Source organism: Phaethon aethereus (genome assembly GCF_964289735.1).
Source record: "Phaethon aethereus genome assembly, chromosome: 1".
Lineage (NCBI taxonomy): Eukaryota > Metazoa > Chordata > Aves > Phaethontiformes > Phaethontidae > Phaethon > Phaethon aethereus.
The window spans coordinates 80,503,143-80,575,231 of record NC_138575.1 but is presented as its reverse complement, the minus strand read 5'-3'; the positions used below and the strand labels follow the sequence as shown (position 1 = coordinate 80,575,231).

At 43.4% G+C, this 72,089-nt stretch overlaps 1 protein-coding gene across 1 annotated transcript; it reads left to right on the top strand.

The window, feature by feature from the left end:
* Positions 1-37,070: 37,070 nt before the first annotated feature.
* LOC309408878 (protein mono-ADP-ribosyltransferase PARP12-like) lies at positions 37,071-65,393 on the top strand (the record flags this gene model as incomplete). Its single annotated transcript, XM_082004861.1, has 14 exons — positions 37,071-38,156; positions 40,978-41,110; positions 46,590-46,839; positions 46,948-47,088; positions 47,451-47,519; positions 49,296-49,397; positions 52,173-52,296; positions 54,088-54,253; positions 56,664-56,784; positions 57,286-57,382; positions 57,829-57,907; positions 62,410-62,540; positions 64,357-64,508; positions 65,113-65,393. Exons 1-14 carry the CDS (start codon positions 37,318-37,320, stop codon positions 65,391-65,393), a joined length of 2,685 nt encoding a protein of 894 aa, XP_081860987.1. The 5' UTR covers positions 37,071-37,317.
* Between the last annotated feature and the right edge of the window lie 6,696 nt (positions 65,394-72,089).

Below are 72,089 nucleotides of genomic sequence, written 5' to 3'. Positions count from 1 at the left end.
AGGTGGATGTGATATACTGGAGACAACACTAGGCTCATTTTTTACAAATTTGGATCACTCCACAAGGAGCACAGTGACTCTCACCACCTGTGGCATATGTAGACATAAATTATTTATTTCTTTAAAAATCTGTTTCTCTTTCCTCCTTTTCTAGAGGAAGGCCCTTGTATAGATGTGTAAATTCTGTATGCTGGGCTGACATTAAAAAAATGCTGGACACAAATGTATACAAATGAATCTATATATCTGAATGCTAAAGAGCTCATAAATTTTTTCCCCTTTGAAAAAAACCAGAAAAGTCCAGTAACATCTCTAACACTTCTCAAAAATAAACTATCCCTTCTTTTCCTCTCATCTACCCTCCTGTCCATAACCAAGTGCTCATTTATTTAAAGAACAAAAACAAACAGAAAAAAACATATCTACTATGCCCACCATTTTGCTATGGAAATGTGCTTCACAAAATTAAAACCAAACAACTTTCAAAGCAGCAGCTCTTGACACATCAGAACTTGTCTTTCCCTTTTTCACATCCACCCAAGAGAGATCCTGGCTACCTGCCCAGATGAAGAGGGAGCCATGGCAAACTGAGGCATCTTGCATCATGCTTTTCGATGGCCAAAACTGGCATGTCATCAGCTGTGAAAAGGGATGAATTTCAAAGTTGAAGGAAATTTCTATGGAGACTGTACTTTACCTTTGGTTCTTCTCTGGGGACCAACAGCAAATGGCAAACGTGTGTCTTCAAGCAATGATATTTGTGGCAAAATAAATCTGTTGACTCTCTATGCCATGGTTTGACCTTGGGGGCACTGCTGCTTAAGCCATTTTCTAACGTTGATCTCATGAGGCCTTAAACAATAAAACCAAAAAAAAATCCACAACTTCCTTATCCAGTAAAGAAGATTAAGTTCATCAGTAAAAGATTTCCCATGCTGCAGCTTATTTTCTCAGATGATGCATGGTCCTTTGGGAGACAGATATTCTACTTCATTTCTTATATTTGATGGAAATTACAACATCTATTTGTAACCAAGGTAAGGAGCTGGATTCTCTTGCTTTATGACTCTAAATCTCTCACTAGCTGAGTGGGTAAAAACATGTGTAAGGCTGAATGACACATCCTTGTGCTTCACAGGTAGATACGTCTTCCATCAAAACCTGCCCAGACAGCAGAGGTGAAGAGGGCATGTCCTAGATGTCCCTCCTTGATACACCTTCCCACAGATGAATCTCCCAAGGTATTTTTCTCAAGCTTCCTTACAAGCCAGAAAACTTTAGAAAATCTTTGCAACAGAAATAACATGGTGGTTTGGGTTTTTTCCCCAGCAGCTTGTGTAGTTTCTACAATACCTTTATCTCCAAAGATCCCAAATCAACAGGCTGGCTCCTATATTGCTTATTGAGCCCCAAATCTTTCTAGCTGCTCACCAGCCAGCAAGTCTGACCAACACAGCATAGAAGAAAGGATGGGGAAAAATCAGTAGGTCTTACAGTTTAAAGATAACAAATCTGTAATGAGCAAAGTGAGGAAAATCACAAGTCCAGGCTTCCTTCCTGAAAACACTTGCCACCAGCTGGCTCTATTTCAAATGCCTTGTTTGATGCCAAGTGCCACATTATTATACAAAAAAGAAGCTGATTGAAAGGTTGCTTCCTAGTTTGTGTGAGATCGAACTAAAATAATCTAAAACTCTAGAGGTCAGTGCCATGAGCGCTTGATGAGTGACTGTCGTGGTTTAGCCTCAGCCGGTGACTAAGCCCCACGCAGCCGCTCGCTCACTCCCCCACAGTGGGACAGGGGAGAGAATCGGAAGAGTAAAAGTGAGGAAACTCATGGTTTGAGATAAAGACAGTTTAATAAGTAAAGCAAAAGCCGCTCACACAAGCAAAGCAAAACAAGGAATCCATTCACCACTCCCCATGGGCAGGCAGGTGTTCAGCCATCTCCAGGGAAGCAGGGCTCCATCACGTGTAACGGTTTCTTGGGAAGACAGATGCCATAACCCCAAACGTCCCCTCCAACCTCCCCGTCTTCTTCGTCCCAGCTTTATATACTGAGCATGTCGTTGTATGGTATGGGATATATCTTTGGCCAGCCTGGGTCAGCTGTCCTGGCCGTGTCCCCTCCCAGCTTCCTGTGCACTCTCACGCCTTCTCACTGGCCGGCCAGCACGAGAAGCTGGACTGTCCTTGACTGCTTATCAACAACTCAAAACACCAGCACACTATCAACATTTTCTCATCCCAAATCCAAAACATAGCCTCACCCTAGCTGCTGTGGAGAAAATTAACTCTGCCCTGGCTGAAACCAGGACAGTGACAAGACTTTCTGCAGTTTGCTTAAGAAAATTTATTTTTATGGATATGTGCGTGTGCTCAAGTGAGAAAAAAAAGGTTTCACTCCAAATGAAAATAAAAATCAGAAGGTGACTTTTATGAGATTTTTCATCTCTTTTCCCAATCAAAAAAGATGAAAGGAAAAAAGTGGGTGGGAAAAGTCCAAACTTAAAAATATTTATTGATTTAACTAAAAACATCAAGTGATCTAAATCAGTTGTGAAAAATTTGCTGATATTTTAAAAAAAGTAAGACTATCAGAATAAAATTTAGCTGCTCTTTTGTGAAATAACACTTCAACTTCTTCCAGAGTCTAAATGGCTGGCACTAACACCTCAAGCTGTTTGTAAAAAAGTAAGTTACATGGATCTGTGAAGACTCTCTTAAGGTGTACAAGAGGTGATTTCTCTGTGTGCTATTATGTATTAAATTGTTCTTTGGGAGCCAGAGATAGCTTATGAGGGAAAATGCTGTAATCTTATGACATTTTCTAGAGAAGTAAAATTGAAACAGCTGATCTTGTCAAGGTATTTTAATCCATTTTGCATACAAGTGCATCTAATTCAATGGACCTGCTTTAATAAATTTAGTATTATTTTTCAGTCATTTAAATCATGGTCTCCTTGCCGCCTCTCCCTCCTCCCTCCCCTATGGATGTGATATTAGCTTTCCTAAGGCAAAGGCATGGGGACAAATGGGAATATATGTGCAGGCAAGAGCCACAGGCTTAATGGCCCCAGAGGTGATGTCCTTCAGTAACTGTATCTTCTCATCTCTTGAGCCTATAGTCACCGAAGTCATGTTCCTGGCCACATGACAGGAGAGGAGCTGAGCCCCTCCACAGTGGGTCACTTTGGACCTGGGGGAGGTTACCCATCACCCTGACCCCCATGTGAGTCTGCGACTGCCCTGCACAGCTTCAGAGCCCACAGGCCACGGGTGGTGGATCAGCAGGTCCATGGTCACCAGCACACCGTTACCGCTGGGCAAAAAGCAGGGAAGCAGCAGCGAAGGCTGCAAGAGGGGCTGATAAAACAGGGGCATGAATTTCACGCTCACCTTGCGAGACTTGGCAGCGCTCTGCCCTTGAACGAAGCCAGAGCCTTGAATTAATGGCTATTGCTATCCCAGCGCTAACTTTGGTATTTGCCGAAGCCCTAACCGGATTGCAACATGACGGATGTACACATACCCTGATTCTATAGATAAGGTAATTAGGAGATAGATCAGGCATGTGCACATTTCATGTTCCACCAGTGTTTATGCTGAAACATGCCTATCTGTGGGAGGACAGATTTTGGTCTCTTTGCATGAGGTGGAAAGCACAAATCTTTGGTCTGAGCTCCAGGAGCTGAAGCAGTTTGGGATGGCTGTGCAGAGCGTGTGCTGATGCGGCCTGATGAGGATAGACAGATCCACATGTTTGACAAGTCTATAAAAATATCATTATTTTTATCATAAAAATATCATATTAGCTGGATGCAGTGAGCCACAGTGGGTGAAGTGCCCAGCCGGGCAATTGTCCTCCAAATGGCGATGGATGGCTGATAAAAAAAGATGGGACAGCTCCTTGGTGCCCTCAAATAGGCACATGATTTTAAATCAAATCTGCCACTTTGGCCACTGCTGATCACAAATTTGTCCAATGTGCCTGGAGGCATTGGTAAACCCCAGAGAGAGAGCCAGACCGTACAGCTGTCACGGTGTCATCAGTGGCGTGATACCACAGTGCCATCCATACCTCCAGGGTCCCAGGGAACACAGAAGCTTGGGGTTTAATACCTTGCTGAGGGAATTCGCGCGTGTGAGTTCATCCCTCTGTTACAACTTTCTAACACAACACAGAATAGTGGTAAAGCAGCTGGGCACGTACGAGGGAAAAAGGCAGCACGGGAGCTAGATATTATCATTGCGTAGGAGAAAAGGTTTATTTTGTCACTTAATTTACCACCCTCAGAGACACAAATTCAGAACGCACATAAGCTATAATACAACCAGGTCACATGATTTGAAAGGTGAATGTGTTTATATGGATCTGACAGGTGCTAATGATGGCTCTCAATTGAAAAAGGAATCGTGGAAGATAAATTGCTCGTTAAACAAGTCTAACAGCATTAATATTTTCCAACAGCATTAATATTTTCCAACAGCATTACTTTCTGGAGCCAGGTGTTGCAAAACATAAAATATTTTGCTACCTTTATTTAGAAGAAGATCCTTATGAATGAGATAATCTTTTAAGGTCCAATTTTATCATATGATGTGCTTCAACCCATGTTTCCTATGTATGGTTCATAATTAGATTAGTGGAGTATAAATCTTCATGCAATTTAAATAGATAGTCTCTCGAGTGTCTGCCATTAGAAATATATTGTTCTGTACTTCCCTACGGGCACTCATGTTGCATCCCATAATTGTAAAGTATTTATCTGTGTCATATTACAAGGCATTTGATTTAATTTTAAATGGGAGAGTTTAATCTTTTCTTTGTTTTGACCATTATATAATTTGGTTAATTACAATTTGTTGGATATTTTTTTCCAATTGCTACAAAAAGGCCAAAGTGTTTTGTTTAGTATTTCAAAAGTAGCCCATATGGAGTGGCCCTTGGCACAGTTCATGGAGCAGCCACTGACCCAGTACAGAGACCACTGTTGTAATGTCAAATTTAACACATTAATCTTGTCTTTACAGATTTCAATTTATATAATTTCCCATTCACACAATCTGAATGGTTAATTCCCACGTTAATATTCTTACCTGTTTGTTCTGATATTTGGATATTTCCTAAGGTTCATAACTTTATTGACTCGTTCAGTACTGGTTAGTTCTTAATATGGCCAAGCAGAATTCAAAGTAGAAAACAACACCACCAAATTCAGATGTCCTTTCTTTCCTCAAATGGGGTTTAATTCTGCTCTTACCTTTACTGATGGACACGAAGAAAAAAAGATTCATTGCAGTCAATAGAGCTGGGGATCCAAATCAGTTGTTCCCCATCACTTTCACAGAATCACAGAATCATTAAGGTTGGAAAAGACCTTTAAGATCATCAAGTCCAATCATCAACCCAACACCACCATGCCCACTAAACCATGTCCCGAAGTGCCACGTCCACACATTTTTTGAACATTTCCAGTGATGGTGACTCCACCACCTCCCTGGGCAGCCTGTGCCAATGCTTGACCACTCTTTCAGTAAAGAAATTTTTCCTAATATCCAATCTAAACCTCCCCTGGTGCAACTCGAGGACATTTCCTCTCGTCCTGTTGCTAGTTACTTGGGAGAAAAGACCAACACCCACCTCACCACAATCCCCTTTCAGGTATTTATAGAGAGCAATAAGGTCTCCCCTCAGCCTCCTCTTCTCCAGACTGAACAACCCCAGATCCCTCAGCCGCTCCTAGTAAGACTTGTTCTCCTTCAGACCACTCACCATCTTCATTGCCCTTCTCTGGACACGCTCCAGCAACTCAATGTCCTTCTTGTAGTGAGTGGCCCAAAACTGAACGCAGCATTTGAGGTGCGGCCTCACCAGGGCCGAGTACAGGAGCACAATCACTTCCCTACTCCTGCTGGCCACACTATTTCTGATACAGGCCAGGATGCTGTTGACCTTCTTGACCACCTGGGCACACTGCTGGCTCATGTTCAGCCGGCTGTCAACCAGCAACCCCATGTCCTCTTCTGCCAGGCAGCTCTCCAGCCACTCCTCCCCAAGCCTGTAGTGTTGCATGGGGTTGTTGTGACCCAAGTGCAGGACCCGGCACTTGGCCTTGTTAAACCTCATACAACTGACCTCTGCCCATCGATCCAGCCTGTCCAGATCCCTCTGCAGAGCCCTCCTACCCTCCAGCAGATCAACACTCCCACCCAGCTTGATGTCATCTGCAAACTTACTGAGGGAGCACTCGATCCCCTCATCCAGACCATCGATAAAAATACTAAACAGGACTGGCCCCAAAACTGAGCCCTGGGGAACACTGCTATGCTATGATGACTGATTGAGAACAAGAATGTGGTAATTGTTTGCAAACCAGTCCTGGAAACTTCTTGACTCTTCTGAGATGCAGAAACTCGATCTGAGGATGATGCAGCAGTAACCAGCATTTGACTTGAAAAATATTACCAATGCTTGCTTCTTTGGAGGCTGAAATAATAAGAAATATGGCAAATGAATGTAGGAACATATGTTAGAACGGACAAAAAGCTGAAAGAGGAGAGGGGCACATAAGCTGATGGCAGCATTTACTCTGGATTAAAAGGCAATGCTGTTTTTTAGGCATGTAGGAAATCACAAAACCAGTGTAGTCTAGGACAGATGAAGGCCTTATTAAACCCCATACAGTTGATCTTGGCTGATCGATCCAGCACTTTTTAGCATTGAGAGGGAAAGGTCTTGCTTTAGTGACTTGAAGTTGATCTTCTCCCACCACAGGTGTCTGAAACGGGTCAGAGGAACAGGTGGAATATCTCTTTGTCTCTGTTGACTACAGCAGGGGTTTAGGCAATCAGCAGTTGTCATGAAAACCTACATTACGGGCTGTCCCATATGTGCTTGCAGTGTATTCGCCTTTGCTTCATATTACTATGGCAGGTCCATCACATCTCCAAGGCTAAAAACACATCCAGCAGAGGAAATGGTGCTGTCTGGCTCCCTCTGAGGTGCAAACAGTTACAGGATTGTGGCATCTATTCTAATAAGGTCACTGGCTTAGCATAGGAGGATTTATATCGGCATAAAACTGGAGTAAACTCCAATAACTTCATCAATCCCTACCTTGGTTGTGATAGTCTTGTCCACCCCAATGCATTTCATGGGATCTATAGATTTCCCTTGATAACTCCTGCACCAAGCTCCAACAGTTTGAGGCTCAATAAGACCAACTTCTTCAGAAAATTAATATCCCTGCTTGGTTCAAAGCCTCCCCAGTGTGAGTTAACGCTTCCACATCCTAGGTAAGAGTCTCCTATAGCTTGTTGCCCTACTACTAGACACCGCAATAGTATCGTCTTGATTCCCTTCTTGGCCACCTGGGCACACTGCTGGCTCATGTTCAGCTGGTGTCAACCAGCACCCCCAGCTGGGGTAGCTCTCCAGCCACTCCTCCCCAAGCCCAATAGTATCGTCGTGATTCCCAGTTAATATTCTGCTGGTGAAAGAAACAGGTGTCAATTTTTTTCTACAATTCATTGTTAATATTGAAATTACTACAAGTAAACATGAACTGCAGAGACATTTTCTCACATTACAGAATGTATTTTTCGCCAAGGCACCGCCACAATGGCTTTAACAGCGTTAACAGTCCCTGTGATTATCAATCATGATAATGGTTGATCAATGATGAAGAGTTTGCTCCCTATGTAGACACTTACTTAAAACCGGCAAGCTCTAAAACATCACCAGCAAAATTTACTTCGTGATGTTGCTTTGCCAAATGAGGGATCTGTGATTAACCTGCCCTTCCCTGCCTCCTGCTGCTTGCCTTAAGTGCTCATAACTCTCTGGTTCAAAGCCCAACATGACAGCCTGCCTCTGCCTGCACTGCAGCCAGATGAGGTGATGCAGCCAGGGGTGAGGAGGAGGAAGAGACCTTCCTCTTTGCGTAACTGGGTGGCCTGGTCTTTGGTGTGTATCCTGGCAGAGAGGATGGTGTTTCCCTTCCTTGTCATATGACTGGGTCTGTCATGGTCCCTTGTCTCATGAATTGACACTGAAGTCGTTCCTCATCAGATGATCTGGTGTGGGCATGTGCCATCCAGGATGTGGCCCAGTCAGCCATCATCCTCCCCGCCTTCACATGCATGCATCTGCTCCCACTGTGGTTTGTTTGGCTGGGTTTGGGGTTTTTTTTAACTTTCTTGGTTTGCTTATTAGAATGCCTTTATCCACAGCTGTTGTTATAATTTCTTTTAAAGCAAGAACCAACTTTCTCAGGTAATTACTGTGCTGTATGACCTGAGGCTTTAAGAAAAATAAATAACCAAGGCAACTGATTGACAACAGACCCATGGCTTCTTTTACCACCATTAAAGAAATATAACTAAAGCCTTGGAGGTTGTTTTTTGGTTTCTGACTCCTCATCTAAACCAATTGCAAATTCTCCACAGCAACTCCACAAAGGCACTGACCTCTTGAGGCACAGCAAGTTCATTTCCCCTGTGAGAGGAAAGGTACACACACTCAGGAGGACCAGCTGGGGCTGGCACAAGTGGCAAAGGAGAGGGACAGTTTGAGTGGTGAACTTACAGGGATCTGTGCCCAAATAAGATCAGATAGCTCAGGCTGAGGAGCTTGTCTGCATGTGATTCCTCCTCAGCTGGAAAAGGCAGATGCTAAGGAGACTTTGCTAATTTCCCCTGCCTGGAAACCTGTAATGAGCTGAGAGCAGAATAGCAAAAGGGCACATCTGTTAGTTTCTCCTAAGCTAGAAAGGGCTGAAAGCCAAGACAGATGTCTAGGGGCTAATTTGCTGGACTGTCTACAGCATAGGAGCAAGTCTGAGCCCTGGAGAAAGCCTAGTGTGCTCTGTCTGAGAGCAGAGAAAGCTGGCAAGTGTCACTTAGGAGCTTAAGGGTGATACAGCTTATGGGACAGGAGAAAGGTTTGTTTCCTTCATTCATGAAAATGTTCACAAAGAACTCCAGTCAATCATACCATACACATTCAGCGCTGCAAAAGCCTATGTTTGTCCATGGATGGGGTGCTAAAATAAAAATGCTACCTTGGCACGTGTCACCAGCCATGAGGGAACCTGCTGGATGCAAAGCCTCCCTGCCCACTGGCAGGCAGAAACAATCTGCGTCTGGACAGTGCCTGTCATGATGGGACATCTAGAGACGCTGGGGGCACTGCAGGTAATGGAAGGGCTGCAACCTTCTTAGTCTAGTGATTTAACTGGGATAACATCTTCCCCTTCCCAGCAAGGCTAATTAGCCAGCGCATCCAGGCTGTATATGGTACTCTCAGGTAAAGCGTATGCTAGTAAACACGGTGTACCCGAGACAGTTCTTTGGCCCTGCTGCCAACTAGCATGGGACAGCCAACAACCTCACTGTTGAGCTCACCCCTCCAAATCAGCCTGAATTGCACCCAAAACCTCCTTTGAGGAATGGTCCCTGGCCCACATTAACTCCTGAACCCTGCCCAGGCTTTGCTCAGGAGCATGCTGGTTGGTACAAACTAAAAGGTGCCACCAAGGACCGCTGTAATGACTGAACGGGGTGGGGGGAGACTGTGTTCCCATAGCTGGGGGTGTTCCCTGACACTGTTTAAATTGCTGGTATAGGCGCAGTCACGGTGGCTGGTCATTGTAGTGCTAATGGGCGCCGACTTAACCGCTGGGCCTCTGATCCTGAACGGCCCTGCTGCTTGGGCGCTGCACGCAAGAAACGAGCAAGGACACCTTTCCTCACATCTGCGGGCAAGTGCTATGTAAGATTTGCAAAAAATCCAAAAGCTCTTGAAAACAACTCTAAGCATGTCTTTAGATATTTAGGTATATAAATATATGCAAAAACCTGTCCAAGTGATGACAAAATCTAAAAAAAAATTGCAGGAAAACTGAAAACTTCAAATGCTGATTCCAATTTTTTGCCACACCCTTCATCTGTCCTAGACTACACTGGTTTTGTGATTTCCTACATGCCTAAAAAACATCATTGCCTTTTAATCCAGAGTAAATGCTGCCATCAGCTTATGTGCCCCTCTCCTCTTTCAGCTTTTTGTCCGTTCTAACATATGTTCCTACATTCATTTGCCATATTTCTTATTATTTCAGCCTCCAAAGAAGCAAGCATTGGTAATATTTTTCAGGTCAAATGCTGGTTACTGCTGCATCATCCTCATTTCGAGTTTCTGCATCTCAGAAGAGTCAAGAGGTTTCCAGGACTGGTTTGCAAACAATTACCACATTCTTGTTCTCAATCAGTCACCACAGCATAGTAAAACGTGTGGGCCACCATTTATTTGATATGATACGTGCTTGGGACCAAAGCTTCCAGTTTTGCCTTTGTTGGCCGAGCCCAGAGAGTTTTGGTGAACGGAGTTAAATCCAGTTGGTGGCCGGTCACAAGCCCCCAGGGCTCAGTTTTGGGGCCAGTCTTGTTTAATATTTTTATTGATGATCTGGATGAGGGGATCGAGTGCTCCCTCAGTAAGTTTGCAGATGACATCAAGCTGGGTGGGAGTGTTGATCTGCTGGAGGGTAGGAGGGCTCTGCAGAGGGATCTGGACAGGCTGGATCGATGGGCAGAGGTCAATTGTATGAGGTTTAACAAGGCCAAGTGCAGGGTCCTGCACTTGGTTCACAACAACCCCATGCAACGCTACAGGCTTGGGGAGGAGTGGCTGGAGAGCTGCCTGGCAGAAAAGGACCTGGGGGTGCTGGTTGACAGCCGGCTGAACATGAGCCAGCAGTGTGCCCAGGTGGCCAAGAAGGCCAACAGCGTCCTGGCCTGTATCAGAAATAGTGTGGCCAGCAGGAGTAGGGAAGTGATTGTGCCCCTGTACTCGGCCCTGGTGAGGCCGCACCTCAAATGCTGCGTTCAGTTTTGGGCCCCTCACTACAAGAAGGACATTGAGTTGCTGGAGCGTGTCCAGAGAAGGGCAACAAAGCTGGTGAGGGTCTGGAGCACAAGTCTTACGAGGAGCGGCTGAAGGAACTGGGGTTTAGCCTGGAGAACAGGAGGCTGAGGGGAGACCTTATTGTTTTCTACAACTACCTGAAAGGAGGTTGTTTTGAGGTGAGTGTTGATCTCTTCTCCCAGGTAACTAGCAATAGAACAAGAAGAAATGGCCTCAAATTGTGCCAGGGATTGGATATTAGGAAATTATTAATATTAGGATATTATTTAGATTGGATATTAGGAAAAATGTCTGCACTGAGTGAGTGGTCAAGCATTGGCACAGGCTGCCCAGGGAGGTGGTAGAGTCACCATCACTGGAAGTGTTAAAAAGAAAAAAAAAATGTTGATGTGGCACTTCAGGACATAGTTTAGTGGGCATGGTCATGTTGGGTTGACAGTTGGGCTTGAGAATCTTAAAGGTCTTTTCCAACCTTGAGGATTTTATGTTAGTCAACCATACTTTCTATTTTATGAGAGAAAGATTTGAGGCTCTAAGTGTTTTTTAGCCTTGAGTCAGTGATCTAAGGTAGTTCTTTCCATTCGTCTTTCTGTTCATTCAACCTTTAGGGAAGTACAGAGCTCCTCTATGATATTATCACCCTGTGGCCTTACTGTACAACGACTGTGTAAGGGTTTTGACTTGAATCTTCACTGCTCTACATATAAAGGTTGGACTTTCAAGGTGTTGTTGGGATTATAACATTAATGCAGAAGGTGGAGATTTGCCTCCAGATAAAGACACCCACTTCTACATGTCTGTCAGTCTGTATGTGTGACCTAACTAGTCTGGGTTAACAGGGTATTGATACTGGTGGATATGGGACATGGTCTATGGGAGAGTCAGTGACCTTCTGTAGCATTGGCTAGAAAACTGGCAGATATGTCATGACATCTCAGATGGCTCTAGGTGCCTGGGATTGAGAAACTGAATTGCACTCCTAGTCAATACAGTCAATGCAGCCTAAAGAACAGTTCATCTTGCTCTAAAGAAGTCACTTCATGGCTGATAAGATGAGTCACACCTCTGGGATCCTTCGGTTGTATCATCTGGAACTACATTGACTATGGAGACCAGAGGAGTGCAGGCATCATGCACACCTCCTTGAACTCAGTCCCACTTACAGAGCCTTGTCACTGGTCCTACTCTAGTCAGGTGGAGCTGCACAATGAGTAAAATACCTGTGTCAACTAGTGTTGTGAATTCTGCCTTATAATCACAACAGATTAAATAGAAAAAAGCTTGGCAAAATTCACACCATTTATTTTTTTGTTGAAATCACCAAAACTAACTCATCTCACTCGCTTTTCTGTTTCTGAACCCAGCACTCACCATCTTTGCACTTCGTCTCTGCAGGCATTCAGAGATGGAACTGAAAGCATCCTGGAGCTGGTAAGATCACACCATAGTAGTATGTAACACCCACACAATTTCCAATTTCTTCCCAAGCGTGAGAGTACAGTCCACTTGGAGAAACACAAGGTCCTATATTGAATTTTTAAACTTGTTGTTTGTTAAACTACTATTTGAAAAAGCAAAATCAGTTAGCTGCCCTTTCCTGGAGGCAGAACTATTCCAGAATAGATGGAACAGGATTAAACTAAATGTAAAGCCTTAATCATTTGTGAACATTGCACATCAGTAACAGGCTCTCCTAATACAGACTTGTGCCTTCCAATAAACAGATGCCTGCATATCACAGAAGATAATCAAGCCCAAAGTCTAGGAAAACTGTCTCCAGCCAAGACCACAGAGTTTTTATAATTAAGCACAAGTCGTGAATGCGTGTCAGTAGTCTCGATCTGGAAGACAATATTTCTGTGTGGTCAGTGTAAAACACAATTTTATGAAAGTGAAGGAAGAGCTGAATGGGCATTTATTGTTTACTCTTAGGAGGATCAGCAATGAGTCATTAAAACTGAGTTACTGTTTTAAAGTTTCGCCACGTTATGTCAGATTAATAAAAATTATCATTAGAAGCACAGTCTCTTATATGATGACACTGCTTACAACAACCCTGCTACTCCCTTTTCATGAGTCATTTGCTTTCTTCATTTCAATTCTGTCCTTACTTTCAAGAATACTGCAAAAGTCTGAGGCAAACTACTTTTTGCCAAGAGCTGGAAGATGAAGTTCTTCAGTTCTTAGCATTTGTGAAACAGAAGAGTAGCACTGACCAAAGCCAGGAAATTCAGAATTGATGTGCAGAGCAAGCCTTCAATAAAAAAAAACAACAAAAAAAACCTGTTTGTTCAACCTATTCTCAGTCCAAGAACCTCATTTGACTGACCTTTCTCTAGTTGCTGGCATTGCAAGGCTGAAGTTTTGCATCTTGCTTTAATAACACTGCACAGACAGGAAGAAATGCCAGAAGTGGGAAATGCAATGTCCTTGTCATGGTTTAGCCTCAGCCAGCAACTAGGCACCACACAGCCGCTTGCTCACCTCCTCTCCCCAGGTGGGACGGGGGAGAGAATCTAGAAAAAACCCACCTCACTGGTGAGATAAGAACAGTTTAATAGGACAGTAAAGAAAGAGGAAATAATAATTAATAATAATACTGATAAAGGAACATAAAAAAAACAAGTGATGCACAATGCAACGATTGCTCACCTCCCAGCGATCGATCGCCTGTCCCTGAGCAGCGATTCCCACCCCCCTGGCCGACTCCAGTGTTATATACCGAGCATGACATTATATGGTTGGGAATAACCTTTTGGCCACTCTGGGCCAGCTGTCCTGGCTGTGCCCCCCAGCTGCTTGTGCACCTCCCCACTGGCAGAGCATGGGAAGCTGAAAAGCCCTTGACTTAGTACAAGCACTACAACTACTGAGCAACAACTGAAAACATCAGCGTGTTATCAACATCATTCTCATACTAAACCCAAAACGCAGCACTATACCAGCTATTAGGAAGAAATCTAACTCCATCCCAGCCGAAACTAGGACAGTCCTTAGCTCGGTCTGTGAAGCAGGAGGACTGGCTTGCCGTTTGTACAGTGCTCATCCTCTGTCTTTTTCTACACCTTTTTTGTGTGACTGGTACTAACTCTGCTCAGTAATGTCTTATCTGGAGTTTTACTCTCCTAGTTGAACCCCTCCAGAGGAAACTTCACTGTCTTCAAATTAGGTTCTGTAAACTGTTCCTGTTAAATCCACTAGCTGAATTTGGAAGTCTAAAAGACTAAACACTCTACACTTTAAGTTACAGTTTTGGACTGCTCCACTATCAATTCATGTATTTCATATAAGCTATCAACTAATCAACAAATTAAGTTAGGAACTAACTTCCCTACTGCTTTCCCTGCATGCTTTTGGCAGTCAGCAATACATACTTGTAGGAGGTTTGGCTTTTCTTTCTCTGAAGGACAATATACCAGAGGGACCCTTAGTCTCCTACTAACGGAGCAGGTTTTCCTGCTCCATTTTCAATATTCTGGTGACTTTCACTGGTTTCTTGGTGTGCCTTTTGTTTATACATACAAATTGATTAAAATGTTTCCTTTTTTTGATCTTCAGATGGGTACCTTATGATCATGTCTCGGAATAGTTAACAGTTATTCTTGGTTTGTTGTGGTTGTTTTTTATTTTATTTGAAAGGTAAAGTAACGGTTGAGCAACATTTTGGAGCCATCTGCCTTGAGAAATCAAATGTCTCCGTATTGCACTGTGCTGCATGGATGCTATTAATACAGGCACAATATCGCCCCAATGCGTGTAAGAAAAAATAATCTCTTACGATTTTCACAGGCCGCTAATTCATCTAGAGCAATATATTCAATTAATACACAACTCAGTTATCTGATAAAAGGTTAGGCATCAATATATCACACTGTACTCAGTGAAAAATGGCAACATTTAATGATCAAGCATCGCTTCGAATACACATTTTTATGATTTGCTTAGTAATAGCGAGAATTCTGCTTTCCTTCCACCTGACACTCCTTTAAAACCATGAATTACAATTTTTCAGTCTCCTCTTTTTCAGATCTGAACTAGTCTTTTTCCACGTTACTGTATGCCCATCTAAAATCCCAGCTAGGCTCCTACAAGCTGTGTGCAACGACATTTCAGCTGAGTCCTTGAGGACCCCAATCTGAGACAAGCAAGCCACTCTTCCAGGAGCTGGCCGGTGGGAAAGCAAGCACATGAAAAGGCAAGCCTTGTGATTAGGGTTCTGAAGATCTGGTTCAACTCCAGGCTAGGCTTTGAATATGACATTAAGACAGACACTTCACCTACCTCAGGCATATCCTCAGCTGGTATAAATTGCTGTAAACTCACAGCATCAGTGGTGGTACGTCAGCTTTACACCAGCTGCTGAGCTACTCTTTTCCCTCTGAATTCCCTTACATAAAGCGATGGCTTGTTTGCATTTACTCGGGCAATGCTTGCTTTCTTTGTCCCCAGGTACATTTTTTTTTCTATGAAGTGCGTAACCAGCTTAAGGGAAGGAATTCCTCTTACTGTGTGTTTGTACAAGACAGAGTACAACAGAGACCTGATCTCCCCCCAGCCTCTAGGCTTTGTAATACTGGTTATTCTTTAATAATAATTAAACATTCTAAGCTTTTCAGAAATGAGTGGTAATTCTCTTTTTGTTCATTTTATTTAGTGGGCTGTAAGAAAATAAGTCTGGAATCTCCTCTTCCTGTTGCCCAGAAACCTGGGGGACAGCAGGGTTCAGGATTTGTAGTAGAGCAGCAGTTTCTAGACAACCACATTTTTGTCTGCCACTGTGTATTGGCATGATGTACCCCACCTAAAAGTATTAAACCACTTCAAGAATAATGTATTGGACACTCAGCACACCTTAACGCAGATAGTTTCAAAACTCACTTCACTGATAGTGGAAGCAAGCTGTGGTCAAGTTAAATGACTTACCCAAAAAAATCAGGTGCTGGTGGTCTGTCTAATGGGGGATGTCTTCCAACGCTCTTCATCAAGTCATCAGAGGTTTTTGTGCCATGCAGTAGGAACATTTCCATGGTTTGAACATAAAACATTGTGTCCCTGCTCACTGGAGTGAACGAATTACCCACATTTTGGGAGCTCTCACTGCATTTCCATACAAGCCTTGTGCTACTGAGCACAGGTGTTGACACTTAGCTACCAGAAGCACAGCCTCACCTAAAATGGGGATTAACTCCTAATTCACTGATGAGTGAATTAATGCAAAGTGTTTGGGTTCCATCTAGTGGTTACAAACTCACCAACAGATGTGTCCCTCAAACCGGCTGCTTTTATTATACGCCTCTCTCCCAGGACCCAGGAGTATCAGGACAGCTGTGACATAACACATTTTTTACTATGTCTTCACCACATATTTGGTCTCTGACTTAATTTCTGACCAATCTTTGACACTCGTAGGTCTTTTGTCTACCAGCCATTGCTTTAGCTTTGTTCCTGCTCCTGGGAATCACGGGCCCCGAACCATCACATGAGAAGAAAAGCTCCAGCCCGGTAGCACAGCTGTGGTACAGCTGGAAAAGGAGGTTAGGAAGACCCAAACGACAAATTCTTGTGCTTTGCACTGACAGCATGAGATCTGGTGGGTCTGATATTAAGCAGAGAACAATCCAGCCTCCAGATTGCCCTGTTGTTCCTGATGGTTTTTTCGTCATTCAATTTCCATCCTTTATGACTGGAAATTTTGTGGATTTTTTTTTAACAATCTAAACATTTGTTTTGGGTTGGAGCTTAGCTTCATTTTCATTAGCTTAATTTTTCCTTCTCTTTAAATTCTTATAATTTTCCTCTACTATTAGCTTACTCCACAGGCTCTAAATCACAGTAATCTTTCATCTAGCCCAAAGAGCTGCAAGCAATTCCTGCAGATTTTCAGCATCCCACTGTCTCACAGCGCAGGGGATTACTGAAGAGAGACTGAGGAGCTCAAGAGACTTGCCATCCTGCCTTCACTGTACTAGTAACACTTGTGAATTCAGGTTTATGCTAACAACTGGCAAATATTAAGTAATGTTTGTAAAGACTACTAATAGAGTGAACAAGTGACTGGGATAAAATGACTGTAGCAGAGCATGCCGGGCACTGTAACAAGCACCTTTGGCTGATGGCTGGAAGGTTTTGGCCTGTGCAGAACTAGAGCACTAGGAGGAAATTGTAATCTTGGACAATGCAATCAAAAGGGACCTGGCTAATCAGAATAGTGGAATACAAAGGACAGTCTGTCTGTCCTACAGAAGTTAAAAGATAGATAGATAGAAAGAGCAGGAGACAAGGTCAGCCAGTCTTGAACAAGGACTTTTTCAAGAAAGCAAGAGAACCTCAAGCCCAGAAAAAGGGCTTGTACAGAAAAGATCTGTAACAAGGCAGATGATAGAAAGCTACAAGGAGGCCTGAGCCACGCAGCACAGCAGGGCCCAGACGTGGATGTGGTGCTGGAGGGGGCAATAGGTAGTGCTGGAAGGATTAGCCCCTGTGACAAAATGCAGAACATGCTAGACCAGATGGGGCTGATGAGAGCGACACATCCTTTCCACACTGTTCTGCTCTCCAGTGTTCATATGACTGCAGCATCACAGTCCTTAATAGATTATCAGAGGTTTCAAACCTAACTCTTTAATGGAGGGTGGAAGCTGTTATCATTCCTCCACCCCTCCTTACAGAATTACAGAATAATTGAGGTTGGAGGGGACTTCCTGAGATCTGTTCCTCCAGCCTCCTATTCACAGCAGAGCCATCTTCAAGGTTAGATGGATTTTGCTCAGCATCTTGCCTAGTCAAGCTTTGAGTAACTCCAAGGATGGAGATTCAAGAGCCTCTCTGGGCACCTGTCCTAGTGTTTGACCACCCTCACTGGTTTCTCCTCATCTCTCATTGGAATATCTCTTGTTCATGTCTGTTGCTTCTTGTCCTTTCCCTGTGCATCTTGAGAGTCTAAATCCTTCTTCTGTGTAACCATTTCCCTCCATGCTTTTCATAGTGGAATACACAATAAAGTCTCACCTTTGCCTTCTCTGCTCCAGACTGGACAGACAGAGTTTTCAGCCTTTCCTCATGTCACATACTAGAGCCACAACCAGCTTGATGGTCTCCCATTACTCTTGTGCCAGTATGTCATTATTCTTCTTGTACTGGGGAGCCCAAACCCAGGCACAGAACACCAAACTTGGTCTCACATGTGCCAAGCAGAGGGGAAGGATCACTTCCCTGAGCTTGCTGGCTACACTTTTACTAACACAGCTCATGATGCTGTTGGGCTTCTTTGCCTCAAGGTCACATTGCTGGCTCATGTTGGTTCATGAGGTTGTCCATGAGGACCCCCAGGTTCTTTCCTGCAGATCATCTTCTTAGACAGTCAGCCCCAGCCTGTATGGTTGCATGGGGTTACTCCCTTCAGGTGCAGGACTTTGCATTTGCTCTTGTTGAACTTCATGAGGTTCCTGCCAGTCCATTTTTCCAGCCTGTCAAGATCCCTCTGAGTGGCAGGCGTACTTCTCAGTGTAGCAACTGCTCCTCCCAGGTTCACACAATCTGTAAGCCTGATAGGGGTGTGCTCATCATTTAACAAGATGTTAAATGAATTTCCAGAAGGGTTTGCTCCATAATCTTCCAGGAACTGCATCTTGAACTGAGGTTATTTCCACATGCAGGGACTTTCAGCATTGCTTCATTTAAAGGTTTGCATTATTAAGTTTTCCCTAGTACCTCTTTGCTCAGAAGGGTTGAGAAGAATGCGATCCAGAGCTGAAAATTTTCCCCCTCTTTTCCTACTACCACCAACAATGAGAATGCCACTTGTATTGGAAAAATTGCTTTTTGATTTAATTCTAGCACAGTCTTGGCTGACATAAGCTTACCTGGAGGATTTGCAGCTCTAACTATGACAGCAAGACCTTTTTGGGGGTGCTTATGGCCCAACCTTGGCAAATGACCTGAAGAAGCTCGCCTGTTAGAACAAAAATATGAGTGCACACAGGGAGTGTAAGGATCAAATATAAAAATTATCTGGAAGGCAGGTGCCCAAAACTGAACATGTTAGAGAGGAATGAGATCATCACCCAGATCAAAGAGTAACTGGGGAATTTCAAGGCGGTTTTTGAAACAAAGAAGCAGCATGCAAAGAAGTATAAGAGAAGCATGAAAATTTGTAAAAAGAGAGGAGAGACCTTGGATTGGAAACAGCAGCAGCTAAAACCTGGTTTGGCTCTGCCAGAAGTCGCTCTGCCAGCATCCCAACTCCTGCTCAGGCCAGGCAATCTGCTTAGTCCACAACGTAAGTGCTAGCAGGGGAACCCATACCTCCAGCAGGAAGAGCGGCGTTGGTTGTCCTGTGAGAGGAGAGGTTTGTGCATATACCTGTGTGACTCATGTGTGTGTGCGTGTGCATGTGTGTGCAGTTAGAATTTCTTGAAATTAGTGATAGAAGGATTTTAGAAATGTGTAGGTAGTTACTAAAGTTCCATAAGTGCCTACTATTGTGGTTTATCTGCTGTATCACCAGTATTGATCCTGAATGTATAGATCACTGATTGCCAGTTAAATATGTGCTTCAATTAATTTATAAACCACTTTGATCCTGATTTTTATTTAAGTTATTTGAACTGAGCACTTCTGCCCTGAGACAACCCTCACAACAAGGACTAGCCCAGATGCATTGACCTTCTAACAATTATCTCCACCTTCTCTGATAGAAGATGTCCTGTGCGGCCATGCATGTTAGTATGCGGTTAGTAAATGTGGTGATGTACGTTGCTGCTGGTCCTCCGCGGCTCTATCTTTGGCTGGAAGAGGGAAGTGAAAATCCCAAAACAGTAACACTAGAATCTAAATACAGTGAAACAGTGCTGGCAGAGGTGGGGGAGATGATGAGGGAACTTCATCCAACGGCTCATTTCAGGGGGATACTAATCAAAACATTTTATCTGCCTAACTTCACAAAAGCAGGGTCTGTGAAGTCAGCTCAGTCAGCTCCACCAGACTCCTTCTGTAGTTCCCTGAGCATTCAGCTGAAGCACAGTCTAAGAAAGATGCTTTACCTTAGGTGGTGTGAGTATCTCCTTAAATGTCTGCTTGTTTGAACTACTGATGGTTAATAGCTCTGCCCATAACTGGCTCACCTATAACAAGGATTGGAATAGCATACAGCTGACAAGAAGAAAAGGGCTTAAGTTTATAAGCTGTGGCATTGTCTGTCATTCACCGTCAAACCTAGTGCACAGTGCATCAACTGAAACGGTAGAAAGTCCAGTGCCTGTGTAATTAATATATTCCCTGGACATCATGAGTTCCTCCAAAAAAACTTCTTCAGTACAAGTACTTCTCATAGTGGGCAGCAATAGAGAAAAGAGAAGTTTTCATCATCAGTGAATTCAGACTTTATAAATGGCAATAAACAGGAAAAAAAAAACCCAAACCAACAACTTTCAGAACTAGGAAAACTTGTAGAGAACCACTAGTCTGGAGACAACTGGACAGATGAATGAAAAGACTGGTTGGTATGCAATGCACAAAGTAACGGTCTCTAAAGACAGCTTTTAAAATTCTCTTCCACCGTGAAGCCAACAAAAACAGTGACTGGAAACAGTTCAAAAGCAAGCCAGAGATTTCTGAACAGACTTCCCCATGAATTGTAGGCTTAAATTTGCAGTTTTGTTGACAAAGCAGAGTTTTAGCTACAGTGACTCTAGATTCTGCAAAGGTTGTAGGAATAGTCCCCATGGTAAATGAGTAGGATTTCATAACTAACTCTGAGTAAGGGTAATCCCCCACCAACTAGGGAAAGGCTGGAATGATTTAGTGTTAGACTTGGCTGGTCTGCAAAAGAAGCTTCTAATCTGGAACTTCTTGCTAGTACAACGGGAGGGTGGCTGAAAACTATCTCAAAATTGGTTTTGGTGGTTGCTGACTTTGCTAACCTTTAAAAAAAAGTATGCTTTGCATGACAGTATGCTTATTTTTGTGGAGAGTTGAGATTGTTGAAGAGAAGTCCTCTCTTCTATTAAAAAACAAGTACTGAAACCCAAAAACCAGGTATGACTGCCATAGCACCTGATCAGCCTGGTACTTTGGGGCCATATGGTTAAATTTTCCTCTTTTGGAGGATTTTTCATCGGGATTTTGTTTTGTGTGCAGTACAACTTCCTTTCTTTTCTTCCTGGGGCTGCACTAAATAGCCATGGTGGACGTGATGGCTCCTAGCTCTAGAAGCCTAGTACAGTTACAGTGACAGGGCTCTGTCAGGCATAGGAGATGTCCCAAAGCATAGAAGAGAGGGAGCAGGAGGCTTTTTCAGGAAAAAAGGGGAGTGGACTTGATGGAAGCACCCAAATCCAAATCCAGCCTGGGAGCTGTCAGCAGGATAGATTTGGTCTTCACAATGGAAGAATCTCCCTGAATGGCTCAATGGTGATGCACCAGTCCTAACATGGTGGTTTATTTTCATTGCTGACTGTTGGGATCAACCCATAAAAGCTGCAGTGACTAAGAATACCACTCCCCGTGTTGTTCTGAGGCATCAGCATTGGCCAAATGTGTCCTGTTCTTGCTCCCACAAACCATCACACTACAACACACACTAGAAGGGTGGCCGTTGGGTTGCTTCGGGCTTGAAGCTTGGTCATGTCACTGACTACAGAAGGAAGGTGGATCTGGGCTTTCTGGAAAGCTATTCAAGAAAATCCAGGCAACGTTAAGCAAGGTCTCCAGGCAAATATAAGCCATGAACACTGCCAAAAGAATGAAAGTAGCTTTGGAGTAAGAAACAAGTGGTAGCAAAAGAGATTCTCACGTCATGGACTAGTGTGAGGCCACGCTATACAAATATACATCAATAGGGAGGCACCATTGCTTCGCCTGATTGTTCATAATTTTCCTTCTCTTCCAAATGAGGAAGAGCACAAACCAACCCCTCACGGCAATAGCACAGACTCCTGGCACAGAACTGCTATGGATTAAGTTACTAGCCACAGCACTCTGATGTCATGCCCTTTCTAGGCGTTTAGTGGGTCACAGGAAAGAGTTTAGCTGGCAGAGTCCAAGGCCAGCTCCTTCACCGACCAGAGCTGTTGTGAAGAAAGCTGGGAGTGAGGGCCTGTCCCTCCTTTCCCTTGGGAACTGATTTTAAGCTGAGGCTTTACTGCTGGCCCCTGCCTGCATTACAGAGGCAGTAGCTACGTCCATGCTCAGTCTTGGACGTTCGCCAGTCTGGCCCTGACCTGGACTCAGAAGCTCTGCTTCCTGGCTTGTCCTTGGACCTTACCCTGTCACTTGCCCTGAGCTGTGTCTGACCTTGACTGCTGTCTCCAGCCCTGATCCCAACTTGGACTTGCCAACCTGCATCTGGGCTCCCTGTCAGCTGGCTCACCTCACTACCACTCCGCGCTGCCGGCTCCCCTTCCCACGGCTCCCTGATGGCTGCAAGGCAGTGCAGCAGTTGGAGAGTGAGAGAAGCCGTAGCCACACGAGTAGCCATCACTGCACACCACTTGCCAGCGGCCAGGCACAAGCACGGCTGCAATGCAGCTGCAGCCCATCACAGGTTGGGGTGAGGGACAAGACTCTCGGCTTAAACACAGCTCCTAAGAGAAGTGGGGGCAGCCCGCACAGAAACGCCTGCCAGCTCATCTCAGAGAGCTCTGTTCAAGGCCAGGCAGCTGCTTATCAGTGTTGGCCAAGAGTCCCGGTGGCCGGGCTTCCAGGGGCTCGGGGGGTGAACGCCGCCAGAGCCCTGATGGTTACTTTTATCCCTGCAGTAATGGCTGCAGGAAGAGTACTGGGTAAGGGAGGGCATCTAGTCTAGGGAACACATTAAGATACTCTTGCTTATGCCACTTACTAATGGCTACGCAAACAGAAACCAGTTTTGTCTGAGAGAGGTTGAGCTGAAGGATCTGCAAAAGTCAATGGTTGAAAAGCTACTGTTGTGAAGTTGTACAGTTGGGTGCTGAACCGAAAGTAAAGTAAGCATATAATGATTTAAGGTAAGAAAGGTTATATGGTCCCTATTAATGGAGCAACAAGAGCAATCAAGCTTGTAGAATTTTTACAATAGGTTCTGGAGATGGTTTAAAATCAAATGTTCTTCAAAGCCAATAGGGTGTGTTCCAAGATATCTAAAAGTTTGGTCTTTGACAACACCATGCTTCTAGTGATATAATAACTGAAGTGCAATGCACCTGTGTTACTGTATTCCCACAGAAAAAAGTTCACAAGTCTATTGTGAAGGAACTAGCCACTGGATTTGGCTTACAAATGCACATGCACAAAACACGCTTAAAGGGAGAATCTCCTTTCCTCAGGAGAAAGCTCCAACGTACATCTTATGTCTTACATTTGCCAAGTCTGACAGAGGGGTTAGAAGATCTGCTAAGGGTTTGGTTTTTCATGAAAGCTTTCATGATGATTAGAAACTGTGTTAAACTTATGTCTTATTATTTTATTCTTCAAGTATAAATACAATGGTCCTTACGAAAATTAATATTATGTGTGTGGATATTAGTTACTCACACAACTAACTAGCCTTTCTTTATCTTCATCTTGCAACATACAAGTCTCACCTTTTGTTGTGCTGAGACTATTAACTTTCACCAAAGGCCATCCTTTCACCCAGGTTCATCTTTTCCCTGTGCACCCTGGAGAAAACTCTGGCTCTGTATCCTGCCATCGGGTAGTTGCAAAGAGCAATAAGGTCTTCCCTTTGCCTTCTCTTCTCCAGTCTGGACAGATCCAGCTCTCTCAGCCTCTTCCCGTACACCATGTGCCAGAGCCTCAGCCAGTTTGGTGATCTCATATTACTGTTGTGCCAGGACACTGATGGGCTTCTTTGCCACAAGAGCACATTGTTAGCTCATGGTCAACTGGTTGTCCACCAGGACCCCCAGGTCTTTTTCTGCAGAGCCTCTTCCTAGACAGTCAGCCACAGCCTGAATTGTTGCATGGGGTTATTCCATTCCTGGAGCAGGACTTTGCATTTGCTTTTGTTGAACTTCAGGAGGTTCCTCTCAGCCCGCTTGTCCAGCTTGTCTAGATCCCTCTGAATAGCAGCCATGCCCTTCAGCATACTGACAACTACTTCCATTTTGGTGCCATCTGCACTCTTGCTGAGAGTGCATTCTATCCTATCATCAAGGTCTTTAATGAAGACTTTAAACACTACAGTCCCAGCACTGATCCCTGTCAACGTCCAATTCTCTCTGATCAGGTTCTTTGAGATATTCCATGTGAGGAGGGTGTAATGTTTAACCTCAATTTTACTTATCTGAAGACAGTTTATGTTACACTGGAATTGTGATTTAGCAGGGAGATACAAAATGTACTGAAAACACAATACAAATGTGAGTTACACTTAGAAAAATACAGAAATTGCAATACACAGTTCAATCACAATACCAATGTGCTTCCCATTACCGGTCTTTATAATATGTTCACCATCATGACAGTCTGCGTACCCAGTCCCAAGGAAGGAATACTGTTGTGAATGAGTTTTTTAGGCCACTTTAAGAATCACCACTGGAGATATTAGAAAAATAAGTTACTTTAAGATGAATTTGTAAAATATTTCCCTACAGGGAATCCCCTGCTTTTGACAGTGGGATCGAGTGCACCCTCGCAAGTTTGCAGATGACACCAAGCTGAGTGGCGTGGTTGCCATGCCTGAGGGACGGGATGCCAAAAGTATCAACTAGGCCAAGCCCAGGGTCCTGCACTTTGGTTGGGGCAACCCCTGGTATCAATACAGTCTGGGGGATGAAGGGATTGAGACCAGCCCTGCTGAGAAGGACCTGGGGGTACGGGTGGATGAAAAGCTGGACATGAGCCAGCAGTGTGCACTCACAGCCCAGAAGGCCAACCGTATCCCAGGCTGCATCCAAAGCAGCGTGGCCAGCAGGTCGAGGGAGGGGATTCTGCCCCTCTACTCGGCTCTGGTGAGACCCCACTTGGAGTCCTGTGTCCAGCTCTGGAGCCGTCAGCACAGGAAAGACATGGACCTCTTGGAGCAGGTCCAGAGGAGGCCACAAAAATGGTCAGAGGGATGGAGTTGGGGTTGTTCAGCCTGGAGAAGAGAAGGCTGCAGGGAGACCTTATTGCAGCCTTCCAGTACTTAAAGGGGGCTTATAAGAAAGATGGGGACCAACTTTTTAAAGTCTGGTTTTAAACTGAAAGAGGGCAGATTTTGACTGGATAGAAGGAAGAAATTTTTCATGATGGGAGTGGTGAAACACTGGCACAGGTTGCCCAGAGAGGTGGTAAATGCCCCATCTCTGGAAACATTCCAGGTCAGGTTGGACGGGGCTCTGAGCAACCTGATCTAGTTCATGATGTCCCTGCTCATTGCAGAGGCGTTGGACTAGATGGCCTTTAAAGGTCCCTTCCAACCCAAACTAGTCTATGATTCTATGATTCTATGACTTGCTCATAATGCCAATAAAGTTGATTTTAGTGGGTGTTCTAATTTGTTTAGGTCATCGGTAGCAGTAGTTAATTTGTTAATTAGGACTTCATCATCTATGCTATTCAATACCCCCAGTCCTGTTGCTAAGATACCAGTCACATCTCTCCTTGGTCATTTTGGAGAGGTGAGGGTTTGTCCATGCAACCATGCCAACCATCCTGTATAAAATGTATTCAGGAGTAGTGAGCAGGTAGGTTTATTTGCAGAGATATCAGTTCCACCCGTTTGAGAGACCATGAAAGGTTGAATAACACTTGCTGTTGACCTATGTTTTTAACTGTGTAGGGACCAGTGTTATAAATGTGAGGAGACAATTTGATAGGAGGCTGAGTTGGTGAATATGATTGTTCGATATCAACCTTGAATTGAAGACCTAGGTTGGAACAAGAGTTGGGGTCTGTCCAAAGGCACATTACAAGTGCTGAATGTGGTATAGTAAAAGTATACCAGCATTTGTGTTTGAAAGGACAGTCATATCTGTGTTGTTTTGCTCGACATAGTTTACGATAATGTGCCAAGTTGCCATGCACTTAGTGTGGTTTTTGATTCAGCATCCTATTGAAATGGTGTCTCCTTTGGTTGCCTTTAAAGATGGAATTTGTTGATTTTCATTTTCATCTTTAATGAACCATTCTTGTTTACGGAAGGTGACACTGTTGTGTAGTACTACTGTTGATAAATTTAGATTAGGTGTAGGTATGTCAAAAAGTATGTATGCATCAGTCCATGGCCACACCATCATACATGAATTCCACATTTTGCATTCCATAATCATGAAATCACGCAATAGTCCTACATCATGATTACCCCAGAGGCAGGGTGTGAGAACAGGTTGTGTAAAAGTGAAACTGCCTCCTGTAAAAGAAAGAAAACATTTCGGAGTGGAAGGCCAAACAGGTTACCCCTTTTATGACACAGGATAAATCCATAAAAGTGGGTACAGTGGATGAGCAATGATAGAAAATACAGGTACATGTTTTCTCCAATATCCTAAAGTACCCATAAGCTGTTGTAATTCTTTTCGAGATTGGGTTATCTGCAATTGTTCTATTCTATTTAAGATGTCCAGTGGAATTGCCACACTACCTTGAATCCATCAAGTACCTAAAAATTTTACTTCTCTGGCATTTGGTCCCTGGCATTTTTCAGGTGGGACTTCAACTTCTGCTTGGTGTAGTGCTTGCCACACTGCTGTTGCTGCTTCCCCCACCATTGCAGGGGAGGTCCCTCCGATTAGAATAGCATCTATATATTGGCACAGTTTCACATCTTGACAGAGTGAGACTGTCTTTAAAAGTTCAGCAAGTGCAGCATGAACAATCGCAGGTGAATGTTTATATCCCTGTGGGAGTCTGTTAAAGGTGTATCGTACACTTTCCCTAGTAAAAGCAAATTTCTCTTTATCTTTTTCTTGTACAGGGACCATAAAGAACATGTCTTTTATATCTAGTGCTGCTATCCATGGGTGTGCAGCTGCTTGAAGTGAGGCTGTTAGAGTTGCAATATTAGGTACTGCAGCTGTTAGTGGGGTTGTGTTAGTATTTAAGTGCCGGTAATCAATAGTTAATTGCCATCTCCCATCCAGTTTTCTGACTGGCCAAACAGGTGAATTATATGGGGAGTGGGTTCTGGAGATGATTTGTCATTTTTCCAAATCTACTATTACCTCAGAAATTCCATTTGGTGCTGCAGCAGAAATTGGATACTGCAGGACATTAGTAATTTTTGAATTGGGGAGCGGAGGGACTGCGCAGAGTACTCGCACTGTAGCCTCCTGATTTTTATCAGGTTTAGGGTCGATTTTTGAACCGAAGGACCACACACTGCCATCCGGCAGGCACCAGGTTTGGCCATTCAAAACATCGAAACTCAAAATATTTTCATTGTGATCTTTAACCGCAAAGCGAGCAGGCGACATATGCTTCTTGCCCGGGAGCCATAAATTAAGCTTGGTGGTTTGGCAAACAGCACTTGCTCCATTTACTCCAGTGATTTTAACTCTTTGCCATCCAGGTTGTATACCTAGTTTAATTTCATTTTGTTTTGCAATGAGTTAAGGCTTGAGTACAGCAGGGGCTCCCTTAATTAATGGCTTTAGCATTTCATGATCCACTGTTGCTGATATAGGAACGTTGTGAGGGCCGCGTTCATGCATAGCCTGGATACAGAGAGCTTTTGTAATAGCTGTGGAGAGGTCATTTAAAGATTTAATGGGTATAATAGAGGCTCTCCTCTCTCTAATATATCTATTCCACCAGCCCAGTACTGCACTCTACTTGTTATCAAGTAGGGAACATTTTGGGGGTTTGGGGCCAGAATTTAAAAAGACACCAGGACCCCAGAATCCATTGGCTTCATCACCATTTAGTAAGATTCTATCTCCCTCAGTTAGACATACTCACCATAAATACTCAGTTTCAGTTTCGCTTAGCTTACAGCCATAGCATTCTTGTAAATTAGCCATCTGAGTTGGGTCAAATGGGGTCATTTTTCGGGTATGATCTCCTGCTCCACCCTGAGGTCCAGTGGTTTCTTCTGTTTTTATAATGGGTCTGACTTCACTGCTAGGGGGATTTGAAGGAGATAAAGAATCATTTTTTTCTGGTTTGCTATCATCAGAGTCAACCCATATGTTCCCATGCCACTCTTTAGGAGATACAATTGATTTCCTAATGTGCACAATGTCAGGGGGACAGGTAGCCCGCATAAGCATCATTTCACCTTTTCTTCCAACTTTTGTTTTTTCTGCTTTTGTAACAGTTTCTGCAGCTGCTCAGTTTTCGAATATGGTATTAATTCAGCCACTTTTCTGCCTTCTATTTCTTCTTTTAGGTCCTGCCCCCTTTTATTGTTATTCTTCCTATCCTGACAAGCAGCTTCTAGGCAGGTGCCTAACATTTTGCAAATAGTTCATTTTCCTTTTTTGTCCTTTATATGGTGCCTTTAGCTGTTTTTCCATGGCTTCCCAATCATGCCAATTATCACAACGCCATTCTTCTGAGAATTTGGGACTCGGACTTATTCCATGTTTTTGTAAGTAAAGTAATCAGTGATACTACTTGCCATCCTGCCAACAACGCCAATTTGTCACGAATGTGTGGTTTGGGCCACCTGAAGAATCACTGCCAGAGATATTAGAAGAAGAAATTACTTTAATATGAATTTGCAAAAAGCACAAGAACAGAATTCGATGGCAAAGTTCACTCTATCACTTACTCAACATGGAAAAAGCATACAAAGGGAAATCAAATTAGAATTGGTATAGAATGATTTACACATGGATCAGGGGAAATGATTTACACAGGGTCAGGGTTGGTGTGATTTATATAGGGATTGGGGAAAGAAGACCCTCCCATTGAGTCACAATGTTCAGAGTTGACCTGTCGAGTCACGATGTTCACAGCGGACCCCCTTGCTTTTTAAACTTCTCAGAGAGGAGTCTAGATGAGGCTGAATCCACTCTTAGTCCCAGACTTAGTCAATGGTTTATATCTAAAAGGCAAATTTCATACACGCACACACAGATACAGAGATATATAAAGGTATACCTGTTAAAAATTCCCCTTGAGTTCAGTGAAATACTCATGTCAAGTGCCTTTGCATTTCTCAATGTGCGAGGGTTGAGCCTCAAGGAGTGGGGGTTTCAGCCCAGGTCCCCTCATCTGTCTTCAACAATGGTCCTCCAAACTTTGCAAACTTGAGGGTTCATGAGCTCTAAGAGGCGTCCCACTCAGAGGGAGATGCTGGTCGCAGCCCGCTGTGGTCCAGGAGAGCTCAAAGGGCTTCACTTAGGACCGCTGTTTACAGGGTTGCAAGACGATTGACTTTAGGCACCAGTAAATTTCCATCCTGGTCACAATTATTTGCAGGTAATTACTGGAATCCCCGAAATTCCAGTGATGATGGAACTGATCCACCTGAGTTACAATTAGATAAAATATGTTCCAGGGCTATCAGGGGATCATTAGTTACTCCCCCAATGTAATTCCTGGAATGGTCAGTACCATTCCTGACCTTAGCTACACAAGTGTGCTTGGTACAGTCAAGGGGCTCTTAACCACCAAACTCATTGCAACAAGGCCAAGGCTTGAAGGCTTGATGAGAGTTCCTAAGGTTGTAGAGTGGTCCAGGAGCAAAAGCAGTGGGGGAAATGCACCACCACAAATACGTGGGTTGAAGCCAGCTCAAGGTCATTTCTCTATTTGAAATCCTTTAGTAACTTATTTAGTTTTTATACTCTATGTTGGGCTGAGCCCATATTCACTCCCCCCATGCTGGTCTGGCTAACTTGGGGAGACACTTGCGCTCTTTTAAGGAACTCAGAAAGAAGCATTTACACCACCAGCTGATCCATTCAACTGACATAGCCAGTTATCTAAAACAAAAGCCATCCTCTGGTCCCCTTTGTGTTGAGACAAAGTCAGCTTCTTTGTAACAGCTATTGTCAGTCATACCCTGTGTTACTCTCTGAGCTTCATGGGCACATTGCCCTTGGCCATCTCCACTGAGCCTTCTTCCATTGTAGGGTTTACTGGTCAGTCACAGTCCCCAGGGGGCCCCACCAATACGCTGTCTGTCAGCTGGACTTTGCACCACTGATCACACCTCTGACATCAGTAGGCCAGCCAAGTTTCCACCCATTTTATCATCCACTTATCCAGACCATATGTGTTTGTATGGAAACTATGGGAGACTGTGTCAAAGGCTTTGCTAAAGCCAAGGTATACAACATCCATTGGTTTTCTCTTGTCCACAGGGTCAGTAACCTTGTCAGAGAAAGCAAAGAAGTTGGTCAGCATGCTTTGCCATTGGTAAATCTATGCTGACTGCTCTCAGTCACCTTCTTGCCTTTCTTGGACGTGGAAATGGCTTCTGTGAGGATTTGCTGTACAACCTTCCCAGGGACTAAGGTGAGGCTGATTGAGCTGGACCATCCTCCTTGCTACCTTCTTGCAGATGGGTGTGGTATTTGCCTTTGTCTAGTGATCAGGAATCTCCCCCAACTGCCATGACTTTTTGAAGCGGCCAGAGAGTAGCCTTGCAATGATGTTGGGCTGCTCCTTCAGCACCCTAGGACCCATCCACTCCATTCCATGGAGTCCTGTATGTCCAAGTGGGTTAACTGATCCCTAACTTCATCTTCCTCTGCTGTGGGTACTGCTTCATGATCATGGACTCTGATAAGAGGCGCAGGGACCTGGGATACCTGAGAACAGACTCTACCAGTGCAAACTGAGGCAAGATCTTCTGACTCCTCTTGTTTGTTCCCCATGCTGTGTGCACTTGTGTTCAGGCATTAGAGCTGAGCCCCAAACTGTGCTGCTTCTACAGCAGAAGTGTGAGAGCCTCCCCTGTCATGCTGTCCCCAAACGCACTCACTCTGGCCCTTGTGCCCACACTTCTCTTCAGGTTGCAGTAACATTGAGGTCTAGTTGCTGCCATACACCGAAGCTTCTGAAGAAGACAGAAAATGCCACAAAACAGAATACATTTAGCTAGCCAAGCAGCAGAAAAGCAATAAATTTCTCTGACATCTCTGCAGGCAACTACATGAAGCTCACAAATGACACATTTATTTGTAGAGAGTTAAGTGTTTACATTTATTTATTCATAGCCTTATTGATATATAATTGCAGGAAAACCAGCAATTGCCTACAAAGTCATAACTACCTTTACCATTTTAAGCATATTTGGAAGAGAGCTTCCATGTCAGCTATGATGAGCAGGATTAGGATTTGTCTTCCATTTTCTTTCCAGATACTGTCCTACATTACTTCCTAATCTATCTCTCTAGCTATTGGTCCCTTTGCCATGGTTAAGGGAAGACAGCTGGGGAGCTAACAGAACAGAGGGGGAAGGAGGGTTTGGGCTTCAGGAAAGACCTGAGGAGCAGCTGAGGGAACTGGGATTGTTTAGTCTGGAGAAGAGAAGGCTGAGGGGAGACCTTACTGCTCTCTACGACTACCTGAAAGGAGGTTGTAGTGAAGCGGGTGTTGGTCTCTTCTCCCAAGTAACTAATGATAGAACGAGAAGAAATGGCCTCAAGTTGTGCCAGGGGAGGTTTAGATTGGATATTAGGAAAAATTTCTTTACTGAGAGGGTGGTCAAACATTGGAACAGGCTGCCCAGGGAGGTGGTACCATGTGGTACCAACACATCACTTGGAAGTGTTCAAAAAACATGTAGATGTGGCATTTTGGGACACGGTTTAGTGGGCATGGTGGTGTTGGGTTGATGGTTGGACTTGATGATCATAAAGGTCTTTTCCAACCTTAATGATTCTATCATTCTATGACCATTTTGCTAATGAAGAAAATGAAGAGCAGAGACTTGCTATAGGAGTCCATACTCCGTGGAGTTAAACTGGACAGGATTGTCTGTCCCAGGACAGTCACGGGACCTGTGTCCTGGGAACGCTGGTCTTCATTGGTAATATAGGGCATTTCTGCTGTTTCTTCTGGTGCTTTCACATACACATATTTTCATTCATGCTGCACTCATATCAATCTGTGTATTTCTGTTTAAAATTCCATCACTGGTACAGCTTTTACACACAATCATAGCCAGCCTTATGCACAGAGTTTATTTTCCTCTGTAGAGAAGTATCTTCTCAGAAGAAAAAAATCTGCTAGGAATACATTCATGTTATGAGGTAAAACATCAGACTGCCATTCTGGTTTTAAAGGAAAGTCATTTCACCAGCACAGATTTAAAACCCACAGAAACAAAAGCCTCTACAATAAGCTCTGGAAGCTAAAACCAGTGAAATTGTTTCTGGTAGAGGAAAACATCTCATGCCAGAGGCAATAGCCTGAGAGGCGAGGTTGCTGCAGCTCCCTGTCGCCAGGTCCAGCTAGTAGCAAGACTGAAAATATATTCCCAGCAGGCACACGCCCATAGGGGACATGCATACACCACATGCACACACACCACACAAATCACAGACACTCAGAGCGCTCATTTGAGCACAGACAGCACCATCAGCCTCACCCTGTTCCCCTCTCCGGCTGAGAAGGACGGACGTCCAGTAGTGAGAATATATATATATATATGTACAAGGTGGATCCCTCCAGCAACTGGACTCAGACACTCAGTCTGCCCCTGGATCCCAGTCTCCCCAGTTGCTGGCACCTGGACATACAAGCCCACAAGGTGTAGCCCTACTCCAGTTGCCAATACAGACCATCACACACACACACAGCTGGCCAGGACCTTCAAGGTCCCATAGCCGACCCCTTTGTGCTCTCGTCCCTAGAGACAAACAGGTCCCCTCATATCCAGAGCTGGTCCCTAGAGATCCACTCGCCTCCAGCTCCCAGGCCACTTCACCTGCGCACCAGCTGGTCCATCATACACTCACTTACACATCCGCACTCACTCCAGTTGCTGGCTACCCCTTTATTTTCCCACCCTTGTTCCTCCCCTAAACATCTTGTAATAATCTCATAATCTCTTGTGTGATCTCAGACTGCTTTTCCCCTGCATCTCAACCCTTTTCCATCCTGCTCCTTTTCCTTCCCCCTTGGACAGGTGCCTGAGAGGGCTGTCCCTGCCCAGCCAGCCCCTCACCCCGACCCACTCCAGCAAGGGACCTGCACAGGGTCACAGTTACGATTTACAGTGAAGCCAGTGTCAGCCCAGCCCAGTCCCCGTGCTGGGGACAAACCCGGTCTGAACTGATTGCAGTTCTCGGGTGTGCATGGGGCAGGCACGTCAGATGAGAAGACAGCTCCCACCTCCCACCAGATGAGCTTTTATGACATAACCAAACAGTTTCCACGGAACAAAAAACTCAAAATGCTTTTTAAATCCTCAGGCAAATGTATATGCAGCCGTAAGCTGATCAGGCAGACAGTACATAACTGGGGAGGGTTGTGTGAGAAATGGGGGAGGGACAAGAAAGCAAAGGTCCCAGCATATTCTGCAAAATGCTATTTGAAACAGTGTGGGGAAACCAGAACAAGAATAATAGTTGGTTGCATGGGAGAGAATAACTCTAAGGTGAGCCACAGCTGAGACCTGAAAAAGGGGTCTCAAGAAGTAGAATGGGGCTGACAATAAGAGAAACTGAACTAGTCATGTGCTGGAAAAGAAGGGAAGTCGGTTTGGCAGCGTCATTCCCAGGGCGTTTCTACGTACTTTAGCCATCCCCAGAGGGCCAGAACTGCCGATGTAGTCAGAGCTACCAGGCAAGCCAGGCTGCGCAGGCTATTTAGAGCAAGAATAGCCTCTTCTTCACACACAGCAGAGCGGTTCTGCAGGATTGAGTGTTCACACTGCAGATACATCAAGCAAGGCAAAATTTTGTTCAAAATCCAGCTGCCTCCAGTTAAGCTGCAGAAGTTGTGTTTCGGTATGCACTCATTTTGCTCAGTTCTCCCAATTTTATTCACATTCATTCAATTTATTCAACTTCATTCACCCTGTCAAACCCTGCACTCACAAGCACCAAGGTGCGTGCACCCAACAGGCCTGGCCAGGACCCATGCTGTGTGCAGAGCAAGGGAAGATGGGCACCAACTACCACACCCTTATGGCATCTCTTGAATTATTTTTCACTGGCAGTGGCAAACTGCCTCAGACGGGTCTTTTATGCCCAAGAGGGTATGAAAGCTCGTGGGACCCAGCAGTTACTGTGGTGGCATCCTTGCACTTCACAATCTGACTACATCTGCCTCCGCACACTTAAGGCAACTTGCTTGCCTATTTTCTGTGTTTCTTCATTTTGATTTTCCAAGGCTATGGTCTGCTTCCAGCTGGACCAACAGGAAAAGAAATGGCATTTGTCATGTGTTGTATCTTCCTGCCATGTCCAGCTGTCAGACTGTAGGGCCTTTTGCAGGCAAGTTGTCTATGCTACATTCAGAGCACAGGTCTCCCTGGCTTGAGAGAAACAACGTATTTCTCAATTTTACTGCCTTAACCTGTGCCTTTGGTTATCAGAATGGGCTGTTCTTTCAATCTTTGTTCTGCTGTTTCTTCTGGTACTTACACACACCCATTTCCTTTCATATTTCACTCATACCAATCAATATTTCAGTTTCAAGTCTCTGAAAACTGATTCAGCTTACTAAGGAGTCAGGTGAATACCAAAGCTACAGCAAACAAGGATATATTACAGCTGGAAGCAGTGGACAGCAGAAAGAAAAATGTGCAGGGATTGCACTTTTCGCAGTGCCAAGATGTTACATCAACGCAGACACTTTTTCAGTGGTTTCTAGCTTTAAGCAAATGGCTTGGAATCACTCACTGCCCTGTGAAAAGAATACCGATTTGGGACTCCTCAATACAGTGATCCCTTCTGCCTCACCAGGTTGTGTTGTTTCACACAAAAAGGTTCTGTTTGAAGTTGGTAAGGAAGTTGAGTATTTGGGGCATTTTTATTTGCAAAACATTATACCAACAAAGAGAATAAATCCAGTAACGTTTCTTTGTTTGCTTACACTCGGGACTGATCCAAAACCCTTCTGTGGAGTAATTGCTGAGGGGTACTTTGGAAATTTACCCTCTAAGAACAGCCTTGAAACCAGGTGGAACATAGCACTCATGTACAACGGGTCTGTGCCATGGAGACTCCCTGAACAGCCTTGGATGTTGGCAACATCAGGGGCGCCTGGTGTGCTGACTCTGGGAGAGATTGCATGGAGGGTGGAGCGGAGTGGAGACCTCGCGGCCACGCTCTGTGAACAGGGGAGTTTAGGGATGCACAGCATGTACATTGATAAGCTGCGCTTACAATGTCCTGGGCCAAAGACCTGTCAACTTTGATGAAGTGCTGTACTTAGAGTGAACTTTGCTAATTATAATATCATTATAATACTAAAACGCACACCCCTCTCAAAAGCTACCACCCCCCCAAGGTGCGACCCCTCCTCAATGAGTGTGCGCACTGAATTTTTCCTAGTCTGTACCTTTAAACGCGAAGCGAGAGAATTCTGCACCAATCCTGATAAAGGTATGTATGACTAGAGTCACTCAAGCTCCACCTGCGAAGTAAAACACTATAAAATAATGTTTTAAGAGCTGGATGTTAGGGAAGGTACCATCATCATGTACCACTCTAACTTCTGGGATCAGTCGACGGGCTGAGCCTCTCTTCCCCCCCATCGGGACGCCGTTGGGTAAGATTCGAACCCTTGGTCATACCAAGTGCCTTCCCGGGAAACTTAGAAATCTCTATATAGAGTCACTTTACATCTTTTAACGCGTTTATAGCCAAGTAGTGTCCCTCGTAGTTTTAGCATTTGCACGTGCTTTATAGGTAGTGAATTTATCACCGGCAATCCAAAGAACCTGTATATCTGTTGCTTCAATAAATCGCACTATTGATTGACTCAGCCGTGTGTTCAATAAATCGCACTATTGATTGACTCAGCCGTGTGTGGTCCCTGAACGCGACCGTACCTCTGAGTGCGGCCGTGTGAGTTCAGGAGGTGTCCGGCTGAGCAGGTAGTGTGATGTTAGTAGTGCATCCGGACCCGTGATAGTCCAACAAAGGTGTTGGGCGCGACCGGACTACTAACGCTGACTTTGGGCATCACTCAGAACCTAAGCTCAGCCGCCCCCAGTCCCTCTGATATCTGAGGATCGACTGGAAAGCAAGGGGGTTTAGTTTCTGCCAAATTGCTCTGCCTTTTAACGCAACACCTTCTCAAGTGTATTTAAGTGTAGAATAGAACACACTTGCCAAGATTGTATTTGCAGCTTCTTTCTGCTTGCAGTACTTCACTTTCCTGCTCAGTGCTGTTAACACTGTGCTAACAAAGTATCTAGTAGAGCTTCCCTGCCCACATAGTTCAGATTTCTGAGTGGATTAATGCACAAATGCATATTTTCACTGGAAATGGATGAAAAACTGAAGACAAATAAAAATAAGCAAATGACTGAAAGGTTTGCCTGATTCATTATTATTATCTACTTTTGGAGTTGGCAATAACATTGCTGACGCGCTGTGTGAATTTTTTTCTACCTTATCAGTCAGTCTTGAAACTTGAGTATGGATCTGAGTTTTATCATCCTCGACAACCTGCTGACAACCTGAGAATGCGCACATGCATGCCTAGAACATAAACCAGCCCAGAACTATCAATTTACCTTTTTAAAGCTAGAACTCCTCCTTCTACCTCTCCTTTTCTATTGATTTCTTGAAATTAGTTCATTTGTTCAAGTATAATAGCAAGAAGGCAAATATGGGAAAATCTGCCCAATGAAAAGATCTTGGTATCTCCCCTTCAAGAAAGAAAGCAAGCGAAACAACAGACTGTATCATCTTGGTCCCATTACTCAAGGTGATTCTCTTTCTATGACCTGAACAGCTATCGCTTGTACTGCAACGGTGTAGTTTCATGTGCTTTTCAGATTAGGCAGTAGCACCAGGAAACACAGCCTGGCATTCGCTTTGCTTTCGAGGTTAACTTCCTGGTCCAGAGGGAGCAGGTGATACTTCTCTGTTTCTTAAGCTCGCACTGCTGAACAGTTTGAATACATGAACTCATCTCCAACGGATTTAATGCTCAGCCCTCTCCCCCTCTTTCCGACTCAGTGTTCGCCGTGCTTCTCCCCAGTCCCGCAGACCCTCCCAAGCCCTGCTGAAGCAGGAACCAGTCGCTTCACACCGCCTGCCAGGACACCTGCTGCTGCAGCCAGCCTGGATCCACAGCTGACTGCCAGTCTGGAAGAAAGAAAAGTAATGTCATTGCTACATAAACACTAGAATTATTTGGGTATGCTAAGTTTTTCTCTTACGTTATAGGAGCTTAATGCTCCGTATAGAGCTTAATGCTCTGTACTACATTTGTGCTAGTGTTATGCGTAGGTAGAGAGAGCAGAAGTCAGAAGGGAGGCGAGGGAATCCTTCAGTGGACGCAGGTGTTCTGTGCTGCACACACGCTCTGAGAAGGACTAGCTGGGATCCATACTTGATACATAGGGACAGATGGCAATACTACATACAGAATTTCATCCAGGCGGCAGCTCATCACCAAATCCAAACATCAGAAACAGCAAAGAATCCGGTAAAAAGAAAAAGAAAAAGAAAAAGAAAAAGAAAAAGAAAAAGAAAAAGAAAAAGAAAAAGAAAAAGAAAAAGAAAAAGAAAAAGAAAAAGAAAAAGAAAAAGAAAAAGAAAAAGAAAAAGAAAAAGAAAAAGAAAAAGAAAAAGAAAAAGAAAAAGAAAAAGAAAAAGAAAAAGAAAAAGAAAAAAACCCCGCGGCCCTTTCAACTACTGCTTCTCTCACGAGTGCTCTCCCCGGTGGTTTTCGGCCGAGGAAGCTTCCAGGCTCCCCTTGCGGGGCTGGGCGCCGGCTTCCCGCCTCGCCCCTTAGTGCTGCCTCAGCCGCGGGCCCCGCCCGCCGCCGAGCCCGCCCGCCGCCGAGCCCGCCCGCCGCCTTCGGTTTCGATTCCTCCCCAGCGCGGCCGGGCGGTGGCCGCCGAGTCCCGCCCCGCTGCCAGTCTTTCCCCTGCGGAGGCGAAGCGGGGAACGATGAGCGACCCGGCGGTGTGCTGCTTCCTCACCAAGACCCTGTGCGCCCAGGGCGGGCGGCTGGGGCTGCCGGAGCTCCAGCAGCACATCGGTCTCTCGGCGCAGCAGCTGGAGGACACGCTGTCAGCGGCCGGTCCCCAGCGGTTCCTGGTGCTGCGGGACGGCGGCGACGGCGCCGCCGAGGTCCTGGCTGTGTCGGCCGTGCGGCTCTGCGTCCGCAAGGAGTGCCGGGGCTGCGAGCGGCTGCACCTCTGCAAGCTCCACCTCATGGGCAAGTGCAACCTGGGGCCCAGGTGAGCAGCGCCGGGGGGCGCGGGCAGCCGTTGGCGCCGGCCGCCCTCGCGGAGGGACCGGGGGGCGCCCCCCCCTCCCCTCACACCCCTCCCGAACCCCGGCGGCTTCTCCCTGGAAACGGCCGCCGTCGGGAGCGGCCCGGGGGGGGCTGCCTGCGGCCGCTCCCGTCCCTCGGCCGCGGCTGCCGGCCCGCTCTGCCGGCGGTGCGGCCGCTGCCCCGGCCCCTTCAGCCCCGGCCCCTTCAGCCCCGGCTCCCTACAGGGGGAGAGGCCCTGTCTGCCACCGGGTACAGCCCCGTACCTGGCGTTTCTCGCTCGCGAAGAACCCGTTTGCTGTTCTGGCTGGTTTGGTGAAAGCCCAAAGTGACCGCCGTAGGCTCCAGTTTTCTGAAGGCTGTTGGTTTTTTTTTTGTTTAAAGCAGCTTGCTTGCCAACCCGCCCCTCGGCCCCTGGCACCTGGATGAAATAGTTTACAAATGTTCCTCCAGTAATAAAAAAGCAAAGCGCTAGCATGCTGTCTGGTCTTAATCTAGAAAGTTACGGATGCTTAATGTTGCTCTAAGTCACTGCTCAGCTTGCAGCCACTTCTGTGAGAGGTGGCGTTTGGTTTCCTACGTACATCAGTCCCTGGACATTTTCTGGACGGTCGGAGGACTTGCAGGAAGGATAGGCCTGGCAGCCTCTCTGGGCACAGGCTGGGCAAAGGTGGTGCCTAGCTTAAAAAGATAATGACAAAAGAAACGAAAACAAATGCAGAAATGGAAACCAGAAGCGTTTCAGTGGCAGTCAGTGGGAACAGTGAACTCTGATGGAAGAATTTGCAGTTTAAGCCCCCAGGCCACAGGTCTTGTGCTGTCACAGTGTTAGTAATATGTTGATATCACACCAGATTCGTCATCTTCTGCCCCAGCAAAATAGCTGGCTCTGCGCTGAGATCTGAAGAGCGTGGAGGGGAAATGCCATGTCTATCTCAGAATGGTACTAGCGAAGTATTAGGGTGCTAAGATTTCATCACTGTTTCTCGCTTTGCTGACAGCACGATAAGCTTTCATGCGATTCACTGTTAAAATACCTTCAAGTGCATGTAAGGCATGTGTGCTGGATGACTCTGTGTGAACTAAAATGTGCAATGAGGTGATTCCCTTTGTAATGATAAACCATCCTGTCCTTTCAATAGCACTAAGTATTTAAAATCACCTTGCTATGCATTAATAGAATGAAGAGTATGCCTTTTGTGGGAGGGAGGTTGCATTAAAATCAGGGGACAGAAATACTGCTAGGAGGACCACAACAGAGTATTTTTTAACTGATAAGGTACAATCTAGCCTTGCTTCCACATCCTGCATTCTCTTTGTTTTAGAATCTCTGGAAAGAAAAATGTCTATGCAAGTTACTGGGGTCTTCCTATTTAGGGGAATCACAATTTTAGTCCAGTTAAATCTATTTTTAACTTGTGTCTGGCAAGTAACTTTTCACTGCTTTTTTTTCTAAATGTGTTATTAAACTTAGCTGATTAGTTATCACTGTATTTGTGGACTGTTTCAACCTTTGACTTTAGAAATATGTACTCAAGTGATGTAGATCACTGTGTGACTGGTGGAATCTGAAGTTAACTATGGAGGAACGCTGGTGATGGCTCCCACCTGCAATACTCTGTAGCTCACCTACCTTAATAGCCATTAATCGAGTGTCTGCAGAATCTAGTGTCCTTAGAAGATTGCTTCTCAGGACCAAAGATGACACACTTCTGCCCTTCAGACTTCGCATTCTTGTTTATTTGCTTACAAAGCAATGTGTCCAGCAGGTAGTGGGGGTCAGGGGTGAAATGTCTGTAGAAGGGTCTGCAGAGAAGGGTTGGATCAGACACAGCACGAGGTAAAAAAGCTTTCATGATGAGCATTTCAGGAGTTAACTACAGGCTAAAACGGTAAAGGGAACAGAGATATAAATCTGATAGATTAAGAGGTACTTTTATTGGTTGAGAATGTCTAGTCTTGAGGCTGTATCAAATCATGCTTTTGAAGAGCAAGATGTAAGGATGCTGTATTTTACTGCATTGAATTAATGCACAGGTTGACCATGTTTTTCCTCTATTATTGATTTGCAGTATCTTTTCAAATAGATGCAAAAAATTTGCAATAGAGCTCTCTTTCTAATTCATACTCACTTCAGACATTTCTCTTGGGTTAGTAAGTGGCACCAGTATCTTGGTTATTGTCATTGAATTGCTGCTTTATCCAAAACTCAGAGGTTAATGAATTTTCTTGGGGGCTTTTTGGTGGTTGTTTGTTTGGGTTTTTTTAACTTCTCAGCCAGCAAAGATAATAAATTGTGTTGTTTTCAGCTTCATTATCTCTGTTTTGTGCACTCAGACTCTTGTATCTTTCTTTACATTCCATCCCTGGGACAACAACCTTTTATGTTCACAAAATCAAGGATGTTGCAACTTCTGCTGTTGTTGATGTATTCCTCTAAAATTAGCTTTCCCCTTTCCCTCCAGCTGTTCAGGTCATGTGACTTGACTTGCCTATTACTGGAGGGGAAGAAAGTGTGAGGTAGACAGACTTGGCTTCAAATCTGTACTGCTAGATTTCTCAAAAGTGCTCTGGACGCATCGATGTTTAAAATGAGGATGATAACGCTACTGTGTTTCACAGAGTTATTATGCTGTTTGGTCCATTCTCTAGCTAATTACAGAGACTTTTGCCAAACTACTTTTCTCTCCATGGTTTTTCCTCAAGCTGCACATTATCTGAGGTTCTTCTTTAAATCAAGTTGACTGAAGAAGTAAACATTGATATCTCTGTGTATTTTCTTGCAGATCTTGTAAGTACTCACATGACATCATCAATGCTGAGAACAAAAAAGTTCTAAAGATCCATGAGTTGTCTGGCCTTGATGAGAATGAGCTGCGAGTCCTGCTTCTCCTGAGTGACCCTTTCCTCCTCCCTGATGTGAGTTGTACTCATTTGTTAAGAGAAGCTTTTGTTAATTAGGAATGGAAGAGGGCAAGAGAATGTGGAGTTCTGATCTGAATTTCAAACTGTTAAGATATGTAACAGTAATATTAAGATTAGTCTGAATGAAGTATGAATGGGAATGGCTGTGTGTGAAAGCACCAGAAGAAAACTATAGAGCCAGAGTTCTGAAAGTGCCATGTACTTAGAACCCCCCAAAAAAATAACAGCAGTAAAACTGTTAAACACTGAGGAGCGTATTGCTTACATAAATACCAGAAGGTTTGCACCCAGATAAGGCCATGTCATCTATGACTTGTCAGCAGAAGACCTGCCATCTGACAGCAGGAAGCGGACAGCAAGGCTTACAGCCTGTTTTGTGTGCTATTCCTGTTATCCCAACAGGATAGCCATAAGGTTATTCAAAACAAGCAAACAAAAAAAGTCAGCAACTTCACCAGAGATTAACAGATGGTGAGGTAAGCAAGACAGAGGTGAAAGATCGCAGTAATTTTACATGTTTAGAGGATAAAAGGCCTGAGCAAAACCCAGTTTGTTGGCTTTTCTCCAAGAGATGATGGAGACTAGGAAGCAAGGGCCCCTTTCCTTTTCCAGCCTGCGTAGGCCTGCACCTTTTGGTGCTTGAGGGTGTAGGGGAGAGAGAAAAATCTATGAGAAAATGACCAAAATGACTGTAGTCGGTTTTGTTTAAAATCTGCCCCTTCCAAAGTGCACTGAGGTTTTGTACACTAATTTTCTACAAAGCAACCTTTGTCCGATTTGTATGCAAGTCATTGATTTTGTTAAATTTGGCTGAACAATCCATTCTGGTTCTGCATGTGTGTATAAGGGCAAAGATATCTTTAAGGTATGGCTGTTTAAAGCCAAGAATATCCTGTTCTGACTACAGCTGTTCCTGGTTATGAAATTACTAGAGTACTGCCTGCTACCCTTGTCTTTTGGAGGTTATAATCTCCACAGATCTATTGGCATAACAGTTCTATTGTTTTCTTATTCCCTGCTGTGACAGTGCTGGGCTGTGACAAAACAGATTTTTTTTTTTTTTTTTGGTAGTGTTTTAAAATACGTTGTGCTGGCAGATTCAAAGGAGCACGGTGGTGATGAGCAAGGAGGATTAATAATATCTTTGTCCCACTCAGCTGCATCTAAAACTTAAGTGTTTCTTGTTTAATTACTCCCAATAATGAGCAGGTAGTAGCAACCATCATTGATTGGTATTACTCTTAAGCTCCTATCTATATCTCTTCTCTTCAGGCCTCGCCACTGGCAAGCATCATTAATTACCTCTAATTGAGCACCTTAACTCCTATTATGGAGTAAAACAACAGAAACAACAGAAAACAGAGATCAGTGCAGGCTATTCATAAACCTGAGAGCTGAGGAGGGTGGTGTGAAAGCCGACTTGGCTGTTTCTTGCTTAGGAATGCTGACTGGCTCTGTGTGTGCTGACAAATGGCATGTATGAAGCTCTCAAGTAAAGGGAAGCTTTGGTCTTCTGTGACCTGAAGTGGGGTGCAGGGTAAGGAAAACACAACAGCACCCCAAAATCAGGGGGTTTTACATTTTCCCTCACGTTCTCTCTGGCTCTCCTTTTTTTTTTTTTTATTTCTTGTCAAATGCAAGGGGCAGTGTGCTTTCTTGATGTGGCTAAATAGTGGATTCCCTATTTAGCTGAGGCAGCACTTTGTTCTAGTTTTGTAGTTTATTCTGGTGGTTCCATGTAAAAATTTCATCTTGTGCACTAACATCATCTTTTAATGCATCTTCTTTTAGATGCTCTACAAAATCACTCTCCACTGGATTTAGTGTCTTTAAATCTCTGGGAGCTTCACGTTGTAACTTAAGTGGCTGGTATCTCTGCTACCCTAAAGTGGTATTTTCTGTAATGGATGCTTTATAGAAAATGTTTGTATTTTTAGTACTCTCTCGGCTTTTACCTGATTCTGTATTTTAGTTGCTTTTTTTTCCTGCTCTCTTGAGCCAGAAGATGCAAGCACGAAAGCAGTTCCTGTGCTCTGACCCCCAAAACCAATGTCTGACATAAGTCTTATGGGTTTTTTTGGTAGTTTTTAAACCAGCTTCAGGCTGCATGACAAACTGCTCTCTGCTTCTGGTTTTGAATAGCAGTATTTCTGGAGAAGAAAGTTTCTAAAAAAGAGAGGATACTGAAGTTAAGGGGGAAGGATTGGGTTGGAGAAAGACCTATTAAGGAAGCAGTGATTTTAAGTTTTTCTAGAAACATTCAGAGAATTATGTTACTCCTTTGAACCAAGGGACTACTGTATAAGTTTATATCACAGCCCTTAGTTTGTGCTTGATTGTCTGTCTCTGGTGGATGTTGGACTAACTGCTTGTTTCCAGCTCAGTAACTTGAATAGTTATATCTACTTGGAAGGGTGGAAAAACAAATTACATGGTTAAAGCCTTAACTTATTTTTCTCATTTAGGAAGGCACTCAGATGAGGCATGTACATTGCAGATGAAGGTAACACTCTGAGTGGTATCAGACCCCCAAAATAGAGCAACATTCTTCAACTAAGAAAGACTATCCCTTGGTAGTAGTGTAAGGTTTGAGTTCTTTAGTGACTGAAGTTGCAGAGCATTTCCCACAAGACTGTTATTATCTAGCACTTGCATATGTTCTTGATACATAGATCTCAGAGTGCTCTGTAGATGATATGCCTTTCTGCATTCTCCTTAGACAAAGTTGGGGAAAATGTAGAAGAGAAAAATGAAGCGACTTACCAAAATTCTGGAGTAGGTGAATAATTGCTGTGCATTGGCAGGTGCTGGTACTTTTGGATCTCACTAAGGAAGGCATGTGGTGCTTAAGATAAATATCTGGTTACTACTAAAGGTTCTAATGAGAAGAAATCTTATGTGTCCCTTCTGATGTTATGGGAACCTATGACAATACAGCATCAGACAGACCTCTCTGGTAGGACCATGGCCTGCTGTGCAGACTTCCCATCCACAGTGAGGTTCAACATCCTTGCTGTTCTTAACATGTTTATAGTACTTTTCTAAAAAAAAAACCCCACAAAAAAACCCCCCCAAAACCCCAAAGCTATTCGTCTCCCAAAGCTATGCATCTCTATAGGAACAAGCTCTTACAAACATACGGGTTGTATTGTTAAAGGCAGTCCATGCTAATGGTATGGTATGTGCTCTCATTATGTGGCTGTCACTAATGATAACGTATGGGCCTCTGCAGCCAAGGCCTACAAGTAAACTGCCTAGATTTGCTAGAAGTCAGTATCTCCTTATTATAATGTCTTCCACAGTCACCTGCTAAATTAGCTGAAAATAGGTCAAAACTTCATTTTCCAAAATTTATTTTCCCAGTACAAGAGAGTGATGGAGCTACTGGAAGAAGTGTTCAGCAAAGCGTCACTAAGATGATGAAAGGACTGGAGGATCTCTCACATGAGGACAGGCTGAGAGAGCTGGGTCTGTTTAGCTCAGAGAAGTGAAGGTTCAGGGGGATCTCATCAATGTTCACAAACACCTGAAGGGGAGGATGTAAAGAGGACCAGAGGTGATGGGCACAAACTTAAACACAGGAGGTTCCCTGTAAACATCAGGAAATGTTTTTTTACTGTGGGAGTGACTGAGCACTGGCAACAGGTTGCTCAGAGAGGTTGTGGAATCTCTGCTCCCTTGGGGATATTCAAAAGCCGTCTGGACATGGTCCTGGGCTATCAGCTGTAGGTGGCCCTGCAGGGGAATCTCTGCTCTGGCAGCTGGAGCACCTTCTCCTCTTCCTTCTCACTTTGGTGTCTGCAAGGCTGTTTCTTGCACTTTCCCCACTGCCCCCTTGCTACTATGCAATGTTTTGCCCTTTCCTAAATGTTTTTTCCCAGAGGTGCCACCAGCTTGGCTGATGGGCTCAGCTGTGTCCTGCAGTGGGTCTGCTGCAACCAGTTGTGTCTGGGATAGGGCAGCCCTTGGCTTCTTCTTACAGCGGGCAACCCTGCTGCCAGCACCTTGCCATGGGCACCCAACAGATTGTAACACCGCTGAAAGCATTTTTTGATGCATCTAAGCTTAAATATATAAACAGCAGCTGTAATGGCAAAGGAGTAAATGGAAAGTTGTGATATAGTTGCACAAACAGGGTATGTGAAAACATGTAGGAGTAAAATCTGCAAGATATCTAGTAAAACTAAAATCCTGCAGAGCAGGCAGGGTATGTGATGGAAGCAGAATAATTCAGTAGAACAAGCAAAACCAGAACAAGTCCAGATCTCAAAAATAAGATGTCAAAAGCAAATGAGAGCCTTCTTTGGGGTATTGGGCGTAGAAAAGCATGAAGCGTTGACAATGGCAGAGGGAAGATGGGGAAGAAAGAAGACAACCCCCTTTGGTCTCTGTTTCCCTCAGAGGCTAAGAACCATTGACAGTAACCATCAGTGGTCACTGAAATTACATCAGTTCTCTGTCTTTGTATGCTCCCACCTAATTTAGAGGAACTTTTCGAAGGCTAATTGTGCTGTACGTGTTACTGGCTGATGGCGATGAGGAACTCGCCTTTGGCGATGAGGAACTCGCCTTTGGCGATGGGTATTGTTAATGAGTACGAATCCAGTAAAGAGTTGTTTTGCAGTTGAAACTGGCCTGACTTTTCAGTCTTTTAAACATTTATCCCAGCAATCTCCAATTCCCTAGCTGATACATAAATCTATATCTATTCAGTTGCAACACAGCATAGAAACTGTCTCTCTTGCGTGAAACGGGGATTGGGAGGAGATCTGTGACAGTTCTGGTGTGATGTTGGGGCTGCCTCCCAGATGTCCTCACAGCAGCTTTCTTGTTGCAGGCTGCTTCTCTGTGCTGCAGGAGTAGAAGTGTTGCTGTGGTGCTTGGTGGGCAATATGAAGGAGTTTTTGGTGTGTGATTTGTTCCCTGGGGCCAATTCCCTGCATATATCTTTTTTGGTGAGCAAGGGAATCAAGTAGTGCATTGCTTTTTACATATGTACTCTAACCCCAAAGCATTCTTCTCATAATTTTTAGATGCCCAAATCTTCAAGCTTTACAAATAGGAAACGCAGTATACATGTTTTTATGGAGACGCTTGGTCTTTGTTATGGCTTTGTTGTTTGTATTTGCCTTTTTTTTTTTTTTTTACTAGCACAACTACAAAACAGTCAGTTATGCAACTGTCTTGCTTAGGAATGCCAAAAATGAATGCTTGTTGGGTAGGGGTTTCTTTTTGTTGGAAAAAAACCCCCACCTCTGCACAACTTCAAAACTGAAAATGCATGAGTCAGCTGCAAATACCTGCCCTTCCATGCAAGAAATCTGACTGGATTAAAGAAGTCACAATGAACACATGCCTTTTAGTCACCATTTTTCTGCTGTTAAAGCTGCATGCCTATAGAACAACAACAAAAAAAATATTGATTTTAATGTGCTTTTGCATTTCATACTGTATCTATCTTCCTCACTTCTAGGTCTGCCCATTTTACAACCGAAAGGATGGTACCTGCAGCCAGCAAAACTGCAACAAGCTTCATATTTGTCGACACTTTCTGCAAGGGGAATGTAGATTTCTTTCTTGCAAGAGGTCGCATAACCTGTTGGATACCCATGCATTGGGAGTGTTGGAAACTGGAGGCATTGATGTGACCATGGCTTCAAACATCCAGACTATATATGATCACAAGCATGTGGAATTCAACAAGGAGCTGAAGAAGGGCAAAAGTAAGTTGTAAGAAACATGGGGTTTAAGTAGGATTGAGTTTGATAGAGGTAGAAGCTGTTCTTGCTTTACCTCACAGCTAACCCCCATTGTCCTTTCTGTGCTTTCAGTACCCAACTACAAACCAAGAGAAAATTTACTGAAAAAACCAGCAGTTACAAGGAGTAAAGAACTGAGGATACCTTTGAAAACAGTGGACTCCACACTGCATGTGCCACCTTTACATTTACCTTCAGAAGGTAAATATCTAGGTAAGTACCAACTCCTTCCATGTGTAATCAGGTTTCCTATTTCCCCTCTTACAACATGTACATATTTTTTCCCTTCTGCCATTGATCTGCTTCAGGAATGGAGTAAGTCATGACTGAGTCATGTGGGAGGGAGAGCTGCATTACTGTTGCCTAAAATACTGCATGCAAAATTGCTATGAAGTGGCTGCCGATAACTGACTAGCTGGGATTTGTAACTGTTACTGCTGATCCGTTGTATCAGCAGTTGGGTGCCGGTGGAAAACCGTATGAGTGATGGATATAATCCTCAGCACAAATTGGGATATTGCCAGCCAGCTGAGGTTCTGGTCCAGCAGTGCTGTTCATTCAGTCTTCTCATGTAGGTGCCAGCAGCGATGTAACTGGTCAGAGTACACACCGCTTGCCAACAGCAGCTGGAGGTAAAGACAAAGGTATGGATTATTTCTAACCCTCCATTCTTGAGATCAGTGGTTCTCATTGAGATTTGGTTTCACACAGCCCTACAACTCCCTGTGGTAGTCGGAGTGCAGCATATGTGCTTACCCTACTGTATGCTGAAAGCCCTAGTACCGGACGGCCTGTGGAGGAGTGTTCAGATTTCTGCCCAGGCATTGTGCAGCACAATGGGGAGTAGTCTGAGATTGATCTCTGTACAGTTCTGGACACATTGCTTCCTTCCTGGGAAGGAGACAGAGTTGTATCTGTGCGTGTGATATCTTTCCTCACCTTCTATCCAGGGAATAGATACAGCTGTGTCAGTAGAGTGGTTGTCTTGATATACCTACTAGTGAGCGAATAGGAACTCGTAAACCTCCTGTCCTCCTGGGCAGAAGGGCCTTGGCTTTAAAACCTGTCAGAGTCCAATACTCTCTGAACAGGTTCTTTTAGATATTCCACGCATGGAGGATGTAGTGTTTAATATCAAATTTACTTATTTGAAGATAGTTGATGTTACACGGGTGTTGTGTGTTAACCCCCGTGGGCAGCTAGGCACCACGCAGCCACTTGCTCACTTCTCCCTGACCCCCAGTGGGACAGGGGAAGAGGAAAGAAAGAATAAAAGCAAGAAAACTTCAGGGTCAAGATGGGGGGGAAGGAGGAGAAGCGAAGGGTAAGTGGAAGAAGAAAGAAGAAAACAAAGCAAAGCAAGTGATGCGAAGACAATCACCACCTCCCATGGATAGACTGATGCCCAGCCAGTTCCTGAGCAAAAGACAGCTAACCCTCTTAAAAGTTCCTCTTTTCCCTTTTATTGCTGAGCATAATGGTATATGGTATGGAATATTTCTTTGGTTAGTTTGGGTCCTCTGCCCAGTTGTGTCCCCCCCAACCTCTTGTGCACACCCCAGTCTATTCATTAGCGGGGCAGAGTGAGAAACAGAGAAGGCCTTGGTGCTGTGCAAATACTGTTCAGCAAAAGCTAGGGTATCACTGTGTTATCAGCATTGTTTTGGTCAAAAATCTAAAACACAGCATCGTATGAGCTGCTGTGAAGAAAATGAACTCTATCCTAGCCAGACCCAGTACAATGAGATTTCTGATGTAGTAGAGTGATGCAAAATACACTGAAAACAAAATAATAAATGTTAAGTTACACTGACCAAAATATAGCAATTGCAGTACACAATTCAATCACAATACCAGTGTGATTCCCATTACTGGTCTCTATAATATGCTCACCATCACAACTCTGAGTGTCCCCAGGAAGGTATACATGGGTTGAAGCCAGCTCAAGCCCATTGCTCTCTTCCAAATTAATTTGTTAGTTGTTTAGTTTTTATACTCCTGTGTTGGGCTGAGCCCCATATTCGCTCCCCCCATGCTGGTCTGGCTAACTTGTGGAGAAACTTTTATACCGCCAGTTATCTACAACAAAGGCCACCCTCTGGTCCCCTTTGTGTTGAGACAAAGTCAGCTTCTTTGCAATCACGGTGGCCAGTCACAGCCTGTGTTACTCTCTGAGCTTCATGACATCACCCTTGGCTGTCTCCACTGAGTCTTCTTCCATTGTAGGGGTTTATTGGTCAGTCACAAAGCCCTAACTCATGCAGTGGGTTGTACAGGGGATAGTCAGATCCTGAAAGTGCTTGATTTGGCGACTGTAGTCATCTCCTTGTTATTCCTGGGATGAAATACCAAATGCAATGTCTTTATCTTAGAGTTGCATTCTGGAGGGAGAACAAGGACTGAAATGTTCTTTCCTGTAGATAAAAAAGGCGATTCCTCTGCTAAAGCTTTGAAGGATAACAAAGAAGATAAGTGTGATGAGATATGCGTGTTCTATGTCTGGAAGTACTGCAAGCATAAAGGTAAGCTTTATAGAAAGTAATGTTGTCTTCGGAGAGCAGCATCTGCAGAGGCAATCCCCACTCAGTGGCTTGGACTAGTGGTACCATATGGAGTGACAGTGGCGATTGTGCCTTCTCACTCATTCCCTTTGTTTCCAAGTCACTAATACTGTCAGAATTACAAACATAAGCAGAGGAAAGTCAAGTGGATACACTTAAACCCTTTCTCCTCTAGATGATCCATCTATGGTGTATTTCAACCCTGTTGATGGGGGCAGGCTTTGGGTCTGTTTCTGTGGCAAAAACCTTTCCAGTGTTAAATGTTACACTTCTGTAACTATTAGATCAGTTTAAGAGCCAGCCTTATGCTGTCATCATTGACAACTGGTAATGATATGTCATCCTTCATTCCTGTTGTATCCTGTGTACATCAGATAATAGCTATATTCTGCCCCATTAAGTCCTTTAAAAAGTGATCCGAGGTGTTACAACATCTTAAGAAAACACAGTAGTTGCATTGGCTAAGCTAAAGATAAATCTAGTCCATTGTCTATCTGGCAGTGGCCAATAACAGGGGTCTGGGGGAAAATAAAAGTATAAACAGTTGTATTCTGGGGCTGCCCCTGAACGGTCACCTAACGCCCAGGTTAGGCTCTTCCTTGGTTATGAGGAGGTACCACGAGCTTTTCTTTCAGTGAACTTGTCCAGTCACTTTCTAAAGGACTAATCCTTTTTCTGACCTCCTGGTCTTGTTAAAAGATCCACTTAAATTAGATCAGACTATGTTTGCTTTTGCTTAGGATGTGGACAGTAAGTTGCCTGATAACTGTTTGGTCTGAGATGTTTGTGTATTCTGGTAAAGATGCAGTTCTTCTGTCAGAAGCTCCTTTTCTGAGAGGCAGATGAGCAAGTTACTTTAGGGCTTGATAATACCTCTTCTTAACCATTGCTTTGGAGAGAGACAGTACTTTAAAAAAATAAATTGTCTCTTTTAATGGGTATTTTATGGATCATAGAAATTAAATCTGGCCAAGAGAGCCCAAGTGTTTTTTTTTCTACAGCCTTTCAGGTTAATTTAAGCACAGTGCTTTCAGGACAGGGTGCACTCCAGCCCTGTTAACAAAAAGAAGGAAGAAAGGAGTGAATGACACTGTTGTCTTCATAAATGGGGTTAGCTTCTTCTGTATGTTCTGTGGTCAGATACATCAGGGGTCAGGAATCAGGAATGGTGTCTCTGTCTGTGCAGCAGCTACTCCAGCCTTGTATCGCATTTCTCAGCTTCTCTGCTTCTTTAGGTCCAGGCTTGATGCTTAAGTTTATGAACTTTTGGACCTGCATAATGTGAATAGTCTACCCATGTGCTAGCTGTGGAGGTCAGGCTCAAAGCAGCTATTCTGTGACCACCAAACAGCTAAACTGAAATAACGGTTGGAGAGTTAGTGTGCTTTGTGTTGCCATGTTTGGCTCAAAAGTTGTAAATAAGAGGTTTGGTCCATACTCGGATGTGGAGTGTACATCAACTTCCCCCAGCAGGGAGGCCTGGAGGTCAGCTTCTGCCTGTATCCAGCAGCATGCACGTATGCAGGGGTGTTAAGTAGGTCTGAACTTAAACATGCAGACCTAAATGCATTGAAAACATAGATGATTTTGATTCAAAGGAACCGACTCACAGATGGACTGTAAGTCAAAGCACCTTTATTTTCACTAGTGGGGAGAGTATAGGGTCCACACCCTACAAAATGCACCTCTGCTGAGGTAGAATTTCAGTCAGCTTATATAGCAATCTTATCAAATATTCCATACATCCTGAGGTTAATCTCTGTTAAGCAAGCGGTCTGGTTACAAAACTTTAGTGTTCTATTCTGTCTGTTGTAACTAGTTTTGTAGTTTCCTAGATAGTAAGGCATACGTGCCTAAAGGCAGCTGTCTTGGTATATATCATACCCCTGCAGAGGGGTAGGCCCCTGTCAAGTTAGAACATCTGGTTAAAACAAGAACTCGCAGTATTTGCTAACTCATACTTATGCTAAGAGCAGCCTGTTGTGTCAAACAAACCTTTAAGCCATATTTAATTTCATTCCTTAATTCAATTTAAAAAAAAAAAAGTCTTCCTCTTCCTGTGTGAAGGGTATATAGCACTGCTACAGGTCTTGCACATGAGGCGGTTAAAAGTTGCTGCTTCTCATTCTCTGAGAAGTGAAACAAGTTCTAACAGTGCCTAGCAGTCTTGTTAATAGGATGGTGTGCTACCTGTTTGGGAGTGAGCGTAGGGTCCCTCTTGGGGGCTGTTCTGTGGAGTATTGCAGTCCTTTATGCTGCCTCATTCATTGGGCAGGGCCTAATAAATCTTTCAGGACTTGGTAATCACCCCATAAGCTCTAAGGGAAAGAGAGAACCAAATACATCAGAGTGCTTATGTGGTGTGTAGGCTAGACTTTTTACAGCTGAGAAACACGGTGGTGTGACACATAGACACACACTTGCTATCTGTGGCACTGCTCTCCCAGCTGCCAATGTTGCGTCTCAGCAAAGGGAAGGTTGTGGTTTCTTTGAAATGTATTTGGCAGTATGAGAGCTTATGTTGCTTTTCTAGATAAGACTGGGAGAAACACATACCCCTATTGTTCAAACATATTTCTGTTTTCAGCACTCTGTCTTTATTGCTCATACCAAAGCCCGGGAGGTAAAGCCAGAGCATAAAAAATGCTTGTTCCTTTTTTTTTTTTTTTTTTCTCACTTGTCTTGCTCTCTGTGTTATGATTGCAGAGCTCTTGACTATATCTGATCTCATTACAGATAAATGCAGATTTGTTCATTACCATTTGCCATATCGATGGCAGGTATATAATGGGATCACCTGGAATGACCTTTCCATGATGGAAGAAATTGAAAAGGCCTATTGTGACCCAAAAAACAGCAGGTATAATGATACTGGACTGCTTGTTAGAGCACTGTGGTTGAGCCCCTGAGGAAAAACTTCTTTTCTTCTTAAAGATGTCTGACTTCCATAACTTCTGATTACTGAGCTGCGCAGAATCTGGGAGGATGTACAAATGAGAATTTTTCTTTTTAAAAAGAAAAGTAAAAGTGATTGCATGGAAATAGCACCCCATTTTTGTCTTCTAAAAATAACAACAATATCTTGCATTTGAAAGTCTATAAAGGGTAAAAATAAGTGGGTGGAATTTAGTGCTTAGAATGTTAGTATTTCAGATAATGAATCATGATTTATTTATAATAATTAAGTTGGGCCTTTTAACAACAGTTCAGAGCTGGTCCCTCTCTATGGCTATTCCTTTCCTAATACAGCTAGTATTGATAATAGTAATATAATAATAACTATAATGTGCTTGGAGGAATTTTATGAAATGCCCTTTGTGTAAGTAGTGCATCTTCTTTTTTTTTTTCTTCTTTTTTTTTCTTCTTTTTTTTCTTCTTTTTTTTCTTCTTTTTTTTTCTTCTTTTTTTTCTTCTTTTTTTTCTTCTTTTTTTTCTTCTTTTTTTTCTTCTTTTTTTTTCTTCTTTTTTTCTTCTTTTTTTTCTTCTTTTTTTTTCTTCTTTTTTTTTCTTCTTTTTTTTTCTTCTTTTTTTTTCTTCTTTTTTTTCTTCTTTTTTTTTCTTCTTTTTTTTTCTTCTTTTTTTTTCTTCTTTTTTTTCTTCTTTTTTTTTCTTCTTTTTTTTCTTCTTTTTTTTCTTCTTTTTTTTTCTTCTTTTTTTTTCTTCTTTTTTTTTCTTCTTTTTTTTTCTTCTTTTTTTTTCTTCTTTTTTTTTCTTCTTTTTTTTTCTTCTTTTTTTTTCTTCTTTTTTTTTCTTCTTTTTTTTTCTTCTTTTTTTTTCTTCTTTTTTTTCTTCTTTTTTTTCTTCTTTTTTTCTTCTTTTTTTTCTTCTTTTTTTTTCTTCTTTTTTTTTCTTCTTTTTTTTTCTTCTTTTTTTTTCTTCTTTTTTTTTTCTTCTTTTTTTTTCTTCTTTTTTTTTTCTTCTTTTTTTTTTCTTCAAGAGAGTACATTTTCCCTTTAACTCCTTTCTGAAAGCTCCACTGTAAGCCACCTGGATTCATAGGGGACCCCACATTTGACCGCAATAAAATGGCATAATCATTTTGGCCCATGTCTCTTCAGACAGCAGATGCTTTTGATTTGCAGCTTGACTAGGCTGCTGAATGGTGCAAATCACAAACAAGATTCCAAAGAGGACACTGCTTTCAAAGTCTTTCTGCCTGAGAGTTAATTTTTTGAGCTTCCCAGGAGTAAGAGCCCAGTTGGTTCCAGTGATGAATGCTATTTATAGACTCACAGCTGTGATTGCATCCTCTGTAACCACAGAAAAAGAAGTTGTTAAGCTGCAGGTGTTTGCTCAAGTCGCATGCTTTCCAACTTCTTTGTACTGAGAAAAGCTGTAACCATGCTTATTTATTGCAGAAATACCTTTTGCCACATTGTACCTATAGCCCCATACTGTCTGTAAAGCTGGCAGTGCAACATCTGACTAGCGATTGAGATGGCATTCAGTCTCTCACAGGCCATAGTTTGCTTCTGAAGATTGGAAACAGTTTTCAGAGCTGCCACGTGTGCTGTGGGAAATACTCTTATTTCGGGCCTAATTAAGTTCAGGCAGTCACAATATATTAAATAAAATTGCACCAGCTTAAACTGGGCATTAGAGGATAAAATATATACTGTTAACTATAATAAACCTGAATTTGTCCTTACAGCATAGCAGGTAAGAATATTAATTTCCAGACAATGACCTGCTGTTCGTCTTCCCTTCGACGTCTCTCTACGCCATCATCAGTCACAAAACCCACATTTGTATTGACTACAAAGTGGATTTGGTATTGGAAGAATGACCAAGGCGAGTGGATTGAATATGGAGAACAGGTGAGTCCACATCCTGTGCTTTGAATCACTTTTGGAGAAATGTATGGAGCTTTTTCCTCCCCGTTCCCCTTTGCTCAGCAAGATTAATTAAGCAAATACTTGTGCTTGAATTTTACAGTGTCAGGTAAGGCGGTGAAGCTGCAGATGTTTGTAACAGGTGTGATAAAATGATGACAGGCTGGAGGGGAGGGAACACACCTTATCTCCTTGCAGCGAGGTTCAGTATGAACAACTGCCTTTGTGTCTGGATGATTTGTTGTAACTGCTTTTCTGACAAAGACCTTGTTGGCAAATGGAGGAAAGCAAAATTCCTTTTTTTCCAGCTGGTGTTGATCAGACTGTTTTTGATGATGCATGCTGCCTTCTCTAGTCAGATTCCCTTTTGAAGTTGTCCATGGCTTCTACACAGATTTAACATGTATACACTGTCCTTGAGATGTATTGCCTTTTAAATTATTCAGGAAGTAGTTTTGCCTCTCTTCTGAGCATTGTCCTGCTTCCTTGGACATGCAAAGATTGCTCTGCTCTCTTGGATCAAGTGTTAAGTTTTTCTCTTGGTGGCCAAGTCCTCTTTGATGAGAAAGTGATGTATCTGAAAAATGCAGGAAAAGAAATAAATAAGGGACCTCTCCTTCCTCCAAGGCCGATGAGTTTTCCCCATCTGGTTTACAGTATAGCTGCACAACTGGCATAACACAAAGGTGATCCAAGGAGGTGGAAAAGTAGGCAGGGAAAGATGATGTATATAGTGACTCTTGTAATGGTGGACCTTGATTTCAGTAGGCAGCTTAAATGGAAAGCGTCTCCATCAGCATACCATCATATTTTACATTGTTTTGTACATTAGAGAATTATACTTGCATCATGGTTTAACCACGGTGTCGCAGAGCAGATTTAGAATCTGCCAACTACACCAGACTGTCACGGAGGAGATTTTAGACCATTTAAAGAACCACTGCCAAAGGTAGCAGCAAAAGTAGTTTTATTGAAGTAGGATGAACAAAGTCCAATGGCCTGGTTCTCTATTACTGCACAGAGGGTATAATAATAACTCAAAGTTACCCATACGAAATCTTAGTACACTATTATGCAAGGTTATGGGTGCTATTGGCCGCTAACCAAAGATCTGCAGTTGGTAAGGGGTCTCTCAGCCTCAAGAAGTAACCTTGAGAGGTGTTCCAGCTCACGGGGAGATCACTTGCTGTGCAGCCCGCTCCTTAGCAGGGAGAGCTCAAAGAAAGCTCACTCAGGCCGTCATATTTGTGGAATAAAGTGTTGGCTCGTAGTCAAATTACATGCGATTGGAAAAAGTAAGCATGAGACTGCTTGTACCCACAACTTCCTTTGTTCCTTGACAAATTAGTCTTGGAAGAACCACCTTCTATTCATGTGTTAATCGCATGATTGGTGTTCCAGTTTCCAAGCTCATACGCATCAATGCTCACCATGTCACCTTGTTCCTGTGTGGGTTTTCAGAGAATAGGTTGTAACTAGAGAAGTTCATGGCCTGGTCACGGCCTAGGCCTTGGCTTCCTTTGGAGCCTGAACCAAACTAACGATCGTTTGGTCAAGGAGTTGAGTGCATCCTTCACACCGAGCCAGCAACTAAGCACCACACAGCCGCTCACTCACTTCCCCCACAGTGGGATGGGGGAGACAGTCAGAAGGGTAAAAGTGAGAAAACTTGTGGGTTGAGATAAAGACAGTTTAATAAGGAAAGCAAAAGCCGAGCACACAAGCAAAGCAAAACAAGGAATTCATTCACCATTTCCCATGGGCAGGCAAGTGCTCAGCCATCGCCAGGGAAGCAGGGCTCCATCATGCATAACCGTTAGTTGGGAGGACAAACGCCATAACGCCAAACGTCCCCCCCTTCCTCCTTCTTACCCAGCTTTATATGCTGAGCATGTTGTCCTATGGTATGGAATATCCCTTAGGTCAGGTGGGGTCAGGTGTCCTGGCTGTGTCCCCTCCCAACTTGTGCATCCCCAGCCTCCTCGCTGGTGGGGTGGGGTGAGGAGCAGAAAAGGCCTTGGCTCTGTGTAAGCACTGCTCAGCAGTAACTAAAACATCCTTGTGTTATCAACACTGTTTTCAGCAGAAATCCAAAACAGCCTCATACTAGCTACTATGAAGAAAATTAACTCTATCCCAGCCAAACTAGTACAACTTGTTACAGAGATTTAAATGGCATACATGTGTGTCTGTTGTTACTGATTATATATTTGTATGTATAAGTGTTTAGTAATTGCACTTTAGGCCATGATAGTTCTGAGTAGATTCCTGTTAATTGTACTCTGCATCTTCTTTCCCTCTACCCAAATCAGTTATCCAGGGTTTAGTCCTGACTGTGTTTACTAATTACTCTTCTCTCTCTCTCTTTTTTTTTTTTTCTCCCCACCCGGCAAAGGGAGAAGGGGATAGTGTGAAATCGCCATCTTCTGATGTTATTGAGAATTTGTATCTAGCAGATCCAGATGCCACCATATCTTTCCAGGCTGGCTTGCATGATTATGATCTCAGTTTTAAAGGTACTCATTTACAACTATGCAGTGATTTACAAAGACTAACTTGCAAGCTATCCCAGCTTTTAGGAGCTATGACTTCTTTTACTAACATGAAGGAAGGGGAAGTGAGGTAGTGATGGCCCAGTGGAAATTCCTTACAAAAGTAACCTTCCCCCTTATTCCTTGACACTGCCCAGACTTACATTGGACCAGAAATAGAAAGATTTGTAGTCTTCACATAAAGTCATAGTAAACCATAAGTAAAGTGAGTTAACCCTGTGGACGGTAAAAATGAAAAATCAAGCATCTTTCTGTGCTGCTGGAGCAAGGTTTAAAGAGCATGAATGGCTTAAGGGAGCAAGCAAGTTACAAGTTACGCACAGGTTAAATAACAGAGATACAGGAAGGACAAGAAGCTTACATTGACAATGAATATGCACTTTTCATTAATGAATGAATGTCATTAATTAATGGCCCCGTCTTGTGGACTTATTAATGACTTTTTCCTTCTGTTTTCTCCTCAAGAAATGACCCAGACAAACATCTCTTTTAAAACCAGAAGAAGGGTCTGCAGGCGACCAAAGTTTGTGTCTTTTGAAGATGTGCAGAAGATAAAGAAAGGGTAAATGATGCGCTTTAAGTTTGTGTGTTGCTTTTTTTTTCCCCATAATTCAGGAGTAATTCTAAGGCAAAACAGCTGCCAGTGCTGGTGGTAATGGCAGGAAGAACGCAGCTGTTGCTAGAAGAAAATGTATCCATTTGACTGAACAGAAGCTATATCACAAACTGCTGGCTTGGTGCATCACCTGTTTCTGGGGTACAATCTACTCCAGGTACCACATCCGCAGGACTAGTGATGGGCAGTTGTTTCTTAAAGCAGCAAGTGAAAGAGGACTGTGGCAATTGAATGGCAGCATGCAAAGCCCAGCTCTCAGACTGAGACTGTTTTCCAGTGTCTTTGTGGGTTTTTTTTAAATGTGGGAATTGGCCAAAGGGATGCTGCCAATTTGAATGTTCAGAGCAGGACTAGAATTACTAACACCTTGTTTTCTGACTGCTTACACACAGACAGAGGGATTCTTCTATTCCAAATCAAGCCTGTCCTATCCACTGGGATCAATCTGCACTGCCTGACTTGGGATACAAGGTATTTTTTTTTTCTTCCTCCCTCCCCGCCCCCTCTGCCTTGTAGTTCTGATGGAAAGGCACAATTCAAAGGAGGATGCTGCTTAACTGAAGCAATTGTAACTGGGTAGATGCTAAAAAGGGACAGGAGTGATTTTTTGGGTGGGTGTGCTAAAGATCTAGGTGATCTTCCAAGAGTTCCTGAAAAAGGTGCCATGAACCTCATCTGCATTTTAAGCATCTATCTACATGCAAAAACAAAACTCACCAAATTCAAGACAAAGAGATTCACTGTTAAAAACGTGCTAATGGCTTACCTTGGTGACTTGGTGGACCAGCTAAGCAAGGGGCTGCTATGAAGTTTGTATTTCTTCACTAGAAGCTGGGCTGAGACCAAACCCTTTCTGTGTAGGCCATTAAAAAGCCATCCAATAATAATACCATATTGGTTGTTGGTGGATAGAGTCTGGATTGGAGATCTAGGAAAGGAAATCTCTATGTGCTCTTTGAAGTCACCCAGTACTGTCACGTACCTCACAGGTCTGAGCACAGACCACAGCCTCAAGGAATGGCAGAAACAGTTACAGCCAGTAATATCTAAAAACATTTGCAGTCATGTCTTCAACAAAACAAAACAAACCCCTGCGAGCCCAAAGTCTATGTTCCCCCCGTGCCCCTCTCCCCACCCCCCGGGCAAAGGGGTCCAGGAAGGCTGGACATTCTTCAAGAAGGAGAACTTAAAGGTGCTTTTGCTGGGACTCAGGGGGAAAAGGAGAGTTTATCACCTTTGGAAGAAGGGGCAGGCAACTCAAGAAGAGTGCAAGGATCTCATTAGGTCATGCAGAGAGACAATTAGAAAGGCAAAAGCCCAGCTAGAACTCAATCTGGCCACAGTTGTAAGGGATAAGAAAAAATGTTTTTATAAGTATATTAACAACAAAAAGAGAGCCAAGGAGAATCTCCATCCCTTATTGGATGCAGGGGGCAACTTTGTCACCAAGGATGAGGATAAGGCTGAGGTACTTAATGCCATCTTTGCCTCAGTCTTTAACAGCCAGACCAGGTATCTGCAGGGTGTTCAGCCCCCTGAGCTGGAAGACAGGGGTGGAGAGCACAACAAATTCCCTGTAGTCCAGGAGGAAGCAGTTAACGACCTGCTAAGTCACCTGGACACTCACAAGTCTATGGGGCCGGATAGGATCCACCCAAGAGTACTGAGGGAGCTGGTGGAGGAGCTTGCCAAGCCACTCTCCATCATTTATCATCAGTCCTGGTTAACAGGTCTGGGAGGTCCCAGACGACTGGAGGCTTGCCAATGTGACGCCCATCTACAAGAAGGGCCGGAAGGAGGATCCTGAGAACTAGAGACCTGTCAGCCTGACCTCCGTGCCATGGAAGATTATGGAGCGGTTCATCCTGAGGGCGCTCACAGGGCATGTGCAGGACAACCAAGGGATCAGGTCCAGCCAGCACAGGTTCATGAAAGGCAGGTCCTGCTTGACCAACCTGATCTCCTTCTATGACCAGGTGACCCACCTAGTGGATGAGGGAAAGGCTGTGGATGTTGCCTATCTGGACTTTAGTAAAGCCTTTGACAGCGTCTCCCACAGCATTCTCCTGGAGAAACTGGTGGCTTGTTGCTTAGACAGGTGTACTCTATGCTGGGTAAAGAACTGGCTGGATGGCTGAGCCCAGAGAGTTGTGGTGAATGGCATTAAATCTGGCTGGTGGCTGGTCACAAGCAGTGTTCCCCAGGGCTCGGTTCTGGGGCTGTTCTTGTTCAGTACCTTTATCGATGGTCTGGATGAGGAGGTCGAGTGCTCCCTCAGTAAGGTTGCAGATGACACCAAGTTGGGTGGGAGTGTTGATCTGCTGGAGGGTAGGAAGGCTCTGCAGAGGGATCTGAACAGGCTGGATCGATGGGCTGAGGTCAACTGTATGAGGTTTAACAAGGCCAAGTGCCAGGTTCTGCACTTGGGTCACAACAACCCCATGCAATGCTACAGGCTTGGGGAGGAGTGACTGGACAGCTGCCTGGCAGAAGAGGACATGGGGTTGCTGGTTGACAGCCGGCTGAACATGAGCCAGCAGTGTGCCCAGGTGGCCAAGAAGGTCAACAGCATCCTGGCCTGTATCAGAAATAGTGTGGCCAGCAGGAGTAGGGAGGTGATTGTGCCCCTGTACTCGGCACTGGTGAGGCCGCACCTCGAATGCTGCATTCAGTTTTGGGCCCCTCACTACAAGAAGGACATTGAGTTGCTGGAGTGTGTCCAAAGAAGGGCAACGAAGCTGGTGAGGGGTCTGGAGCACAAGTCTTATGAGGAGCAGCTGAGGGAACTGGGGTGGTTTAGTCTGGAGAAGAGGAGGCTGAGGGGAGACCTTATCGCTCTCTGCAACTACCTGAAATGGGGTTGTGGTGAGGTGGGTCTTGGTCTCTTCTCCCAGCTAACTAGTGATAGAACAAGAGGAAATGGCCTCAGGTTGCACCAGGGGAGGTTTAGATTGGATATTAGCAAAAATTTCTTCACCGAGAGAGTGGTCAAGCATTGGCACAGGCTGCCCAGGGGCGTGGTAGAGTCACCATCTCTGGAAGTGTTCAAAAAACATGTAGATGTGGCGCTTCAGGACATGGTTTAGGGGACATGGTGGCGTTGGGTTAATGGTTGGACTTGATGGTCTTGAAGGTCCTTTCCAACCTTAATGATTCTGTGATTCTGTGATTCTGTGATTTTCTTTTTTAGATCTGAAGACGAAAAGAGCTAAAGAAGTTATGTTGCTATGAAGTATCAACTTGCAACAGCAATGGGGTGTTACCCTTCATTAGCAGGGGAAGCATCTTTGGGGAAATAAGGACAATCCCACGAAGTTTTTTATACAAAAAGAGAACTGGCTTTGTTGCTTGGAGGCCATCATATGATAAAATAATTTAAGTACCTTTCTTTCAGGATTTGGCCTTGTACCACACAGTTGTTTTACCCAGAAAGGTTACAGTTCCTCAGTAAAAGATGCAACATAGCAAAAGCATACTTGTAGTTTAAATAAAAATACTTTGTGTGTAAATAAAAGATGTAGTACTGAAATATAGTGACATCATTTTCATCCTGTAGGTGATGGTGAGCAACTTCAGCTGTGGTGTCACATAGCATGCAGATAATAAATACTCGCCCATCCCAATTGTTTTTTGTGTTGTGTTGTAAAGAGGCTTTGCAAAATATTCTTGTATTAAGACATGGGAAACTTCAGTCAACCTTGTAAAAGCTTTTTAATAAATTCAAAGAAATCATTCTTCCTTGCACAGCTGACTCTATTCTTAATCCTTAGAAGACTTTCCTGTGATAGGCCTTTTCTTCAGTAAATATTTAATGCACAAGCTGGACATGATGTCCAGAAAAACATTTCTTTATAGACAGCTGTGAAATATAAGTCCTATTTTATCTCCCTCTAAATTCAGCCTTCTAAAATGTGGAGCTTTTGCCTGACAGGTTAAGATGTTGATTTCATATTCCAGGATGACCGCAGCTCTCCTGCTTAAAAAACAACTTTGATACATGGGACATTGGGCATTTCAGTTTAAGACATCTTGAGCCCCCACTTGACTAAGGCAGATGGTAAAGCAGGAAGTATTACCAAGTGACATCAGTCTGCCAACATCATGCGTTTTCAGTCTAGTTTACAGAAGAGAATTGTTCGTTCTAGAAGATTAAAGGCACAGATTACTTTGGAGGAAAAAAATGGAAAATTTATGCATGATGTATGCAAGCAGAAGGGCTTGAATCATGTTTTAATTATGTCTTGCTTTAACTTTTCTTTGGGAAAAACATGCATTTCTTGGTAGATTTGTAAACACGAAAAGTGTGGATAAATAGACTTTGTTTCCTTTGGGGAAGGAGGAGATGTATTTGCTTAAGCAGGTATTTAGTGTGACATTCCTATTAGAATCTTAATTGTTCTCTTCTGTTTAGAAATGTAGCTTTTTTTTCTTAAGTCTATATTTAAGTGCAACTTTCCAAGTTTTACCTCTGAAAAGTGAAGGAGCTATGGTGCCGGGAGGTTGTATGTATTTTGTTTGCTTCAGCTGTATAATAGCTGAAACTCCCTTAAGTGTCTGGTTACAAATGATACTGTTATCTAAAATTTTTTGTTCTTAATAAGCTTTATATATAAAAACTAATATTATCTGGAATAATCAGTCAGGTTTTCTTTTTGAAATTACTCTTCCATTGAGATTTAAAGTTAAGTGTCAACTCTCACTTGGAGATGATAAACATTTAACTGATCCTTTTGGTTTCAGCATCCTTCCTGAAGAGAGGTGAGGTGTCCTTGCAAAGCAGGAGTGACATACTGATTTACATATTAAGTGCCTGTCCTAATTATTCATATAGTCACAATCTAAAGCATTAAATTAACCTTCATAAGTATAGTTTGGGGACCTTTCTGAAAGTATATATGCTGTAATTAGGCTTCTGCATGTTACAAGCTAACTGAAGCCTCACATTTTCTTTTGCTTTGGTTTGTATTTTACAGGCAGTGGAGATCAGTAATACAACTTCTGAGTACAACAGAATAAAGCAGCTGTTTCTTCAGACTATGAAAAGCTACAATGTCCTTAAAATACAGAGGATTCAGAATCCATCCCTCTGGAAAGTGTTTCAGTGGTTAGTACTTGTTTCCTCATCCTTAACAGGAGGGAGTCTCTAAGAGCTGGTGTCCTCTATCTTCTTTCTAGGAAAGGAAAGATGTTACCACCTGTGCTTTGATGTGACTGGTATTTCCTTCTCAGGGGCAGTTTCAGGAGTGAAATTAAGTGTCTAAGGCCTTCCTGAGAATGCCACGCTCCTGCGGGGATGTTGCCTTTGCCTGACTCCTTGGAAGATGGGCGGAGGGGGTACGGACAGAAATACACAAATGATGAAAAATTGGGATGAGGCTACCCACACTGATGTGGAATAGCATATTGTCCCAGGGATTGAACAGTAACTGCCTGCTGCACATGTGTTCTGTTTGTTACAAATGTTTATCCATTAGAGTATATGAAATATTTCCTAAAAAAGGAGTGGGAAAGGGTGTGGGTAGGGTGCTTGGGCCTTTTTTTTTTTTTTTCTCCCCAGTCAAATTTATTTAAGGCTTCTTCAAGAGTTTGCATACCTTTGCTGAGTGAAGTCAGTATTCACTGAGAAAGAATCCTTATGCTTTAACCTAATGATCTCTGAGTTCCTGAGCTCCTTTCTGGTTTTCAACATCTACATCAGTGATATCGAACTCCAGGAACTTATGCCAAGCTAGATACTAACAGATTTGAGCTGGTGCTAGTGACAATAAACAACTATGGTTAGGTTAATTTGGTAGCAGATTAAGCTGTTGCATAGAGCAGTTGCCTAGTTTAAAACAAAAGTACAGATACTTAATGGAAGTATTCGAGAACTGTATGGAATGGTAATGGAGAAGAAAACCACTGTTCAAGTACTTTCACCTGCGAAGTGACTGAACCCAGGAAGTTGTCAGCTAATAATTTCATAAAACCTCACCATCAGTAAAACTTAAGGCATTTCAAAACATGCAATACTGCATACTTTTTTCTTTTTATCCTCCTCCAATGAGATAATTAAGCTAACCAGGCAGAGTTTAACATTACCAAGTTCTCAATGAACAAATTTCAGTTCATTGCTCTTAACTTTTCATTTGCACAGTTCACAAGTTGGAAGGATTCTCCTCTCTCCCTGGCCCTGTTTACTTTGTAGGTGATCACTTCCTGAAGAATATTACTGTCTTGTCCACTTCAACAGCTTCTGAAAACCTGTGGGATCTAGGGATGCTGTGAAACAGTCATGGGAGACACTAGTTGAGCCTTCCATTGTGATTCCTCTTTTGCTACTGGTCATGGCTCAGTCTGACTCTGGCCTAAATCAGCAAGGTCTTCAGTGGTGAAAGAAGGCTCAGTTTCTCTCCTCCTGGCTCTGCCTCCTCAGCTGTGCTGATCTCACAAGGGCAGGAGCCTGAGGGGGAAAGGTGGTTTGAGTTCACTTGGGGAATGAAGAACAAGCTGCCTCTAGCTTTTACCCACTGCTGGAGCGTGGAGGCTCTGCAGTTAGTATGGCCTCCACTCCGCAGAGAGTTTGGGGGTGGGAGGGGACAAGAGGCATTAAAGCAGAACTAGTAGGACCCTACAGAGAAGCAAAAGGTTGGTACAGTGGGGTCTGTAATAGTGACAATGCTTACTTAAATTCACTGAAGAAAACCAGAATTATCTAGAATTGCTGGGCAGTGGTATCAGCGTATTGCTCATCTTGTAACTGTTCATCATACTGCTAGTCTGTCTCATCTTCCAAGCTGAGAGAGGAGAAGGCAGACTGGAAATCTCGTCCAGCTGATATTTACATGTACATTATATGCGTCTTTTTTTTTTTTTTTTTAAACCCCTTTCTCCCTTTTCTTCCACGGCTCTCACTCGCCTCCCCTACATTCTTCTGTTAGGCAAAAGGAGCAGATGAAGAGGGAAAATGGAGGGAGGGAAGTAAATGAAAGGCTCCTGTTCCACGGAACTAAGATGTCCTTTGTGGAAGCCATCTGCATTCACAACTTTGACTGGAGAATTTGTGGAAGCAATGGAACTAACTACGGAAAGGGTATGTAGAAGTGACTCTGTGTGTTAGACATCTACTTGACATCTACCAGGGAGACGACTCCCCTAGTACTAAAGCAATCAAAGTTTTGATGTCTTTAACTACAGAGGGTGAACAAAAGACATGGGAATTGGTATTATGATCTTCCCTCCCTCTGGAGAGGACAAGAATTTGTTTTGTGCCACAGTAAGTCTTTTCACAAGGCCTTAAGAGAATTAATGCAGGGATGTGAAAAAGCCTCTGTTGCTGTAGGTGGGATCTTTTGAAGGTTCAAGGTCATAATTTGAACTTGCCAGAGAAATGGCTGCTATCTTCATGGCAGGTTGCAAGAAGGGTGTGCATTCCCTCAGTATGATCATGGAAGGTCCTCATGTTTTCTTGTCTCATCATAACACGCATACCTGTAGTTGTTTTATATGTGTGGGGGTTTTTTATTAATTATTCCTAAAATAGAAAATTCTGAATGGAAATTATGTGGTAAAATTGTCTCCTTGTAAACATTTCTATGGTATTATGTAAACTGAGTAAGAGGAGACTTGAAAGTTGGGTCAAATACCTCCTGAAAAACAAGGATTCCTTATAATCATGTTTTCATATGATTTTCTAGGAAGTTACTTCGCTAGAGACGCTTCCTATTCCCACACGTACTGTCAGCCTGCGGTGAAAACAGTCATGTTTGTGGCTCGTGTGCTGGTTGGAGATTATGTGAAAGGCAATGCAGCCTATGTTCGCCCCCCAACAAAGTCTGTTGATGGGCTTCGGTTTTATGACAGCTGTGTGGACAATGAGTTAAATCCCTCCATTTTTGTTGTCTTCGAAAAATACCAGATTTATCCAGAGTATATAATAGAGTATAAGGAGGATGAAAAAAAATGTATTGTATCTTAGAGGCATCAGAGCTGTTTGTATCCCTCATCTTATTTTCCGTATTGCAGGTGTTCTCATACTTGGTGCCTTCTTTTTCATACAGTCCTTTGGAGTGTTAATCCAAGGAATTCTTGTATTGAGGAGGGCTGGCAAAACAGATGTTACATTTGTTGAGACTATTGCATTGTCTTCTCTTCTTCCTCTCTTAGATGAAGCATAGACATTTGGATAACGAGAGCAGAAAAATCAGAATCATGGGATGTGAAATCAAATGTTACAACTTCTGTGGGCAAATAATTGTAAATGCATTTTCTTAGAAATACAGTAGAGATGATTTCTCTTTGCAAACAATTCAGTTAAGAGGAAAATCATAGGTACAGTAGTTTTTAAGCAAACTCTCAGATTTTAGTCATCAAAGATTCTTTTTAGTACAGCACGTGGCTGTTCTTGATCCTCTTGTCTATCACAATTCTAAACAAGTCAGTGTGAGAATGACTTGGTTTTCAAATTGCTTCTTGTTAATGCTGATACTAGTTTCAAGTTTAAAATGGTGAAACAAAAAAATAAAAAGCTTGTTTTAAACCTATGTCGTAAATTCTCAAGTGGAGAAGTTTCATCTATGCAATGGCAGCTACTGTTTAGATCACAAAGTTGTTGGATCAAATCCTTTTTGCAGATCTGCAGTAACTTGCTGTGTGACCTATACAAAAATAGAGCTCAAGTGAAACTGTGACAGTTGCAAGCTATGAATAAGCAGGTACTGAAATTCGGTGGTTTGGCTGCAACTAACAGCCATAAGTATATAAAGGCTGTGTCACAACGAGCCAGGCTTTCAAGTGAACGTGGCCACGTATTTTCTCAATGTGAAGATTTGCTTAGCAAATGCTGTAGGACAGGAGAAACATTGTAAGAAGTGTTGATATTTTCTGTCCTATTTGTATACGTTAATTTTCGTTTTTCCAGAAATATGACATGACTGGAAGAGACCAGTTTTGTTCTCTCGAGGCCAGTGGCAGAACTGCTGTCCTAAGACACTTCGCATACGTGTGTTGTTGCCCACATTGCATTGGGCAACTTGCTGACAAGTGTAGTTCCTCTGCATGTTTTGAGGTTGCTGTGGGTGATCCTGGATACTGCTTCCCTGGGTCTGTTTTTTGATACGCTTGCTTTGTCTCCGTCAGTGATGTACAACCCTACTAACAGTGGTTAAGCACTTTTTTGTTACATGCTTTTTACTGTCCCAAAAAGAAAATATAGAAACTATGAGAGTTTCTACTGAATTTTAATACGGAGTTTGTAAGTTAACTGAACTGAAGACCCTCTGTACAAAGGTGCCTTACTCAGGGAGTGCAGGTGTTGAGGGAAACTGTTGCTGAGGACAGAGGAGCAGTAATTTTTGCTTTCAGACAAGCTTTGGAATAACACGAATAGCCTCTGGTTATTTGCATCTTTGATAGAAATCTGTCAACCACATGTACTACTCAAAGTTTGCAAGTTACCAAGAGGATGGGGAAATACATAAAACTAGGAAATCTTATTAAAATTACTGTCTATAACTAAATGAGAACGTGCATCAGTAATGCATTAAAAGGGGAAGATTTTACCACTTTTTAAGATCTCTCTCACTTTTGTTTGCCTGTGGAGTTCCTCAATCATCAAGTTTTGCCAAATTTGCAAATAAAATGTTTTCAATCACCTTTTGCTTGTTAGTGTGCAGTTTGTCTTCATACGTAAAATTCCGGCACAACTAAACAGACCTAGTGAAGCAGCTACTTAATACATGTGCTCAGTGTCTTCCTTTCATCTGTGTTTCTAAACCGGGGAACTTCCTGGATGTAGTTTTGCATTTTAGTGTAGTTGCTTAGCTAAGTATGAAGGATAGAATACAGTCCAATTCATGGAGAATACTTCTGTAAATGAAATTCCTAACTAACATAATAATAATATTAATATTAATAATATTAATTATTAATAATATTAAGTGCCACAGTAGTTTGGTTGGATTCCATGTAATTAAACAGCTGCTCTGAGCAATTGTTAAAGCCCTACAAAAAGGGGAAAGAATAAGGTGAAGTAGTAGCAGAACTACTGGTTTTAATATGTAGAAGCAGTCAGGTGTAGACTTAGTCAAAGGATGTACTTTTTTGAATATCTAGACGATTAACTTTTGAAGAACCTGAACTAAGCACCTGTAAGACACAGTGCTGCGCTTCCCCCCACCCCTGTAAGCTGCAAGATGGGCAAGTATGTGGAGAAAGCCAGTGAGATGCTGACAGCGTAAAATCAGACAAAATCACAAAATCCAGAGGAAGGACAAGGGACGCAATGGGAACTCCAGTGCTGTGCTTCACATTGTCAAAACTGCACTTCCATGGGTCTGGCAAGAAGTGCTGCTGGGTGGGGGCACAACTCTCTCATGCACTCTTTAATTGGTGGTGGGGCTGGGCTGTAGATGAGAGCTGCTCTGGGGAAGGAAGGAAGACAAGAACTTCAGGCAGCTGAGCTGAAGAGGGAAGAAAGCTAGAACAAAACATACGCAGAACACAGCAGGATGGAGCATAAAGAAAAAACGGTTCTCCCACCTACTGGCACCTCAGCCTCTTCCTAACTGACACCAAGGAAAACACCTTGCAGAACAAATGCCATGCTTGCCCCACGCTGGCAGTAATCCTTTGCCCTTCGAGCTCGGTGAAAGGAATGCCTTGTGTGGCAGCTGTGTAGCCACTGGGCTGAATTATGGTGCCAGTTGTTGCAACAAGCCAGCTTCAAGGTAAGCCCAAATCAAAGTGTGTTTTCATGATAACCAACAGAATTTTGGAAGTAATTTTTTTTTTCATTCCTAGTGACTCTAAGCAGAAACAATATTTGCTTTTCTCTGGCAATCCTAGCACTGCCTATCAAGACTGTCACTTGTGGGACATGTTTTTGTCTGAAATAGCCTACATGTGATAACGGCACTTCGGTTTGTCACGGCTGCTGCTTTTCTTGCATTTCTGGGTTGGCTAAAAGCAGGTTATTGACTGCCCTGCTGTATCTGCCTCGTTCACTGGCCTTATGTTATAATCTGATTAATGGCTTTCAAGGAATTCAATGGGCACAGAACAAGCTTGTTCAGAAAAGGCTAAAAATGCATTTGCTAGGGGCACGTTCTGTGTTTAATCCAGTAACTTCACCTTCTTTTAGGTACGGCACTATAGGGGCTATTCATGAGCACAGGTACTGTTGCTCTTGACTTCTGGATGCCTTCTTTTTGTTGCTGTCTTTAAACTGATGGAATTCGTTCTCAAACTACTCATGTTTCAAGACACAGAGTTGAGAGAACAGCATCACAGAAACTTATGAGCAGCACCACTGTAAATTTTGTATTAAAAAAAAAATCTTAGCAAGCTTGTTGCATTTTACCTCTGAATATACTTTTTTCTACCGCTGTAAGCTGGGGCGCCAACCAGCTAGTTTGCTTACAAGGAGGAGTAGGCCAGATGCAATCCTAGCAGCCAGCTGGTCAGCAGCTCAGTTGTTGACAGTTGGACTTGATGCTTAAAGGTCTTTTCCAACCTCAATGATTCTATGATTCAGTTGGTCATGTCTCCTCCCTCTACCCTACCCAAAACCCTTCAACTATCAAGATGGGGAGTGTTTTGAGGTATCTGTGAAATGGGATGGCATTTCCTAGCCCCTGCAAGGCTTGGGGGCTTTGTTTTGCATTCTGGCAGGTTCAAGCCTCTGCAAAAAAAGATGCTACGCTGGTGACAGCTCTGAAGAAGTGGAAGCTGTGAATGTGCAGCCCTCTGGCAGGGCTGCTTTTTGGGTTCTTACATCTCAGAGACAAGGCAGCTGCGAGTGGGAGTCTGCAAGACAAATGCAACACCATTTTTCAGCAAAAAGACTCGAGGCCTCGGAATAAGCCCATTCACTGATGCCAAGTGTTGTCATCGCCTGTGAGACCGCATGGTAGCCATACACAGGTAGGCACAATATCCTCTTAAGAGGTCTTGGCCAGTAGTTATGCATACAAAGAAGTTAAAGAAGCTCTCACTCGCAAAGGTTCCTGCAGCTGACTGAGGACTTTATTTTGTATTTGAGGAGACCTGTATGTATGCCTTTAAGAGGAAAATATGGGTTGAAAATGTGTTTAAAAAAACTTGCTTCATCCTGGATTAGTAAATCCACTCTTGATTTGCAGGCAAAAAAAATGACTTGAAACCAATGTACCTGCTACAATAGTTGGTCATGATACTGCTGATGCTGTGATATGCTTTCTTCACAAAAACAACCCAAGAAGCTGTAGTACTGGAAGGCTTTGGGGTTGAGTGGCAGAAGTCAAGGCAAGGCCTTAGATGATGGGTGACAGCTCTGCTTTCACAGCAGTCCCCTATACTTACCACAAATCATCAACAGTCCATTTCTGGTACAGCTTAACAGCACTAACAGTCTAAACCACACAGGTCTTTAACAATTGTTTTAATGGGTCCTAAAAGCTTAGCAAAGACTTGCTAAAGAACCTTTTGGTTCAGCTTGCTTGATGTTAACAGAATTGTTAGAAGTACTGCAGTAACAAGTCTGACAGTATCAAAGTCCAACAGAACATTAGCAGCTCCCGGTTTTATTGCACTGAGCTACAAGAAACGGCGAACACTGAAGAAGCTCTAGAGGTAACTGAGCTGATGCTGTACATGGTCTCAGCACAGATAACTAAGCAAGCAGTTCAGAAAAGGCTTGTAAAGTGGGGGTATTGCTACTGCAGCCACTCTGGGGATCATGAAAAACACCATCAAAGTTAAAAGTAGATGTTTCCTGACGAAATGCTGGCAGGGGAGTTACTGCCCAGTCTCAAATTCGGATGCACAGCACAAAGGACTATGCATATGCGTATGTGTTTGCGTTTGCCTACCTCTCTTGTAAGCAGCAGGTTATATAAAGTTTGTATCAACTGTTTTTCAACTACTCTGCTTAGATATAAAAAGGTGAGTTTTTAGGAGTCAGCACTGTCCTTGGTCAAGTTCTTCCTCTCGTTGTTCTTCCTCTCTTATTGTTCTTCCCACTCAGCTACCTGCTTGGTCACTGAAAATGATTCAGCACAGCTTTGTGAAGCAAGACAAAATGGTTTGAATATTTTAGATAAAAATAAGGGGAAAATAAGGCAGAAAACCAGAAGTTCTAATTTATGGTCAAAATGTGTAATTCTAGTTGAATGAATAAAGCTTCTAGTCACGTTCATGGAAGCAAAGAGGACACACTGTTACAGGTTTATGAAATTCAGCTGAAAAACCCATTTAAAAGCATTGTCCATACATAAAAAGAAGTCATATACTTGCTGCTCAACTGAGCACATATTTCTTTGAATTTATTGATGTAAAGCAGACAAATTTCTCAATCACATTATATCAAAAGTACTACAAATGTCATTCTTAAATTTGTGTAGCAAAAGATCACATAAACTACACCCTTCATAAACCAGCCAGCAGATTTCTCAGGCTTTTGTTCCCTAATAAGATTTGTAATATTCCTTGAGTAAAAAGTTATATCTAAAGTCATTGCTTGAAATGCACTGATTAAAAATAATAGTAAAAATCTAGTATAATTTGAGCATAGAGTAAGCCAGTCATGGCTGGACAGATAGAATAGTGATGAAGCTGAAGAACAGGGAACTATGACTGTCCATGGGCTTCAAAAGGCTGCAGGCAAGGATGCATTACCTTTATCTAGTTTCACAAATTATCACTGATTTAAAAATAAATGATTTTTTCCTCAAGTGAGGGCTAGGAGAAGAAGGGTGGCAGCAAGGCACTTCCATGTCTTATTCCTCTATGCAGGAACTGCAGGGCAGGGCCAGCTATGAAAATGCATTTTTATGTCAAAAAGAAACTGTATGTGGAATGGGGCTCTGTGGGACATGGGGAAGTGCCTAAGCTGGCCAGAAAGGAGAGGCAGCATCTGCCTGTGTCCAAGAGAGCTTGCAGATGTGATAGCAAAGGCAGAGCTTGGGCAGTTGGAAGAGTTGCATTTCTATCTGAGAACAAGAAAAGGAGGCGTTAGATCAGTTTTGGTTTGAAATATCACCTTTCTCTTCATTAGGGATTTCTGGATTACTGTTGCAAGACAAACTGTTAGCTCTGCTCTGCTGCAGGAATCCAGAGGCACCAGAAGTTCAGAGCTCCATGGCTCATATCGTGCCTCATTTGCAGCACCAAAGCTTGTCACATCACTTGTGCTGGGACAGAGCTTTCTGTCAGTTCCCCTTAGCTCTGTTTCTATGGCAAAAGCTCCCTTCCAGTCTTCACCTGCTCTGAGATACCTCTATAAAGTCTGTGCTTTAACATTGGTTTTAAACTCTACTTTGCTAACATGTGGGACTCGTGCTGTTGAGATTGTTAGTAAGGCCTGACTTTCCAAAAGCTCAGGTAAGCACACAGATGCCAGTCCAAACTACCAATCAGAGATGGTACCGTTTTACCTGAAATCCAGGCTTTTTCTTTTTTTCTGAAAGATTTAACAGTGCCAAGGGAATACCTGTGTTAGAACAGTCACAGTCAGCTATTATCCCTCTTGTCTGGTTTCAGTCACATAGTAATTTCAGAAAGCTCTGAGGTGCTAGATTGAAAGGAAAAAGTTTAACATTTTATGAGAGGGAGTTTAAAAATATGCACCCGTAAAGAGATCCTGAATGCAGGCAATGCTGTAATGCCAGAGTCTGTGACTCATGCATGAATGGATCGG